At 38.5% G+C, this 71659-nt stretch overlaps 4 protein-coding genes, 1 long non-coding RNA gene and 1 other non-coding gene across 9 annotated transcripts in view; 4 read left to right on the top strand and 2 right to left on the bottom strand.

The window, feature by feature from the left end:
- LOC133873470 (uncharacterized) overlaps nucleotides 1-259 on the top strand; it is a 1625-nt gene extending 1366 nt beyond the window's left edge. The window contains exon 3 of the long non-coding RNA XR_009901128.1: nucleotides 194-259. This is a non-coding gene — a long non-coding RNA (uncharacterized LOC133873470). The remainder of the gene's footprint in view (nucleotides 1-193) is intronic.
- A 10444-nt stretch (nucleotides 260-10703) lies between these two features.
- Nucleotides 10704-11684, top strand: LOC133858779 (tetrapyrrole-binding protein, chloroplastic). The gene has a single exon (XM_062294243.1). It carries the CDS (start codon nucleotides 10797-10799, stop codon nucleotides 11553-11555), a length of 759 nt encoding a protein of 252 aa, XP_062150227.1. The 5' UTR covers nucleotides 10704-10796; the 3' UTR covers nucleotides 11556-11684.
- Nucleotides 11685-23546: 11862 nt separating this feature from the next.
- LOC133859144 (leucine-rich repeat receptor-like serine/threonine-protein kinase BAM2) lies at nucleotides 23547-26497 on the top strand. The gene is made up of 3 exons (XM_062294467.1): nucleotides 23547-24918; nucleotides 25101-25165; nucleotides 26426-26497. Exons 1-3 carry the CDS (start codon nucleotides 23547-23549, stop codon nucleotides 26495-26497), a joined length of 1509 nt encoding a protein of 502 aa, XP_062150451.1.
- Nucleotides 26498-27055: 558 nt separating this feature from the next.
- Nucleotides 27056-51296, bottom strand: LOC133878681 (uncharacterized). Of its 4 annotated transcripts, none has more exons than XM_062317286.1 (11): nucleotides 51054-51296; nucleotides 49911-49987; nucleotides 43324-43412; nucleotides 43163-43235; nucleotides 43007-43058; nucleotides 42560-42621; nucleotides 36560-36623; nucleotides 30993-31050; nucleotides 30818-30904; nucleotides 29301-29394; nucleotides 27056-27337 (listed from the first exon to the last, which is right to left on the bottom strand). In XM_062317286.1, the coding sequence occupies exons 2-11, from the start codon at nucleotides 49983-49985 to the stop codon at nucleotides 27245-27247; spliced, it is 747 nt and encodes a 248-aa protein (XP_062173270.1). In that variant the 5' UTR covers nucleotides 49986-49987; nucleotides 51054-51296; the 3' UTR covers nucleotides 27056-27244. The 4 variants fall into 4 exon arrangements, with proteins under 4 accessions (XP_062173270.1, XP_062173254.1, XP_062173278.1 ...); XM_062317270.1 differs by having other exon boundaries at nucleotides 43324-43399; XM_062317294.1 differs by having other exon boundaries at nucleotides 43324-43364.
- A 3858-nt stretch (nucleotides 51297-55154) lies between these two features.
- Nucleotides 55155-70061, bottom strand: LOC133859136 (zinc finger BED domain-containing protein RICESLEEPER 2-like). The gene is made up of 5 exons (XM_062294458.1): nucleotides 69860-70061; nucleotides 68586-69382; nucleotides 68028-68456; nucleotides 57390-57739; nucleotides 55155-55275 (listed from the first exon to the last, which is right to left on the bottom strand). The coding sequence occupies exons 1-5, from the start codon at nucleotides 70059-70061 to the stop codon at nucleotides 55155-55157; spliced, it is 1899 nt and encodes a 632-aa protein (XP_062150442.1).
- On the top strand, nucleotides 65628-65734 carry LOC133858985 (small nucleolar RNA R71). The gene has a single exon (XR_009898655.1). It is a non-coding gene; the product is annotated as a small nucleolar RNA R71 (small nucleolar RNA).
- Nucleotides 70062-71659: the final 1598 nt, after the last annotated feature.

Raw genomic sequence — 71659 nt, 5'->3', positions numbered from 1 at the left:
ACAATACATATTCATACAACTCATACATTTGCATTATACGCGTGGCTATAAAGCCATAACTGCATGTTAAAGAATTTATTAAGTAAATCAGTATTCACCGTATTATTGGAAACAGTGGACTCACTTTGGTTGTTTTGTGTTTTTGTTTATATATATATATATATATATATATATATATATTCCGTTAATGCAGGTTAATAGACAAAGACCAGACCTCAAGGGGTTTTATAGCTAAGGACGCATAGTTTATATTTTGTTTGTAGCCTTCTGTGTTTATAGCATTTTATGTTGACAAGATTGCTAATGATTTATATGTATTCTTTTTGTGTCATTATGGACACCTGTTTCCTTGTATTTGTTATAAGTATTTTCTAATGAATATCTAGAGGTATTTAATTTAAAAAGCTCTAATGTGTTATTTAATCCAAGCCTGTTGGACAAAAATATATTCCGCTGCGAGAGTTTATCTCTGATGTAGTAACGTCACGTGGGAACCGGAGGTTTCTGCTTACGAATTTGCTGGTTCAAATTCGGGGCGTTACAAATGGTAAGTCCCAAACTTTTTAGAAAACTTTCCCCTTTTAAGAGAGATAAATTATGAACTCTTCATGGCATGTTTAAGACTCATAAAAAGTATGGCAAATCACATGATCAGAACACCAACAACATGAAAAAACGAGTTTAAGGTTCGAAGTTTACCTTAATGAAGATGAGGCAAAAACACCAAATCACCTTCTTCTTCTTCTCTCTCTCTCTCTCTTAAGAAATGAAGTGGCTAGGATGCATGGGAAATTTTTGAAGTCTGAAGGGTGTGGGGTGGCTTTTATAGGCATGGTTTGAAGTGGATAAGGCTGAATGGCTGAATGATGTGGATAGTAGGTTAAAATTACTTTTCAAGTATGATCGAACGTTAAACAGTTCTAAGATTTTTTTTTTTTTTGAACAATCAAGGGTCCACTTCAAACATTTTAGAGATGATTCAAACGTTCAGGCATAGGTTAAATTTATGTATTTATTTGTTTATATTTTTTTAGGAAAATTATTTTAAGGTACTTAGCAATTTGGTATATTATTATAAAAATGAGATTTATAGCGGTTAGTGTAACGCCCCGAGAAACTAATTAATAGGTAATTAATTTCACGGTTCGCTTTCCAGTCTCATTCCACAAGGAATATGACTCAGGGATCTATACTCCTTAAAAAGAGACTACTACGCAGCGGAAATATAAAATATTTTATCAACATTAGTTACAACCAGAGCATCTACTAAGAATCATTACATTAACCGAAAACACACTATACATGTCATCAATTAAAACTAAACCTTTATACACAATTGAGCATCAAATACTAAGCCTACACATCACCCAAAAGTACTAATTATCTTGAGCGGCCTTCAAAATCCTATTTGTCAATAAGTCTTTGAGCATCAACCGGATCGATAACATTACGCCAAACGGCTGCATCTGCTTCGAGGCCCATCTCGAATTCGACATCTAAAGGTAGTTTGACTATAAAAGAACACATGTTTCATAGAAAATATATAAATATAAGTCCATGACTTCGTGAGTAAGTACCACATGAAATTAAATCATGCAATAAGCCCTTGTAATATAGTCAAATTGACATTTAACAACACCATGCCTTTAGGATATTTTCACAAAGGTTTTCACACATGTTTACTAAATAATGAAAAGTGAGTGTTGGATAAAGCAAGGCATGGCTCAGGACATTTTCATCTTGAACCATAAAGTAATTTGAATTTGAGTAAAACAATGTTTCATATATCATTCATTCAAACATTATCTCATTATAATGGCGTACCAATATGTAAATCCTCATATGGTGGAGGTTATCTCATTATAATAGCGTACCCATATATAAATCCTCATACGGTGAAGGTTATTATAACATACTGGTACCCGTGCCACGGGGTAGCGTAAACATACTTGTACCTTAACCCTCGTACAATTAAGGTTAGCAAAACATACCGGGTCCTTATTATAGGTGATCCACAACATACCAATACCCCGCTACAAGGTAGTGTAAACATACTTTTACTTTAACCCTTGTACAATTGAGATTGACATATCATATACATATATATTGTTAGTTTGTGATTGACTACATTCTGTTGGATAAAATCACTTTTATGTAATGATGCTTATTATATAGGGATGCTGTTTTATTCAGAGTCTACACTTCAGTTATGAGCTTTAAAAAGACTCTGTGCAGAATTCGAAATAGTTAGTTCAGTTCCCTTACATCTGTCCGGACGCTCATCTGTCAAAGCATCATCCATCTGGACAACGAGAACTTTTCTTCTTGACGTCCCATCAGTGTCTAGAAACTTTGAATTGTTCAAGGTTGTATCCATCCGGACGTAATGGCAAATTGTTTGGCCGCTATTTAGAGTTCAAGAAGATTTTAGCATTCCAATGCGTCTGTCCGGACGACGTGGTTATTCCATCCGGACGCTAGTCAGAGCTTGAGGAGAATTAGGATTTCCTTCCCAGACACAGATATGGGAAGACAGCTGCAACCGTCCGGACGATGTGTGTTCCCGTCTAGATGCGCTCGCTCATAAGGCAAGTCGTGCATTCAAAGTTCAACCATTCGGACAATAATCTTCATGGTCTGAACGCTCAAGCTTCATATATGGAAATTGCGTGCATCAGACCAACCGTCCGAACGACAGCTGTTATGGTCTGGACGCACCAAGCCTTGATATGAAAATTGCAAGCAGCTAAAGTGCAACCGTCCGGATGCTAAGGCAACACCGTCAGGACGCGGCTCAATTTAGGAAAGAATTTCAACGAATTTGAAAAGCCAATCACACAGTTGTCCGTCTGGACGCCCTAAGCTACCGTCCGAACGCTCATAGGGAAAATCGTATTTAATGTGACTTAGACCTCTTGTAACCTATAAATAGAGGCCCATAGGCATGTGAATTGTAAGAATTCGGTATTGAATTTTGTAAAGCTTAGAGAGTTATATTTTAGAGTTATTGTGCTGAATCAGTTCTCTCAAGCCGTTGCCAAGTGCTGTTGCTGTGCTGAACTAAAGTCTATCTTAGGGGTTGGCCCTTAGGTAAATGATTCCATTGAAGACCCCTTCAAGTAGGTGACTTGGTTGGGAAGCATTCTTGTTGGGTTACACATCAAAGTGCTAGATACGATTGTTGCATCGAATATGAGTGTTACTGTCTATGTACTAGCTTTGTCTTCTGAATAGTGGATATCCTAGGTTTGGCTGCTCCGGAGTGGTTTTTCTCTTAATTGAATTTTCACTTCGTCAACAAAGTATTTGTCTCTTTATTTTCTACATTGTGATATTTTGCTGCACATTATTGCACACACTTGATAAATTAGAAGTCCTATAATTTTCATATATATATATAAATCATTTTGATAACTTTTACATTGATAAGACATACTTGATAAATGAAACATGATTTAGTAATTGGAATACATTTATAAGGCTCACAACATATAGAGAAAGTCATATAATGTTGTACTTTTAAGAGAATATATGGTTTTCATTTGCAATATAATGGAGTAAAGTTTTTTTTATCCACTTCTATAGTGAACTTTACTCACCTCGCACGAGATTTTCTACCAGGTAATTGTCCTGACAGTCCACAATGTTCAAATCCTTGAAGCTTTCTCTAAGTTCTCATGTTCCAAGAACAATTCCTTCTCTTAATCTCCTCTCAGAATTCTCATATTCCCTTACATTTCTCTCTTTATCTCTCTATAGGCTGCTGGGTCGTTCTTGGGCTTGGGGGACACACATAATGGAGCCCTAGCCCCAAAACACCATTTTTATAGATCAAAAAGTGACATTTTCTTATCCAGCAGGTACCTTCGAACGTTCCATAGTTGGGTCGAACTTTCTGCGTCGAATAGTCCATGGTCTTCTTCGAACGTTCGTTGACTTTTTCTGTAGCTTTGACCGACCACGCAGTGTTTAGTAAAACATGCATCACTTTTGCTACGGGTCTGAGAACATCGTGTGTGACTCCGTTCTAGAAAGCTATTTTTGAGACGCACGTCATCGTTACCATTTCAAGATTTTTGAGTGCCTTCTTGGAATTCACAAATTTAATTTGTCACCTTTTAAGATAGTATTTTCAATGCTTTCTCATTCTTTAAGAATCTCTCCATAGAGTGAAAATGCCTTCCTCACAACGAAGCAGTTACACATACTCTCACTATAGTAATAGTGGCTCAAAGGGTCGGAATGCACCAAAGGCATGGGATGTACCTTCTGACACACAGTACATCACGTCATCGAATGTTCGTTGTGAGAAAATCAATCATTCGCGGTGGGAAATCCGATAATTTGTGATCGATCATTTGGGTTCTTAGAGAATGTTTAGTCAATGCAAAAGTCAAAAGTCATAATTTTCAATTAAGATTGACCTACTTAATCCTAATAATAATCTGGGGCACTACATTTAATTACTTGTTAATTTTATTTTATTATTTTTTGGGTATTACACCTTCACGCTCTTACAATTTCAAAAACCCTATGCAGATTCATCCTAGCCCTCTACCTAATTTTCTTTCTCTTGCTCTCTCTCCCTTTAAGCTCCCAATTTCTCACTCTTTGAATCCAAGAAAAGGATGGGAGGCGAGAAGAAGCCCAAAGCTAGAGGTGTGTGGCCCACCAGTGTCATCCAACCCATTGATATGATCGAGGTGAGTCAGGTCACGTATAGATCAATACCTATGTTTCTGGGAAAATAATTCGTGGGGGACGTTTTTCCGTCCCCCACCCGTCACTTTTTAATAAAAAAGTGATTTTTAATAAAAAAGTAATTTCTAATGTCACATCAAATATCACTTTTTTATTAAAAATTAATTTTTTTATTAAAAAGTGATGGTTGGGAGACGGAAAAACGTCCCCCGTGAATCACTGCTCATGTTTCTGTTCTCTATTTTCATTGACACCCATTAAAAAGTTGCTATATTTTTGTATTGGAAACTGAGTTTCTCTTATAGGTTTCAGATTTAGATTTCATGGGTTTTGCCTTTGGAATTTTATCTTTGTTTAGTGGTATAATACGTTGATGGAGTTTTTTTTTTTTTTTTTTTTGTTCATCGACATCCATTAAGAATTTTTTTGACTTCTACCTACTTTCACTTCCGACTTGGTGGCGACTTGGTGGAGGCGGAAACTTACGACTTGGTGATTCCAACAATTCCGCCATTGGTGGAGGCGGAAAACCCACTTTTGCTTCTAATTTTTCGAATGCCCAGCCCTACTTTTGAGGCATCAAAATGCATTTTGGATTCTCGTGGCACATTTGATAACTCTATTTTGTAGTAAATTTTGAAAATAATTTATTCTTGACCTTTACATATAATGAGAATGGATGGATTCTTCATTCCCATTCTAGATTTTCTATCTTATTTCTACCATAAAAGCTTTAATTTATATGCACATTGCATCATGGACCTACTCAAAGCGTTGGAGACTTAGGCATTATCTTCTTAATTACATTTTTTTTTTCTTTTTGGAAAAATACAAACTCAATGCCTCAGGTTTCATTGAGTTGCATATAGCTTTTTAGAATTTAAAAAGTGATTAAAAAAAATCCCTAAAGTAAGCAAAAAAACACAAATAGGTCACTTGATGTGTTAATGTGTCATGCCAGAACTAATAATACGACACGTTTCTTTAAAATAAAAATAATATAATAAAAAAAATACATATAAAAGCCATGTTAGTGAAACCACATGAATTAATTAATTATATATATATATATATATATATATATATATATATATATATATATATATATATATATATATATATATATATATATATATATTCCTTTTTCTTTTCTTTTCTTTTCATTCTCTTTGTTTTTCCTCTTTATTCTTTCTTTCCCCATTAAACCTTCTCACTTACAAATCAATGGTCTCTTGGGTAGCCTTAATTGACTTGGTGCTTGGGTGAGGACAACTAAAATGTTTGAGGTTTGTTCTTGTGTTATTACAACATAATCATATGTTTAAAAAAAAATCAACCAATCCAAACTCAAATATTTATGACACATTGGAGGTTCAAAACTATAGTAATGGTATATATTACAGTTTTATCTCACATTTATTCTATAATGATTGCTGTGACCGTCTCAACTAACTTCTATTTTTTAAAATTATAAAATAAGACTATAGATTTTGACATTAGTCACAAATTTATTTTTGTCATTTACTTGTTAGTTTTAGTACCCATTTTTGTCAGCACAATATCAAACACTAGTTTTTGAAACAATGCATTCAGTAAAGCATTCTCTCCCCACAGTAGAACGACGAGAAGATGCTTATAATAGATGAGTAATTTTACAAGTCACTTTTGTGTTTGGCTTTTAAAATTATCACTCTATCAAAATTCAATAATGATCAATCACAGTTCAATGGTGGTTTTAAAAGTCACATCATTTTTGGAGGGACACAAAAATAACAAAATAGTGACTTCTAGTATTACTCTCCAATAGATATCTTCCTTTTATTATGTAGAATAAAACAACGAATCAAAGGGTAAAAGGTCTTTTCCTGATTTTATTTATTTATTTGTTTTAAAAAAGTGTTTTTAATTTATTTGTATTAAAAGATAGGGGAAACTTCACAAAATGGTACTGAATTACCACGCATTTTGACGGAAGGATACTAAACTTCAAAAACTGTCGAACCCGGGTATTCAATTATCCTAAACCCTTACTTTAGGGTATTCCATTTGGTTTAAGCGTTAAAACCAGACGGAATCGCATTCACGTGACATACATGTGACTTAATTAAGCCACACTACCCGTTTTGCCCATCAGCTCTCTCTAAAAAAAATAAAATCAAAAAAATCAAAAAATCAAAAAATTGAAAATCAAAACCATTAACCATGCCACCTTCAACCTCCACGTTGACATCGTTCGATCTCCACCGTCCGTCTCATCCAAGTCCGGTCTCCGACAGAACATTGGTGACACCCCAGTTATGATTGTAACACTTACAAGAATCTGCAAACAGGTGTGGATAATGGCCTGGAAGATGTCTGATCTCATGAGGCTTGCAGCAAGGTGAAGGCCGAAGAAGAGCCAAGAGAAGGGAGACGTGGAAAGCGGATCTTGCACATGCCGGTGGTGATGACCCTTATAGAACACGTGTATGTTTGGCATGCACGAGGCTGAAGAATGTGTATGAAGAACGTGGGTTGTATTTCATACGTAGCTTCTTGACACTTTGTTTACAATTCTGCAGAGATGAACATTGAATTCCACAAGCCCAAAGCCACAGTTATAACTCCACGCTCAGCACTGGCTTTCCTAACTTCATACTGATCAATTCCCTTTGTGTTTTAAAGCAAAATGTAAATGTTCTGTAAAATTCTTGCGGGTGTCTTCGCCGTAGAAACTGACATGAATACATTGCATTAATTTGTCGGAACTGATGCTCTGTTTTTTCAGCAAAAGCTGTTCTCCATAATTTTTTCAAAATCGTTGAAACCTATCCTTCCAGGAACCAAGTCCCATGGTGCTCTGGCGACGGGAGGGTCCCAACCTAGACTGAGATCATGGAGATGACGAGCGGCTCAGTCCGGTACTGGAAGAAGGTGTTGAGAAAGGAGAGGAGCGTGCCCACACGAGAGTAGGCCCAAGAACCAAGTTCGGAAGGTCCACATGGGGAGGCTTGGGTCGTCATAGCTGGACACCGTTGGACGGACCTCCTCGATGGGCGACTCATCGTCGCTACTTTTGGCAGTGGGCTCGGTTTCTAGGGCGGCCATGGCTAGTGTGCGCCTGAGAGAAGTTTTTTTGTTTGAGTTGATAAAGTGAAGAGACAATGAGAGAATGACGTCGTTTTTATTTAACAGATAGGCAAAACGGGTAGTGTGGCTTAAGTAAGTCACATGTATGTCACGTGATTGCGATTCCGTCTAGTTTTAACGCTTAAACTAGACGGAATACCCTAAAGTGAGGGCTTAAGAGCATTTGTAATGAGCTCCTCAAAGTTTCCTCAAATTTTGGGGAAAAAATACTCTTTTGTTATTTTGGAGATCCACTTTTTAAAGGCATCAAATATCAAACTCCCTAAATATTCTCTACTTCAAATAAATACTATTTTTTATTAGTTTTAAAACAACCACCTTCAACTACTTTTAACTTACCCATGAAACCAAAATTTATTAGAAATCTCATGCTCATACAACTCCAACGCCGATCTAGCTTGTGAATGAATGATAATGGAAGCCACCAATTAATGAACATCATCTATAACAAATCGCTCTTAATGAGCATTGATGCGTACAAAACCGATACTGCAGAATTTTTGTTCAATATCAGATGTAAACCAACCCCTCAATGGAAGTAGTTGGATGCTGCAACAATATTTTGCTCTTAATGAGCATTGATGCGTAAAAACCAAGACCTTCCAACGTTATTCAATATCAGATGGACCAACACCTTAAATGGAATTGAATGGAGGCACTCACCAACCTTCCAACATTATTCAATGTGAGATGGACCAATGCCAATGTCAAATATGCAGTTTCAATCCTTGAACCGCATCCATCGTAATTACCCATAACAATACACACCATCAATTGAATCCACCCAATTCCAAAACAACCGAAACAGGGATACTACTAAAATAGGAAACACAACCGGGTACACAACCAACACCAAAACAGGGGACAACCCAAAACATAGGAAATCGTTTCAACAGAAAAATGGAGGGCTTCTAACAACAATTCAGCCAAGAATCATCAACAAACCAAATCACAGTACATGGCCGAACAAGAACACAATTTATCAACTAAAAATCAACAATAATCCAAACACTCATTCAGCCAACAACATCCAAACAACCCAAAAATCCATCAACATCAACCCACAATAATCCAATCAAGAGTAACCCACAGCAATAATAAACTGACAAATTAAACTAAATCATAGGGTTATTCACCTTGAGGATTTTTCACGAAAAATCTACCGAAAAATAGTGATGAACGGGTCTCGGGTGAATCAGGTTCAGCTGTTGGCTCACAGGAAATTTGCCATTGAAAGTTGCTGGGTCTCGGGTCAACGGGTCACTGGGTCACGGGTTCGCCATAATTGCCACTAGAACCGCCGGAAAATCGCGCCTCTGGTGACCCATGGAGGATCGGCCTCCTTTGGTTTCACGGCTCGCCAGACCTCTCCATGCCTCGCTGAATTTCGGTTCTAGCCACAGCCTATAGAGGATCGGGTCCCCTGGGTTCCGGGTCCGACTCCATCTGCGACTCCCTCTCCCGATCTCTGACTCTCCCTCTCTCCCGATCTCCTCAGTCTCTCGATCTCTCTCTCTTCAATCTCTCTTCTCATCTCTAATCTCTCTCTCGATCTCATCTTTCACTCTCGGTCTCTCTACTCTCTCTGTGTATTTGGACTCGGCGAGAAGAACAAAAGAACAGGAAAGAAGAATAAGAAAAGGAGGAGGAAGAACTGGAAATAAAGAGGAAAACGAGAAGGAAGAGACGCGTTCAGGAGATCAAGAACGCGGGAAGAATGAATAAATAAATAGAAAATATGAAGAGACGAGCGAAGCTTGGCTCCCCAGACCAGATGAACAGATATGACAATCACCAAATCTACTGTAGCACTGAGGAGTTTGCTGCAGAGGTAATTTTGAGGAAACTCGGCAGAATTTGAGGAAAAAGCTTATTTGAGGAGCTCATTACAAATGCTCTAAGATAATTAAATACCTGGGTTCAACAGTTTTTGAAACTTAGTATCCTTTTGTCAAAACGCGTGGTAATTTAGTACCCTTTTGTGAAGTTTCCCCTTAAAGATATGATGCGCTCTCTTTGTTCCCTTTATGTTTTTGTGGGCCGGTGTCCTGTAATTTTGTGTGAAAAGTTAGTTTTAGGGTTAAATGCATTTAAATATCTTGAACTATCAACTATTTTTAAAAAAGCCTCACCTATTGACAGAAGTGATAGTTGATACATTATACTACAATTTTGTTGCAATTAAGCCATTTTTTTTTGTTATTTTTTTTTAAAATAACTATATTTTCTAAAAAAAATAAAAAAAAATACTAAGATAAAAAAATCTAAATTTCATACAAATTCTTTCTATACTAAGAGTGGATTTGAGATTATAATTTCGTAGACAAAAAGTGCGATTTTAAAACCAAATCGCAGAAAATGAACCGTTTAAGACTTGTGTATTTAAAAAATTGTAATTTGAAAACGCAGAAAACTGCTTTTTTAAATTGCAGGCAATTACGTGCTTTTTGAAAATGCAAAATTTTAAAAAGTTAACCTGCGATTTTTAAAGCCAAATTGCGATTTTGCCAAACAGTTAATTGCGTTTTTAAAAATCACTTTTACAAATTGCACATTTTAAAATCGCAAACCGAAACGGACTCTAATCAAACCTTACTCTCATGTATTTTTAGTATTCAATCAAAAATTTATATATATATATATATATTAATTAGATGTATATAAGTGACACGTATAAGTTGGTGGGACTCTTTTTTAAAATGGTTCAATAGGCTTAAGTTTATTTAACCCTTAGTTTTATTATCGAGAGAGAGAGAGAGAGAGAGGATTTAGCCTCACCCAAAAGTAGCCAATCAAAATCCTCCCCTGTATTTCTCCCGATGAGCTCTTCTATACCCACTCTCTCTTCACTCGTTTCTTATCTTCCCACCAAGCATTCAATTCAACCCAAACCCCAAACCCCAAACCCCATCAATCATCATATTCCTTTTCTCTCTCTCTCTCTCTCTCTCTCTCTGAAGCAACAAATGGCCACCATCTCTCTCAAATCCCTCCACCACCACTCTCTCCTCAAGTGCCACGTCACAGACACCCTGATCCCCTCCTCCTCTCTCTTCCTCCATCCCACCACCTCCACCACTTCTCTCTCCCACTCTCTCTCCTCCTCAGTCTCCACCACATTCTCTCTCTCCCCCGCCACCTCCTCCACCCCCTCCACCTCCCAAGCCATCTCCTTCGACGCCCTCCAACACCACCTCTCCAACAAAAACTTCCGCCAAGCCGACGAGGAAACCCGCCGCCTCCTCATCGTCCTCGCCGGCGAGCCCGCTCAAAATCGCGGCTACGTCTTCTTCTCCGAGGTCCAGTTCATCCCGGAAGCAGACCTCAAAGCCATCGACGGCCTTTGGAAACAGCACAGCAACAACAAGTTCGGGTACAGCGTGCAGAAGAGAATATTCGAGAAAGCCGATAGAGATTTCACCAAATTTTTCCTCAAGGTTGGGTGGATGAAGAAGCTTGACACTGAGATCGAGCAGTACAACTACAGGTCTTTTCCTACAGAGTTCGTCTGGGAGCTCACTGATGATACCCCAGAGGGTCATTTGCCATTAACAAATGCTTTGAGAGGGACCCAGTTGCTCAAAAGCGTTCTCAACCATCCAGCTTTTGAGGCCATGCAAGAAGAGGACAAGGAAGATGCTAAAGTTAATGTTGAAGAAATTAGCAGTAGCGACAATGGGGCACCCTTGAGCAAGAGACTTTCCAGACCAGACTACAGCTTTTGAGAGTATGAGAATTCTTCCATGCCCATCATATATATATACACAGGAAAGTATCATTTGGGTTTTTAGATGTATTATATATATTATGTAATGGAAGTGCGCTTGATTGATCAGTACTAATTTTTTCCTATATTCTCTCTGTTTTGTTTCTTTCTTCTTTCGCTATTTACTGATATCTCCTTGTCTTTACAGAGAACAGTGTATGTAGCATTGGGTCTTTTCTTTTTCATATAAAATAAAGAAATATAACTTGTGGGATATGGAAGAATGTGCAATTGGGGAGAACCTCTGGCATTAACTAAACATCTATTGTTTTGGTCGATGAGAGGACAAAGCAAAGCCTGCCCTTTTGTTGTTTTGTCTGTTCTGTTGGTTGTTGGAGACTTTTTGTTTTATGTGCAATTTGGGTGCCGAAGATTAGGCTTGGCAATTCGGATTAACGGGTCGGGTTTGTGTCGACCCGGCTGAACCGATTACATAATCGGGTTCAACACGAACCCGACCCGATTACATAATCGGGTTCAACACGAACCCGACCCGATTATTAATTGGGTCATAACCTCAAACCCGAACACGACCCAATAATGTATCGGGTTACACGACACGAACCCGAGTTACCCGACAAACGCGTTTTGTTAACGGCTTAAGTGCTTAACGCCTGCTCACTGGCTCACCGGCACCGCCTCACCCCACAGGCCACAAGGACGGAGGACATGAGGTAGAGCAGGTTCGACTGGGCTTGGACAGTTGGATTCGAGAAGTGAGAACCAATCCGGGGGTCGCAGATTTCGACGAATTCGCCGTGCTTGATCAACGGCACCGCCCAGTCGACCACCGAGGGTGGGCTGTAGTTCACATCGATGGTGTGCCTACCACTGATGATCTCCAACAGCAAGACTGCAAGATCCCCGGTGCTCAGATCCTCGGCGCAAGATAAATCGTGAAGATGTGAAGTGAAGTGAAGAAGGGAGTCTGGAGTCTCTGGACAGACTCTTGGAGGCTTGGAGCAAGTAGGCGTGCCGCACTGCCGCGTGAAGAAGGTGAAGGGAAAAGAAAACTAGAAAAGTGATGCAGGCATCTCTGCGGCTAGGGCTTTTCACGTTTGCTGTTTTGGAGACCTTTTTTTTTTTTAATATAATCGGGTCTAATTGTGTTTGGCGGGTCAACCCGCGCCAGACACGATTTTAACCGGGTCATAATCGAGTCAGGTCATAATCGAGTTGACTCGATTATGACCCGAACCCGATTATGATAAATCCAAACCCTATTTTTTCGTGTCGGGTTTGCAGGTCGTGTCAAAAATTGCAAACCCTACTGGAGATCGACTATGAGAAGCCAACTGAAAGGATTAAATTTACCAACGATTGGGATTTCTATGGGATAACATATATACTTGGATGTTACCAATTATGCAATCAATTATAATGTTAGCCTTAGGTTAAAGGGAAAATTAAAGTTTAACCCTTCAATTTTCTCGAGATTTCAATTTAATCCTCACGTTTTTACTTTTTATAATTAAGTCCTTGAATTTTATCCTAGTTTCAAATGAATTCAGATCCTCTCCATTTCATGTGAAATGAAGAAGAGCCGGTTCATCGCTCAGATCTTTTTAAAAAGATGTAAGGGGGAGAAATTGCCAATTCCTTCAAAAAAAAGAAACAGCCGTTCAAAAAAAGAAAAAAGAAAAAAACCCACTGCCATCAATTTCTTTCATTTTTCCCTCTCCCACCGAAACCCTCCTCCCTCCCCCCAAGTTCAGCCTCTGCCATCGACACCACCACCGGAAGACGAGAGCACCGCCACCGTCTACAACTGGCACACAGATCTGGATTTCCTTTTTATTTTCTCTGATAGTGGGCCTCCCTATTCATCAAGGTTTAGAATAACCAGCAATCAAAGCACTCCATGAAACCACATTTCGTTGAATAATTTTACTAAACAACTTGTGGGCATCTCTAACGCATACATATGTGTTATGAGCCTGGATATTTGACGGTGAGATTTGTAATGACATAATGATAAAAGACAATAAAAGATAATAGTTTTGACAATTCGAGGAGCCAATTCCTCCTTTTCACTCAAACACACGATAAGAGATAAACCTTTGGATAATTTACTGGTTACCTTCATTGATAATCAAAACTGAATTTAAATACAAGAGACAAAGCTAAAATAACTAATTAACTATCCACTAAACCCATTACATAATAAACTACTAATTAAACTACCCACTACCACATAATTGACCCACTAAGATTACACTACCTACGTAGACAACATCTGCATAATAATTAGGGTTAAATGCAAAATTGCCCCCTGTGGTTTGCAAACTTTATTTTTTGTCTATTCAGTTTTACTTTTTATCATAGGTGATACCTGTGTTATGGAAAAATATGCAAATGGTACCTCCGTTTTTTTTTTTTTTTTTTTTCATCCAAAACTAACAGAAATTCACATCAGCACTACGTGGCACCATTCAAAATGCGACACGTAGCAACACTTTTTTTTAAAAAAAAAAAATAAAAATTTGAGCCTTTTTTTTTTAAAAAAAAAAAAAAAAAAAAAAAAGAATTGTAGGGGTGGCTCAGCCACCCCTTTTGGGCCACAAGAGGGTGGCCAGCCACCCCATTTGGCCTGGGGGTGGTTCGGCCACCCCAAGGCAAAATCCTCAAATTTTTTTACTTCCCATTTTGCCCTTGGGGTGGCCAAACCACCCCCGTGGGCCACGGGGGTGGTTCGGCCACCCCCAAGACAAAACCCTCAAATTTTTTTGCTTCCCGTTTTGCCCTTGAGGGTGGCCGAATCACCCCCATGGGCCACGGGGGTGGTTTGGCCACCCCCATGTGGCCCAAAAGGGGTAGCTCAGTCACCTCAAAAATTATTATTATTATTATTTTTTTTTTTAAAAAAGCCTTCAAATTAAAAAATATATATTATTGCCACATGTCGTATTTTGAATGGTACCACATGGCGCTGACGTGGATTTTTGTTAGTTTTGAATAAAAAAATAGACGGAAGTACCATTTGCATCTTTTCCCATAGCACAGGTACCACCTATGATAAAAAGTAAAACTGAAAGGGCAAAAAATAAAGTTTGCAAAGCATAAGGGGCAAGTATGTATTTAACCCTAATAACTACTACATTATGAGCTCGTCTATATAGAGGACGAGGGTCAGACCCTCGTCCGACCCTCGTCCTACGTGGCATTTTTTTTATTTGTTTTTTTTTTTTAAAAAAAAAAAAAAAAAAAAAAAAAAACTGATGCATCATTTATTTTTTGACATTTTTCATTCCCCAAAATCCCAATTTTTTTTCCCACTCCTCATCTCCTCTCCCGCGCTCCTCCATCTTCTCTCTCCCTCCCACCTCCCACCTCCGGCTGAAAGCCACCCACCGGCGACCATCAAAACCCGACCTCCGAGCACCGGTGACCACGCCGCCCAACCTCAGGCGACCTCAGATCTGGTTTTCACCCAAAAATCCATCCCTTCATCTTCATCTTCCCTCTCCCCCTTCCCAACGCCACCCATCGCCGACCACGCCGACCTAACCTCCATTTTCCCTCTCTCTCTCCCTCTCAGGCTTGTCTTTTGAGGCTTTTGGTGTAACCCAGAAAGGTAAGCTCTTTCTTCTTGCTCTCCTTGGTGTTTTTTTGTTGATATTTTGGGGTTTGCGCATGTGGGTATTTCGATTTTGGTTTACTTGTAGGGTGTTTGCGTGTGGGTTCACTTCAAAGTTATGCTTTTTGTGGTCATTTTGTAGATGTGTTCTCATTCTGCACCATGTATTTGTTGAATTTGTGATATTTTTTTTTTCTTCTTATGTGGGTGTATGGATTTGGACTTGTTTATGGGGTTTCTGTAAATGGGTGTCCTCCAGAACTTGATCTTTTGTGTTGAGTTTTATGTAGTAGATATATTTTTAGGTTTTTTAACCCTTATATTTGGATATGAAATTGTTGCTCTGTTTTGTTTTAATGAAATTGTTGCTCTTCCATGGTGCTAAGCTCCTATGAAGGTGCTGTTTAAGGTTTTGTGTACTTCAGAGTTCATACTATCCATAGTGATTCTTAGAAGTTTTTCTTTTTCTGGTTTGTCAATTGCTTGATGGAGATTGTAGAATGCCACTAGTTGAAGCGAAACCCCAAACTTGTCGGTTGATGGTCTTGTAGATTTGTTGCAGAACGTTTTCAGACTCTGGAAGGTTCTCTTTGTGTTCCAAAAACCAGTGCTTTGATTCATATTTTAATAATAACTTGAATTAGAGATTTTATATTTTATATTTGGGGTAATTACCTTTTCCCTCATCAACTATCAGTCATTGTCAACATGCCCTCATGAACTGACACTTCGACCAAAAAAGAATATCAAACTACCATCTTCACACACTTTGGCCCCTTCCATCAGGGAATTCCGTTAACTTGGATGGAATATTCCATTTTTTAGCGTTAATTTTGGTTTAAAGACCAAAATGCCCCTACAGTAATTAATAAAAAAAATATTAAAATTAATATATTAAAAAAAAAAAAAAAAAAAAAAAAAAAAAAAAAAAAAAAAAAAAAACACCAAATCTAAGGGGGTGGCTGCCGGGGTGGGAGCCACCCCCTTTGGTGGAGGGGGTGGTGCGCGAACCACCCCAGAGGTGGCTCACGGCCACCCCCGACCTAAGGGGTGGTCGCGCGGCCACCCTGGGTCTTTTCTAGGGTGGCTGGAGCCACCTTTAGGAGTGGCTCGTGGGCCATCCCGGAAGCTGGGTGGCCGCGCGGCCACCCTAGAAAAGACCCTTGGGTGGCCTCGAGCCACCCTAGAGCCACCTCTGGGGGTGGTTTTACAAGTTTAGTAGAAATGCAAGTCAAACCAAAGAGAAAAATGTTGATAGAGGTGTTACAACTTTTATTACAATTTTTTTACAATGCCGCGCAGCCTCGCAAGGCCATGCAAGCATCTCCAACGACTTTTGAGAGACCTAGGGACCAATTAGGAACAAAATGATAATTCGTATGGACAAGTTGCAGTGAGTTAAAGTTTAGCGGTGTAAATACAATTAGGTTGATAGTTTCGGGGGAGCAAAGTATAGTTTATAAAAAAATTAAAAAAGAAAAAGAAAAAGGAAAAATAAAGAAGTAGTACCAAGCATTTCCAAACATTAATAGGTAAAGGTTATCTGTTATTTGGGTTTCAACTGGATAACTCAGAAAGAGAGTATACTAACGTGATTTGAATTAGAACATTTAATCCAATAGAGTATTCTACAGCTGGGATTGGGCAAAATATCTCTCTCTCTCTCTCTCTCTCTCTATCAAACGGTCATCGGCAGCCGATCTGAAGCTTGGATGGATTAAAAAAAATTAGAGAAAGGCAAAGCAAAGAGCTTTTTTAGTTCTGTTTCGAGTGCCACCCAACCAAACTTCCTTCGCAAGCTCCCTACCGACCTACGTAACTCTCTAACCCCCTTTCCCTTCCCTCTTAAATTCAATGAGTGGGACTGTAATGTAGAGGACCAAACCAAATTCAAATGAAAATCTCTGGTGATAGATCGGTTCTATTTGCCAATTAGTGATGATAATAGGCCTATTAATTAATGGCCATAGTTATAATGAGTGAATCCCCTTCCAAAACAAGTTGCCTGACTGGAGAGATAAAAGGCCATATTAATATAAGGCTGCATTGGCCTCTCCAATATTGACATCCCTAGAATTTAATTTTAAATCAAATTATGTTATCCAAAATCATATGATTCAAGAGTAGGGCAACACCGTGGCTTAGACAAAGAAAATCCAATATGGCAATAGAGATATCGGGTCTCTCTCAGAAGAAGAAGAAGGAGCAGATCGATTTGCCGAACTTGATTCAAAAGCTAAGAAAAAATTGAGAAGGGAAAGAATCGTTGAGAGAAACGTTGAAGAGTTTGGAAGATAGTTCACATGGCTTGGCGCGCGCGCGCGCACATATATATATATATAGGAGCAGGTTGGCATATTAAGATAATCTGATGGATACGTGGCGGAAGATCAGAGGCTTGATCTTAGTTTATACTTCATGTAATTCTGGTATTAAAAATATAATTTTAAAAGTCATCGAGTATTAAAATGAGTGTAAAAAAGTAAAAATGTGTGCATTACTTATGTTTATAGGGTCAAAATAGTGTTCATGTGGGGGTGGCCATGAGGCCCAGCAGTTTGGAGTGGAAATATAGGCTATGGGCTGATCTAATTAGAGGATGATCGTGACAAAAGTTTCTTACAAACGATCTAATAGGTTGCCCAAGTTAGATATCCTAGGCTCAGCCCTAAAGGATGACGTGACTACGGGTAGAAAAACCTTGAGGCTTAGCATTTTATATATGGCTCAGGAGTTGGGCTATCGTAGGGAGGAGAATCTGTGTAACCTTTGGGGTTGGGTAAATTCATTTTTTTGGCTAACCAGCCAATTTACTTTCAGACCTCCAGTAACATAAACACAGGAGAACTTTTTTCAATATTCCAGCCATTTGACGGATAGAAACACTCTCACATAGACGTAGTTGATAGGAAATTTATGAAATAAAGTGGTTACATCGAAATACATATATATATATATACTTATATTAAAGTTATATTTGTGGTACTGAGCAATGCTTGATGAACCCATTACCCATCTTCTTCTTCTTTTCTTTTTTTTTTAAAAAAAAATTATTTTAACAGGAACACCCATGGAGCTAGCTTCGTGTGGGTTGAAGAATATAATGTGAGAATGATTGATAAGTCAATAGCCGCAGTTTTAGAGCACTAACAGCAGATTCCCAACCATTTTTTCTATTTTAGAAAAAATTTAGGGAACCAAACCACTTTTTTTTTTTCTTTATACAAAAACACACAACAACAGCTTCCTTTTATTTTTCCCTATATATTAAAATAATATTTTTTTTATCTTTTACTTTTTCTTTTTCTTTTTAATTTCATTGCAGATTCAGTTACTTTCCTCCTCTTCTTCTTCTTCTTTCTTTTTCTCTCTGAGACTTTTTTTTCTCTCTCTTCCGGTTCTCTCCCTCTCGTCTGTCTCTCTTCTTTCTTTCTTTTTTCCGTCTTCTCTCCCTCTCTCTCTCTCGTCTCCATCTTCTTCCTATTTTGTCTATCTATTTTTTTTTTCTTCCATAAACTCTTCTCTCTCTCTCTCTCTCTCCATCTTCTTTCTCTCTATTGTCTACATCTTCTTTGAGGTTGAGGAATGAGGACAACTGAATGAGAGAGGAGAGAGAGAGCTATTTTTTGAGATTGAGGAATGATGATTCGTGAAGAAGAGAGGAGAGAGAAACGTTTTTTTTTATTAAAATAATCTGTTGGGAAGCTACAGTGCTTCCCAAGCATCATCATCTAAAATGAGGAAGCTACTTTGGCTCGTATTTTGTACATTTTTTTTAAATTTTTCCTATTTTAGAGAATAGACCTACTTATAAGGCATCTGCTACTAGTGCTCTTAGAAGAACCCCACAGGAAGGGGTATGGCATGATCAAAGCGGGCGGTAATGGCCCGTCGTTGCGGTTGTACTTTTGTTGTGAAATTATTGCTTATTGTAGTTGTGTGATTTGTTTTTATTGCGGAATCATAACAAAAAATAGTTGGTTATTACCTGTAATGAATGTTGGTTGTCTCTACTTTTGACTGATGCATGCAGTTGATAGTTTGATACGATAGAAGCACACAAAAATGAGTCTTTATCGATAGTTTGATACAAAGCATGGACTATGCAAAAAACTTATATTTGACACCAATATGCAAAAAATTCACTTCACTTGATCAAACTCAATATGGATTTGATTACTGTACGTTGATGCTGGATTTACAAAAAAGGAAAAATGATAACGAAGTTGGTTTGTATCTCAGAGCTAAATATTTGGCTTTATTTGTCGTTGATCATTGGAAAAGATTAAACAGCTCTCGCCAAAATATATGTATTTTCGAAGTTTATAATCAAACTGTGTAAGAAAACCAAATCTAAATCCCTTTTTCTTTATGAATTATGGAGTTGCATAAAACAATAAAAAAAAAAAAAAAAGAAAAAAAAAAAAGAAAGTTTCAAAGATAGTCATTTCTCCTTATCTCCAGCTGAAGCCAGACAATATACATTACTCATCAGTCAAGTCTACATCTCTACAAGGACAACTGGACAAGGACGGATCGGATCAAAATCATCAGATGAGATCTAAGTCTAATAACAAGCAGTGGCGTCCTTTTGGAGACTTAAACCATAAAATTAAAATTAAAATGTAATTTACTGTAGCTTGAAGACTGTGGACTGAGATCTAATCATAACAATTAAGCTGTAGTCTAATCATAACAATTAAGCTGTAGTCCCTAGACTACAGCTACAGCTCCAAGTCTAAAAAAGAAAATCGTTATTCAGACTATGTGAGCTGCGTAGAGCCGTGTGCTAGTGACTAGTGTGCGACTGTGCAATCTGTGCGTGTCAATGGTATCATGGATTGAATGTCAAACCATAAAATATGATTGTTTTTCTATAGCTTCTGCCTTCACTCTTCAGATATTGTGACTTGTGGCTTGAAAAAAATCACTATTGTTATTAGGTATTTCTTCTGAATCAAAAGCATTCAATCATTTAAATAAGCCTTTAATATTCAACAGTTCAAAATAATTTCATAACAAAATTTGGTCTTTTAGTTTCAAGAATGAAATAAACTTTCATATTGATTAAGATTTAAGCTTTTATATTATAAATGTTCTTTTATATTTAGATTGCTTTTTTTATAATTTTTTTTTTATATTTAATTGTTATGAACATATATATATATATATATATATATATATATATATATATATATAGTTTTTCTTTCATATTTTAGTTGTATAAAATATATAATTGTAGTTGCCTGATATTATGAAAAATAATTATTCAATTGAGTTACAATCAAATTCTAATGAAGCTCATATTAAGATAGATTTAGCAAATTTCTCAACCGATCCTTGCTCAAGAAAAAAGAATTATGATTAATTATCATCTTAGTGATAAAGACAACATTCGAATAGCATATTTACAAAAAAGACATTGTCAACTATTTGACCATAATTTTTTATAAACACAATTTGAAAAAACATGGCATCATTTTTAATTAATTTTTGTTTAACTTTTATCTTTTTTTTTTTCATCGAAAAAAAGTTTATTATCCCCAAACTCAAAATCCTGACCCTGCCACTAGATGCCATCATTCTCTCTCTCTAAAGAGAAGAAAGACACCATATATTTGTTCCTCGATCGGTCTCTTAGCCCTGTGATGACCATAAATAAACTTGTTGCAGCCTCAGTTAAGACGATGAGAAGTCAATTTAGAAAAAAATGGTTCACAAGTGGGATCGAAAGATGGAGCATTACTTGAACTGGGCACAAGCTTTAGCCTCAGCATGGGCCTTCATGTTGCTTTTGGGTCTCATTTGCTGCTGCCTTACCTCCAAACCTCTTCACCATCAACTAGGAAATTGGAAGAAAACCCACAAAATCCCTCTAGGTGACAGAATAGATGAGTTTATTTTTGGAGGATTAGTTTATTAACTTTGCTTACTTTTTGATATTCTAGGCTATTTTTGGTGAAAGAAACAACTCATTTCCTTTCTCCTAAAGTAGTAACTGGAAAGTGGGGCATGAAAGCAAGCAAATTAAACATCCAAGACAAAGTGAAGTGGCCGTGTGTATATGCATGCAGAGGACAAGAAAAAAGACAATGAAACTAAGACAAAGTGTTCTGCCTTTTGGAGGAAAGAACAAAAGACAAAGCAAGGCATTCTATCCATAGAGGACATCCTAAGGGCAATTGGGTGCAAAATGAAATAAAATTATTAACTTGTTTGATAAGTTTTTGTAAAGTAGTCCTTATAATTTATTTGAATTAGTATTTCTGTCTAGATAGAGGTCGGTATACTTTGACCTATTTTTAGATACTCAAACATACTCCGATTGACATGAATTTTTGAAGGTAGATAGAGAGGACTTCTAGATGAACACTTTTTTCTTTTTTATTCAACTCATTTGAAGTTCGTTTTCACCTAGTATTTACCCTCACAAAGTTTCAACTTCGAATTTGCAGGTGGGTCTCTAATTCTATGGTTTGAAGGTCTCTGATTCCATGGTGGTTCGATTCTGTGTTGAGAGAGAGAAATTGAGAACAAAAGGGAAAAAGATGAGCGGTTCTAGCGGATGCTTTTGAAAAGTTAAAAAGATAAAAATATATATATATATTATTTTAATATATAGAGAAAAATAAAGAGAAGCTATTGTGAGGTGTTTTTGCATAGGAAAAAAATAGTTTCATTCTCTAAATTTTTCCTAAATTAGAAAAAATAACTAAAAATCTGCTGTTACTGTTCTATAAGTTTAATAGTAAATTTGAAAAAAAAAAATAGAAATAGAAATAAATGAAAGATTATAAAAAAAAAAATAGCTTTTATCATACTTGCATGAAAACAAAGCGGAAGCCGGGCTGAAAGAGTTTGAATATCATATATAGGCTTTATAGCGGTGTGGACCACACCTAGAATGTAGTGTGTAGTCAAAGCACCAGGTGTAGGTGACCCAGCGACTTGGTCTCTTCACCGGATATGTACCACCCTACATGAGAGGTGATTCCCGTACATCACATGTACAACAAGTGTACAACACCCCTCTCACATGGGGTGGGCCCTATAGTGTGTGGGGTCCACCCCATGTGAGAGGGGTGTTGTACACTTGTTGTACATGTGATGTACATTTATCATTTTTCCACCCTACATATATATATATATATGGACCACAACCCTAGCTTAGCTTACCAATTTTAGATGTGAACAACTGATCCTAATCCGAGTAGGGGTGAATGCACATAATAGTTGATGCTGATTCTTCATTAAGCCATATCGAACAAATAGCTCACTTCATAAATCTTCAAGATATTATTTTATAACCCAGGAATCAATCTGGTACAACTACAAATGTTTAAGGATCAAATAATTAAGTAATTTTTCTTTTTAAGAAACCTATTTGAGAATTACATAGTAATTCATTTTCCATGAAAATTGAGAAACTGTGTTGAAGCGTACGTAGATAAGTCATGCCTCTATCTCAGATGGTATCCAATTTGTTAGAATAATTTCTATGTTTAGTCTGATTTAATTTATCTGTATAGATCTTAGGATTATAGGATATGCCTCTTTTTTTTTTTTTTTTTTTTTTTTCTTTTTTTCTTAAGGCTCTTGCAGTCTTTGCTATCTTTTTGTGCCGATCGAGAACCTACCTATATATGGTTACGTTGGATACTTCTTTTCCTGTGTGAAGAAAAGATGAAAATTCAGCACCTAATTTGAAAACTCTAAAACAGACCTCATATATGTATTCATACCAAAAATTAAGCTTTACTTTTAACAAATGAATCCTTTCGTACCGATGAATGACTTGGTTGTGGTATTGTACGTAGTTGTACTGTCTTGGGGTAAGCGGTGGGGTACGTGGTTTTGAAGGGTAGACTTCTACCAAAAACGACGCCTCCGTTAATTTTGAAATAATCTGAGCCCTTTATTAAAATACAGAAGATGCGCTACAATCTATCTAGACCCTTTATTAAATTACAGCACAACACAGGACACAGTTGCTGTAGTTTTTTTAAACTACTGAAGCCGAATCCTCGTCGAGGAATGCTAAAACATCTCCTTGTGTTCTTCTGGAATGGCATAGATGTAATTTTTTTGATTAAAAAATTACATCTGTGCCATCCAAAAGAACATAAATATAATTTTTTAATTACATCTATGTCATTCAAGAGAACACCAGAAGAACACTTGGAGATGTTCTAGCATTTCTCATCCTCGTTATATACCCACCCCCCTCTTCCTCTCCAAATCCAAACATGCTCAGCTAGTTTATCAATTCAGAAGTATATCATTCATCATCTTTCTCTTATCATTCCCTCTCTTTCCATTGTAATCATTTCTACAAATTACTAAAAACAAGAAAGTTCATTACAAAATCCAAACATGGAACTTCTCCTACTGCTCTTCCTTTTCCTCCACATCCACCCCACGCTCTCCGGGAGCCTTCCGGAGTACCAAGCGCTGCTCTCTGTCAAGGCCGCCATAACCGACGACCCCCAGCGGGCGCTCACGTCGTGGAACGCCTCCACCAACCACTGCACGTGGACGCACGTCACATGCGACCCCTCCAGCTACCACGTAACCGCCTTGAACCTCTCCGGACTCAACCTCTCAGGCACACTCTCGCCGGATCTTGCCCACCTGCGCTTCCTCTCGAGGCTATCCTTCGGCGCCAACCAGCTCTCCGGGAACATTCCCGGCGAGCTCGGGAGTTTGGTGAGCTTAAAATACATGAACCTGTCGTCTAACATGCTCACAGGTAAGATTCCGTCGTCTTTTGCAGAGCTGAAGAACTTGACTCTGTTGAGCTTGTTGACAAACCAGCTTCAGAGCGCGATTCCTGAGTTCATCGGAGACTTGCCGGAGATTGAGGTGCTGCAGCTGTCAGCCAATAGCTTCACGGGAAGCATTCCTCAGGGGCTCGGAAAGAGTGGAAAGCTTCGGCTTCTTGATCTTTCGTCGAACAAGCTAACCGGGACTCTGCCTCCCAATTTGTGTACCGGGAATCGGCTTCAGTCTCTGTTTACTATGCAGAATTTCTTATTTGGTCCGATCCCGGAAACACTGGGGAAGTGCGAGTCACTGATTTTGATCCTAATGGGTCAGAACTATCTCAACGGGTCGATACCAAGAGGGCTTCTCGGGTTGCCGAGGCTCAGTGCAGTGTTCCTGGAGGACAACAATCTCACCGGGGGGTTTCCGGAGACCGATACGATTGCGGTGAGTCTCGTCGTGATCAGTTTGTACAACAATCAGCTTTCCGGGCCGTTACCGCCGAGTATCGGAAACTTCTCAGGCCTTCAGGATCTTTCTCTCGACAGAAACCGTTTTTCTGGTGCAATCCCATCACAAATCGGGAGGTTGCAGTACCTTGTCGGCTTAGGCTTAAGCCACAACAAACTCTCGGGCCCCATTCCACCCGAAATCAGCCAATGCAAGAATTTGACGGATGTCGATCTTAGCCAAAACGAGCTCGCCGGCAAGATTCCCAACGACATTACAAAAATGAAAAACCTCAACTACCTGAACCTCTCGAGAAACCATCTCGTTGGTCGTATTCCTGCTTTGATAGAGAGTATGCAAAACTTGACCTCCGTCGATTTTTCGTACAACAACCTCTCTGGTTATGTTCCTGCCACTGGACAATACGTCCACTTCAAGCCGACGTCGTTTCAGGGCAATGCCGATCTCTGCGGACCTTATGTACGGCCTTGCAAGGATGGGGTTGCCAAATCTACAGCCGCATCGATGACCGGTTGGCCATTCTTCTACACAGCTTATGTCCTTGTTTATGTTTTGTTTTTATGTCTTGTTTAATATATGTAAATAAATCTATGCTGGAACTATTAAGAGAATATCAATATTTGCCTAAGCTGGAATATATATTGATTTGTCTGTACTGGTTTGATACCAGTGTGTTATTTGTTTTGTTTGTAGGCACAGAGTTCTGTTCTGCTCTTGTGGTGTTGTCTTTATGTGTTTGTGGAACGTTGTTTTGTTCTGTTTGTTGTTAGTTGGTAATAAAATTGATCACTTATTCATAAAAGAAAAAATAATAATAATAATCTATGCTGGAACTTGGAAATTTGGAATGGATCCGGCGTATGATTCTACTATTTATTTATTTATTTTGATGAATGATTCTACTATTTCTTGTGCCGAAACACAAAGGTGAAGGTGGGTATTATTTAAATTATTTATTCTTATTACTTATTCATGTACGAGGTTGTTTGGATTGGATCAACTGCAGTGCTACTAAATTCAACATCACCTCTGTGCATGGTGGAGATCGAGAAGATAAAAATATAGAGTAATAGCTGAAGGTGATGTTGGGAAAAATCTTAATTAAATTGGTGCTCGATCAGAAACAAGCTAGTCTTTGACTTTCTCTAATCCCCCAACTTTGGGGAAATTAAACATTAATTAGAGATAAAAATCTACTTTGGGTGGCACACCGCCGAATTTGGCTGGGGGCCGGTGGCTCCTCTTCTAGACTTTTTTATTTATTTATTTATTTTAAGACTTATGATAATAATATAATTATCAGTAGTTCCATAAAATATTCTGTGCCCATGACAAATTTGAAAGATTCGACCTCTTTTGAATTTTCTTCAAATCAATGGGAGCCCTTTCATTCCCTGCATTTCATTTAAATGCAAACAGGCATAACTTACCCTTTAACACGTAAACAGTCCAAAAGTTTCCATGCACGAAAACACCATGCAAATAGAAAGCTACGTAGACGTTCATCCATACTTATTGTGCTCACTTTGTTTGGTGGGAGATAGTGGGCCTTCGTCTTTTGGCTTTTACTGAACAAGTTGTCTTCTTTCGGACCATCCAATGAAAGAATTACGGTCATGACCAGTGCCAAACAATATCTCAGATCTCTCTCCGTAGTCCGTGCCAAGTCTTTTGTATTTACCATTCATGGAGTCAGGGACCAAAGAGCAAATTAAAATTAGGGGAAATAAGAATCTGCACATTATTAATTTTCAATTTGCTAGGCTTGTAAGTCTTTTCTCTCGCGCAAGCATTACCCGGATGCTTGCAAGTTAATATGATCCCAATATGTGATAGACTTCTATTCGAATTAACAAAATATAGATGTGTACAAGTTCTTGCAATATTTGCGAGAAACAATGGAACGAAAACTTCTATCACGTTAATCATCTTCCACATTAATCACGTTTTGGTGAACATTAAACATTCTTAGAAGAGATGAGAGGTACTATTAACTTAACAATGATGAATGTTTTCAGGTTTCATGGTACATTGCCGGTTTCGTGCCCCAAAAGGATGTCAGGGAAACAGCGAATCGACGGAATACGTGAATTCTCTTTTAAGGAAGCATATGCCTTAATACAATTTTAACGCCATAACAGACCGTCAAGACGCAACCTATTTGTTGTTGTTTCTTACTTGCAACTCAGAATCGGATTTGGCTTAGGTACTGTTAAAATGGTACGGCTGAAATTAACACCCAATTTTTCAGACTAAAAAGAAAATGAAAAAAAGACTATCTCTCTCTCTCTCTCTAGATGAAACCCTTCCATCCCTTTTCTCCGAACCAAATCAAAACAATAGCAAAAAAAGAGGGGAAAACAATTCTTACTATTCTAGTATACAAGGATATGGGGATGTTAAATTTTCTGCCAAGCAGCGAAACAAAGAAAAAAAAGGTTGTGAATATATCTTCTATGCTACGAAAAGACAATACATCTATTTTACAGCCAAATTGATTTACCATTATACCCTATCTCACAACCCTTTTTCTATGAAAAAAAAAAAAAAAAAAAGAAGGTATGCATACAGCCAAATTTAAAGCTCTATGTATATCTACTTTTGCAAGATGTCTCCCCGCACAAACGTACGTACAGATAGTTAACTACTAACGATAAAATTAACGTTTTTTTACTTAAAAAATTTTGAACGCATAAATTCTAAAACTCGTAGTTTCACTGGAAATCCGCAATATCTATACAAGGCTGATGTTGAATAAAAACCTTCTCACCACATATACCATGATACGGTGTATTAATATATACTGAGGCAACAAAAACTCACCAAAAACATGCACACTATGCACAGGGGCAAAGTCGCCTGGTATAAGGATGTGAACCATCACAAGAAAGCATTGATTGAGCTCGAGTAAACAAGCATGCTCCAGGATTCTGAAATTCGTAGATGAATAGAAAGATAATGCTTAGTTAAATGAAATAAAATTCAATGATATGATATGAGTTCCATAATTTTGTCCAATGATTTCAATTTAGATGCATATGCTCATGTATTCTTAAAAGCGAACTTCAAAGCACAAATACTAGAGTCTAGTTCCCTATGTTTCCATGGAAAAACAAAGTCAGGAAAAGAGTTTGACCACACTTAGGATGAGATATCATTTTGATTGTACTTTTTTTTTTTTTTTTTGATGACGAGGAGAACTCCTCCAACACAGCGCCACTTAGTGTATCCAACCTTGTCAGGTAAACCTCATGTTAAAGTGTCCCACATCGCAAGAGATACATGACCTGGGGACTTTATCAGCCATGGTGTCTCATCCTCTCTCAAGGCGTCTTTTGAGAGTGAGTAAGGCCCATGGACTTTTACACCTCGGATCCGTGTAAAGCGTCCCCTCCACACGTATCGGGTAATACTCTGACTTCGCCAGCGAACTAGCCCCAATGAATTGTTTGCCCCCAAAGGGATTCGAACCTTAGACCTCATGGGACTACCACAAAGACCAATACCCTCTCCACTTGAGCCAACCCCTTGGGGTTGATTGTACTATTAATATACCATAGTCTTGCAACAGAAGTTGTCTCCCACGTTGATTGGGTGTTACAAGAGGAAAGGCGTAAAATGAAATTAATTTACCATTATACCCTATCTCACCTTTTACTTCTTACTGGCCAGTTGAAGGGCAAAATTGTTATACAATAAATTCATTAACTTCACCTCCTCCTCCACCAAATCTGCGCACTATTGCATGGATTCTAAAAGTGGGTCTAGGAGGTAGAATTACTCTTCCTCTCTCACCTTTATTCTCAATTCAATCAAAGGATGGGAACTCTCCCTCCTTTACTCTCCTTTCCCCCAAACCCCTCCATCCAATCAGGCCATAAGTGATGAGTCAAGTCAATCACTTCCTTTTTTTTCCTTTTTTCTTTCCTCCATTCTTATTTTCTTTTTGTTTTTTGTTTTCCAAAATGAAGCTACTTTTATGATGTATATCAAATGCATCGCATTTGTACTTTTAGGCTATTCAAGTCCATTGTGCCCTAATTTACCAACCAAGGACTTATAAATACATATATATATGCGCACTTTCTGTGTACGTTCACAGGTGCGGCCTCATGTGTTATATAATACAAAATCTATGTTAAAGGAATGAGATGTGGATCACAGATGAACTGTAATGGGAGCAGCATGGATATACAATAAGAATATATAAAAAGATCACTGTCTTCTGTATTAACAGAAGAAGAAAATATGAGAATTCACACCCCCTACCCTCCTCCCACCCCCCCTTCCCCACCCCTCTCTCCCCCAAGAGAAAAGAAAAAAAGATATCATATGTTGTCTGAGACAGTGTACAGGTGCTCCAAAATCCTACACGAGATGACCATTGCTACTTAGAGCATTCTAGGATGTAGCAATGCTCAATGATTAAGATTTAGAGAGAGACAGAGACAGAGAGACAGAAAAGAAGTGCTGACAAGCCATAGACTGCCTGTCTCATAATATTGATTCTTCTCTAACTACTACAATAATCCCTTTCTATACAGAAATAAAACATACTTTCGCTCGGTTGTTGGGTGTGTTTGGTAAATGGTTGTCGTAAAATTTTTGTTTGAATAGTAGTAAGAAGCGATTGATGTGATATAAAGTATAAAAAAGTTTTATAGAAAAGTGAAAAAGTTTTGTTTTGTAGTGAGTTTTTTTATTTGAATAGTAATAAAAAATAATTGATGTGATGTAAAAAGTGAAAAAAAAGTTGGAATGTTTTGGATTTGACTTTTTGGAAGTGAAAAAAAATAGAGAGGGAGATGAGAGTGTTGCCAAACACACTGATTATTATCTGGGAAAAGACAAGTATAGAAATATGAAAACTCTAATGCAGAAGAGTAAGAATACCAGATTTTTAGGGGCGTCATCAACAACTTCAGCAGGTTGATCGGCTCCAATACTTGCCAAGCAACCTCCTTTGCAGCTCTGATATTTCTGCATACTGTTCATTAAGAATTAAAACAAGTTGGCAATTGATATAAATCTGATAGAAAACAAGAGCAGTTAACTTTTAAAGAGAGAGCCACATTGCATCATATTCTTGTTTGCTATAATGGAAATTATTAGACAACTAACATCCTATCATCCAATAGAAGACTGGTTCCAAGCATCATTAACCCTATGACATTTGACGAAAAAATTCATTGGCCGTAATCAATCATTGAAAAAGAAAGATAATATCATAACGGTATCCACAAAGAGAAAAAGGTAAGAAAAGAGAGATCCACATAGATACTATTAACAGGTTGAAAGATGCGATCCTGAATTATTATCAGCGATCAAAGACATGCAATGGATGTAATTATTTCATTTGGAACTGAACAATATATTGAACATTGATACGTTCTGCAGAATTTATAAAACTAATAAAAACCATATTAGACCCAAATGCCCCATAAAATTGTTTCCTTTGTCCAAGAAATAAGGAAAAGGGAAGAAAGAAAGCCACGGTCAAACACTAACCTCCCCCCTCCCTAAACAAAAAAAGAGGTACAGCAAAAAGGTTTCATAAAGTAGAATATAATAATATGTTTAGGTCAAGTAATTCAATTGCAAAAAATAAGAGATAATTGTTAGAGATAATATGTTGGTTGTCTCACATTGCCCAAGTGAGGAGAGGCTTTGGACATTGGTTTGTATAAAAGCCTCATCCTCTTGTCCCACATTGCTAAGATAGAAGGCTCGTTCCTATTCTCCTCTCTATAAATAAGAGAGCATTCTTTGTATTCAATCATTTAATAAAAGCATAATGTAGCCATTTGGGCTTTATCCTGTGGATATAGGTCATAGACTAAACCACGTAAATTTCTTGTTCTTATTTTATTATTTCCGCATTTTCATTTTATATTTTTATAGCATTATCTTTTCTTTCATGGTATCAGAGCTAATAGGCTAACGTCAATTGTTAGATTCTAGGCTAAGTCTTTCTTTTTGTTTATATTTTTTGTAATTTATTTATTTCTATTTTTTTAGTTCTTTTATTTCCCTGTTATTTCCTTTGTTTTGGTTAAGATTATTTTCACAATCAAGAAACCCTTATTTTCTTTTATTTTTCTGTAATTCCTTTTATTTTTTTATTTTTTATTTTTTTGGGATTGTTTTTACAATCACGAAATCCTTTTAGTACTGTTCTCTGGTTTCTTACCCATGTCTCTTTGAGTCACAGAGAATAACATTCTTTTTTCTTCTCTCTATGTTTTAAGCTTATGCTCTCAGGAAAGAAGCGCCTGAATTCACATAATGTCATCCCACCAATTGCATAAAGATCATTGACACAAAGTATATTGAACTTTGGAGCAATTTCAGCAACATATTTTGGAAAACAATAACATTTAAATAGAAAAAATAAATAATAGATGACTTACATGTCACATTGATTAAGCACCAAGAGCTTATTTGGGACGCATGATTGTCCATTTGACTTGCAAACTGAATTGCATGACTCACTTTGTCTATCACCCAAATGAGGAGTTCAAAGAATAAGTTAAGGTTGGAAATCAAAATATTAAACTCAAGAAACAAATCACCAAGATAACTCACCTTCCAACAATAACATTAATTCCATTCAGCATTCCTTCAAGATAAGAATTACTGGCCCCTGTTGCAATGCAAGTTCAAAACTTACAAAATTCAAATCTGAAATAAATGTACAGGGCATCCACTCTAAAAGATAAATCTTGGTTTCAAGAAGGTATCACTACATAACTGTAGGAAAAACAACCCGAAACATCATATACAAAATGAGGATTCTCCCATTCCTAAACAAATAAGTAAATAAAGAAAAGGACCTTGCTTCTGCATTTGCAACGTTTGACATGCGCACACAGGTGCTAGACTGCTTAATGAGGTAATATGCCATTAGCATGACTCTTATCTTCGTTCTTATATTTCTTTCAAAAATATGTACGTAGGATGAGACCCAAATAAGTAATGAGGTATTAGGATACAGAAACTTTTCCAATGACATATCGTGGCACTTTTTACATGAAGTATTCTGAGTCTTATTCCAAGTCTTTAGCATAGCAGCATATGCCCTTTTCAAGCATATAGGGGTGATTACGGCACTAAAAAAACCGATGAATCCAACTGCACTGGTCTGTATCGACCAGTCTCAGCCAGTTTCCAATACTCCCGTGGTGTGATGTGGTTTCACATATTGGAAAAAGCTCTTCACTAACAAAAACCAAAAAGACTGCCCTATGCTTATTCTCTTTCCATTTTAATATGTGAGGAAAAATACCATTGGAGTTGCCCCCAAAATTTGATAGACTTGCACACCCATTCATTAGTCCGTTTTTGACCCTATTTTTCCTCACATACTTCTTTGCTACTGCACCTTCTCTCTTTCTCTCACCCTAAACCCTCAACTCTTCCCCCTGCAAATCTGGTCTCTCTCTCTCTCTCTCTCTCTCTCTCTCTCTCTGTTATGTATCTTTCTTGGATTTGTGTATATTTTGGGATTTTTGTATGGAAATGAGATTGGAATGATGAATTATGGATTGATAATGAGGAAATAAGAACAAGATAATAGGCTATTCGAGATACCCAAGTCTCCAAGCTGATTTGAGAACAGCAATTCTACTAAGGGAATCAATTTCTGTAATATTCATTTCATGCCTTTCTTTTCATATTTGGTTCCCTTTTATAGACTCTAAATAACTAACTAAAGCATCTTCTAGAAGCATATCCTAACTAATTCTTCCTAGCTAATTTACCTATTTACCCCTATATTATATCTTCCTAGAATACCCCTAGATTATATCCCTTACATTCTCCACTCCTTTTAAGCACCTCGCCCACGAGGTGCAAGTTTTAAAAAAATACAAGAGAAAAAATAAACCAAACAATTAAGCTATCTAAGGGAATTAAAAATTCCATTATTGCTGGCCGACACAGCATCCCTTGCACTATCCCATAAAATTGCAAAGCCCAATCTCCCTCAGCTGCCTTGTACTCAAGTGGCCCACAGCTGGTCCACACATCACCCAAAACATAAGGCCAACCAATTGGAAAGCCCACTCCCTTGTAACAGATGTGCATCTAGAAAGGAATGCCTCCCAAAGGGCAAAACTGTCCAAGACTTCATTTGCTCCAGCTCCTGCCACGTGGAGCTCCAAAACTGCCCAAGATCCAAGCTCCAGACGGTTAATCTGGAACCTTCCGGAAGCTCCTGAAAATGACCCCCAGGCAAAACCTTTCTGCCGCCATGGCCAGGGTGGCACCCCTCATCTTCCTCCTCGCTGCTGGGCGAAAGAAGTGCCGGCCGGGTCGTTCACGCAAGGATCGGGAGAAAGGTCTGGATTTTCAAACGTCGGCTTCTTACGTGAAAGGTAGCGGAGGCTCGTGCCTCCAGTGATCGGCACCCACATTGGCCACCACCAAGAAAACTTCCAACGCCATCGGTGTTTGAAGACGGCAGTTTGGATCCAAAACTCCAAGGAGCACCGGATTTGAAACGTAGCCGTCGGGGACCTCAGGGTAGTTGCCAACGGCAGAGGCGATGTGGTCAGTGTCCTTCTCGGCGGGGACAGAGCTACACGCCCAGCTATAATGGAGTCGGCTACCGCATCGTGGAGGACGCCAATCGGCTGTAATGGAGTCGGCTCCGGCACCACCATCACAGACGGCTCGTCTACGGGCGCAAGCTTCGTGGCTGGCACGAAACTCCCGGCATTGAGGACGCCAATCAAATGGAGAGCGCCCAAAGGTTCAGGTAGCATTGGGCACTGCTTTTCAGGAACCGGTGTCGCCGTGGGAAGACACTCCTTGTTTGCATCTTCATGGACAGAGCTCCACAATGGTGGAGGTAACTTCGTGCGCTGAATTTCTGAGGCATACGAAATGAGAGTCGGTGCTGCCGATTTAAATTGCTCGGTGTGTGAGTCGTCGTCTTCCTCGAGTTCGTGCACCATCTCACGAAGAGTGTCCAACTTACGCCCAAAATGGCGTGCGTTTTCCCTTGATTGCGTCAGGGTGTTTTAGAGCTGATCTAATGACTCCAACAGCTTATGCGTGAGTAGATTTTGGCTCATCCCTGCATATCGATTTGGTCGAGAAAGAAGGATATCGTGATGGTGCAACAGAGTTGCCATGGAAGAAATTACAAAATGTAGAAATGAGAGGGGAAAAAAAATTGTGAGGGAGACAGAGACGGTGGAAGCCGTGGGTGAGGAAGGAATGGCTCTGATACCACTTGTTATGTACCTTTCTTGGATTTGTGTATATTTTGGGATTTTTGTATGGAAATGAGATTGAAATGATGAATTATGGATTGATGATGAGGAAATAAGAACAAGATAATAGGCTATTCGAGATACCCAAGTCTCCAAGCTGATTTGAGAACAGCAATTCTCCTAAGGGAATCAATTTCTGTAATATTCATTTCATGCCTTTCTTTTCATATTTGGTTCCCTTTTATAGACTCTAAATAACTAACTAAAGCATCTTCTAGAAGCATATCCTAACTAATTCTTCCTAGCTAATTTACCTATTTACCCATATATTATATCTTCCTAGAATACCCCTAGATTATATCCCTTACTCTCTCTCTCTCTCTCTGAGCCTCACTCTCTCTCTACAAGCTCTCATGGTCGCTCACCTCTATGATATTACATTCAAATCCGTCAATCTGAAGCTTTAAACGTTGCACAGACCTCTCTGCCCCTCCATTGCCACACGTCTCTCTTCTCAATGCTGCACGATCAAATCTTTGATGATCTTGCTGGCTTTTTGGTCAATCCGTCTTAGTTTCTTTTAGATCCACCATTGTCTCCCTCAAATTTGTTAACACTTCGAGATCTGTACCAGAACCTAGAAAACTGACTAACTGCATCGACAAGACTAACTACACTGATGCTCGGTTAGTTAGCCTTTGATGATGAGGTTCAGTTGGTCATTTTCCAAAATTAAAGGGTCGGTTTCGTGGCCAGATTTCCCTCAAAACTGTCCAAGCTGACCAATGACCCTAGGGGCATATTTACCACTTTACATAGTAAATTCCAAGTCTTGAACCTCGACTGATCGCTGAATTGGTGATTGGAAACCAAAAACTACTACTCATCTGATGGTGATTAAGCTAGGTTTCTAATCATATTTAATAAAGTTTAAATTTTGGCACGTGATATTTGGTAAAGCCATGTGAGATGGCGGTCCCCACTCAATGTTATCTGTCCAATCCATTCCAGTTGGAATAGCCAGAGAATTTCACACCATGATCAAACGAGAATAATTAACCATCCCATTCCATCTCACCAAAGATTTCAGGCTGTTCTGGTTAAGTTCAGCCATTCTGCTCAGTTTCCCATTTCAGCCCAGCACATGGAGGCCCTCAAGGGGTTGTGTCTCTTTATTAAACTACAATCCAATCTTATATTGATTTCAGCTTACAAAAGTTTTCGTTTTTAGTCTGTGGTGCAATTTAAGAAGTAGGGAATGCCTTTGTGTTGAAAAGGAGAACCTGGTTTTCCTTTTTCCTGTTAGTTTTGCATTCGGAATAAAATATATTCTCTTCATTCACTGTCGTTGTCCAGTAATCTCCATGATCATTATAGCTTAAATTATTCAATTTTATAGCTTAATGTTTTTATTTTGTTTGTATGAAATATATATATTTTTCTATAAGCTAGTATCCTTTTAGAATAGTAAGTCCATGAAGGAACATAAGCATTATCCAGTATCGATATCTCCCATTCCAATATGCAAACTGTAGAGGCCTCAAACCAGAATTTATGACTTTTGCCCCACTTCCTCGAAAAACCAAGCAAACAGCTTTTCAAAGCCAATATTTAATCATAATTCAGCTTCTAATTTTGTGGGAGATGTGCATGATCATTGCTTGGTCCACTTCAACTAACTAACAGTCCCTAAGTTGAACAAAATCCACATCAGTGGATTCATAAAGATGTAAAAATGTTGAATCAATTGAAGAGTTTTTCCATGTTTTGCCTATGATTTGGAGATGATAATCATGTCTTTTTCCTTTGGTTTGGTGCTGAACCAGGGGTGTATATATATATATATATATATGCATGCCAGTCCCAACCTCTTTTTCTCTAAGGCTCCGGATGGTCAAACTTCTTTTGCTTTTGTTATTGAGTATTCAACACAATTAAGCCTTAATCCCAACTAATTGGAGTGGCTTTATGAAAACTTTATCAAGTAGTTGAGGTCAGCAGCATGTATTTTTTCACCATTCTATCCTATCTAAGGTCATGCTCTGCATTGTTCCTATTACTTATGCATATGTTATTTTAGGGCTCCCTCTAGTCACTTCACTCTTATGTCATGTAAATCTTTCTCGTTTATGTCATCAGTGGTCTTCATTTCAAATGGCCAGTCATGTAAGATATGCAAACATAACCCTTTCCAAGAAATCAAAGCTCAAAAACCAAGCGTTTTTATATTGGGAAACACAGGGCTTTAGCATAAACTTTGCTTTTAGTGGCAATTACTTTCTCTTCTGTTCGCGACCAACTGTCTGCCTCTTGCTTTTGTTTCTTTTTGTTTTTTGAAAAGCAAGGCAAGTACTCTAATTGCACTAACAAAATGGTGCAAAAATCTTTCTTCAAAGTCTATGTACTGTAGGATGCCTTCAAATTATTATCCTATATTGATCCCTTAAATGCAGTGCTATTCAATTATAATAACTAAAGTTAATGAAAAAAACCTTTTCTTTTGTGTTTTTCATTTTTCTTTGCTTTCTACAGAAAAGCAGAGCAATCATTTTATTTGTTAAACACAAATACAAAATTTAGATATAAACTCTACAAATAGTGCCATTGTTTGAATGATGCACTCAACTTTGCTGCTTCATATATAGGATGGAGAATAGTAAATCTGTAAAAGCATAATCTACAGTTCATGGCACCCCTCCCCCACCCCCCATAAAAAAAAGGCTAGATGAACTGCTCCATATTGTAGTTATTTAACACATTTTCTCTACATTTTATCTTTAAATGTGACTAATAAGTAAATGGCCATTATCTAAGTTATTATAGTGTCTTTTAATGTATGCACATATGGCCAATGACAACTCAATGGGTAAACCGATGTGGTTCAAGAAGTGCACTCAAAATAAATCATGATTACCAACTTCATATTGGACTCACCCGAAGAATTCGACAACAGAGAAAAGCAGTGATGGAACTCGCTAAGATAAGCATTTTCATGAACCTGAAATGTTCAAAATCATTTAAAATGGTATCATCGTATTGAAAACATAACACTATTGTGTTTCCCAATCATATCAAGAAAGAGTACAAATTTTATCATCCACATCAGCATTTTAATAAGGTGAACATGTGAGTTAAACTCAGATGGTAAGACGGTTGGGTAAAGCTGGTATTGTCAGTTAAATTATTTACTTTTGTAATTTTTGTTCTTATCAATCGAGGAGCTCCCCCCCGTCAATCATGTAAAAAGCAATTAAATTAGTACCTTATGTTCCCTCATGGTTCATCAAGTAAAAGCAATAAGATGAGGAACTTATGTGATCTTTCCTCAAATTCTTTTTTTTTTTTTCATAAGTAAATGAAATATCATTAAAATCACAAAGGCACAGTTCAAGTACACATGGAGTATATAGGAGAAATACCTAGCTAGAAAGACAAGAAAATCATGAAAACTAGGCACATTAAAATCTAAAAGCATTGTTATATGTAATCTTTCCTCAATGTTGACTAAGCATAACATTCTTATATCAAGTCCTTATATATCTAGGACTGATTATTTATCAAAATACATTATATATCTGGGACTAAAAGTAAGAGAGGAGGTTTTGGCATCAGTTTCCCTTGGAAAACCAATCTTTCTAAGTTTAATTGGTAAGAAGAAATGAAGACAGGATATCAAAGGTCTGAAATGTTACTTCCTCCCTTGAAAATGGGGTGGAGGGCAAGGTCATAGGTTCAAGACCCATGTGGTGCAAATGTAACTGTTTTGTTGGGTGGTTCTTTTTCCGGCAATGTAGTTTTTTTGGGTTGGTCGTCTTAGTGTGTCGTCAGATGGATAAGAATTTCTTAGTGGAGTCGAAGTCTTTTACCTTCTCGGTTTTGGGTGGGGCGTCGACGTTGAGGGTGGAGGAGAAGAGGAAAAATTTTCTGGGTGTGGTAATCTTGAATTCTCAGAGCTCCGAGTGGCTTGTGTCAACGTTGAAAGTGTTGTTGGGTTTCCCGGAAGAGCAAGATTTTGTTAAGTCATTCAGAGAAGGATCGAAAGATCTGATTGCTCGGAGAGGTGGGAATAAAGTTGGGCGCATATTAGAGGCGACAACATTCAGGTTGGGCGGTCGGAAAGGGTCCATTCTTATCCCCGAGGGCCGTGGAGGGTGAAGATGGCTTAAATTCTCCGACGAGCTGAGAAAGGTTGTAGATTTTCTCTCAGTCTCGGTGGGTTGCGGGCTCGGTTCCTCTTCTACATCAGAGAAGAAGGTTGTGAAGGATGTTCAACCAACTCTGGGCTTGGCTCCAAAGTGGACGGGGCCTTCTTTTGTGGAGGTATTAAGGTCAGATTCGACCACTACTGTGAAGGCGTTGCCCATAGTGGGTGGGGGTCGTTCCTGGTTAAGGGCTTCGTTGACGGAACCTTGGGAGTTTGATCTTCTTCAGGCGGTGTGGCATGCAGAGGCTGATCCAAGATCAACGGTGGATTGCTTCTCGTTGGAGTCTCATCCGCTTGATCTGCTGGACAAAGACCAGCATGTTCGTCCGTAGGGTAAGTACTCTCGTTTGATTTTTGAAAATTTGAGACTGCGGACGTGGCATAAGTTGGGTCCCGATTTTTATTTGGCATTAGGCCAAGCTGTAAGGAGAGTTCAGGACCAGTTTGCCGGGTCGGGGCTGAATCGAAAACCCTTAGGTTTCCGCGTGGCCCGACTCATGCGGAAACATAAAGTTTCCTGTCCGCCGCCATCTTTGCTAGAGACGACAACGGAGGTATCTTCTGGGTTGATTCTGAATCGGCTTCCTCCTGGGGGTTTGGAGGTTACAGCGTTGGGAGCCACAAAGGGCGTGAATCCAGCTTCATCAGTTTTTGTTGAGGATTCTTTTAGGTCGGAGCCCTCGTCGGCGGCAGTTACAAGGACGAAGTCTTCTCCAGAGGGTGAGTCGAGCAGTTCCCAGGTGTTTTCGATGTTTTCTAACCGGACTCTAGCCTCTAAAGTATTCGGTTTCCCCCCTTCGCCGGCACCGGATCTGAGTTTTCCGGCAGATCCTGCTCCTTCTTCAGATCCTGTCTTTAAGTTCACTCCATTGGGGACGCTTCAATTTCCTAAAACCTATTCTGCCCCTCCGTCTCTCGCTGGAGCAGCTGCTTTGGGAGAGAAGCTGTGTTCTCCCCTCCCCAAGGTGGTTTCTAAGCTTTTTCAATGTACTACAGGAAGGCAAAAAAACTGAGGGAAGGACAATCTGTAAAGTGAAATGATGTACTACTTTCTGATTCCCTGAAAGCCGTAAAGATATATGTTGGCTACACTGATAAGAGGGTTGCAGGTGCAGAGCCGCAAGCGGAGAAGGCGGCAAAGCCTCCTACAATGAAGTAGTCAGAGACGCTAGTGAATCAGAGCCTTTTTAGGAAGGAGTTTCTCAACCTTCTCCCGATAGTTTCAGTCCCTTCCGCGTCGCCTCAGGAGGTCATCAATGGCGGGGTGGTAGGTCCTTCCTCCCCTTCAAGTGGTTGCTTAAATGGTTTCTCCCAATCCCAGAATTGGCCAATCGGTTTTGATCATAACGGGAAGATTGTGGTGTGGGAGGAGGAAGAAGATGATTATTGGGATGGTTTGCCCTTAGATTGGGTGATAAATGGAGATTTTGGGGAGGAGGCCATGGCTATTCAGGATGCCATGGAAGAGGAGTTCCAGTTGATTGCGCGCCAGAAGTCTAAAGGAAAAATAGAGCTTTTGTATTTGCGTAGCTCCATCAATTACGGTGACGCAAAATATCCCTCTAGGCGTAGGAAAGGCAAGACACACATGTTGTAGGCTTGTTGTGCCTTGACGGGTAGTGGGTAGTCTTGTTCTTAGTTGGGTCCTTTTGTAGTTTGTTTTTGGGTTTTCTGGGGCCTTGGTATTGTAGGTTTTTGCGGGTTAGCTTTGGTTGTTCCTGTGTACTTAGGGGCGCCTTACGCTTTCTTTAATAAAGTTTTTCTTACTTATCAAAAAAAAAAAAAAAAATAGGTCATTTGGGCAATCAAAATGACTACTACAAACTTTTATTATTCCTATGTGACCTTAATGTTCATCATGCGAATGAACAAAGATTTTATGACCCACTTCATTTTTATAGGTAAATACAACTGATAACTACATATTGGATTGAACCCATGGCCTCGCTCTCTACCCCTTGTTAGCAAAAAGGTGATTCCATTCAGTCAAAAGAACATAAGCAAAGATTTTTGGACCAGCATTTGAGGCACAAGTGAAAGAAACTCAAAATAAATGTAAAATAATTATCATATGTCTTAATACATGTTTCTTTTCTTTTCTTTTTCATTGATAAGTTACACATGTATCCGAAGGGTCTCGAATCCACGATTTTACCCTCTAAACTAGAACTCGTTAACTCTCTTTCTTTTTTTTTTGATAAGTAATTTAAAATTCAATAAAAAGCGCAGAGGGGCGCAACCCTAATACACGGGAAGTATACAAGAGAGCCCCTAAACGGGAGGAACAACTAATAAATTAAGAAAGTCCACAAAAGTAGAAACACCTAGGTGGCAAAGATGGGGTGCTATCCATAGATATAGCGTGTTAAGAAGACGCTTCCTTAATACTACCATTCCAGTCTCGACATCTTCAAAAAGCCTCGCATTCCGCTCCCTCCAAATGCTCCACAAAACACAGTGAGGAACTAAACGCCAAACATTCTTTGCTAGGCCATGCCCTCGAGAAGCACCCCAAGTAGTCAACAAACCCAGCACCGATTGTGGCATGACCCATTCAATTCCAAATAAAGAAAACATAAAACTCCAAAGCTCACGGGCGGTGTCGCAATGAAGTAACAGATGATCAATAGACTCCCCCTTCTTTTTACACATACAACACCACTCAATAACCACAATAGATCCTTTTTCTTTTCATGGAGCCTAAAATCATTAGAGAAAATACCAAGAGCACCTATAATGGCCCTCTAAGGGTGGTCACATCAGGAGGTCCTTGGTGACAAGATAACACGTTTTTATCACGTTATCACCATATTCAACAGCTTACATATAGTGCAGTATATATTATTAATTTAACTAAAAACGTGCCAAGCATGCGAATTTCAAATTTTGGTGAATTAGAACATAAAACAAACATCTCTTCTCCAGCGCCAGTAGATTTGGGTTGTTCGTCAGATGTGTTTCTGGTGCCGTCTGTGCACGTAGCTTCCTCTCCAGCGGCTGTTTTGGAGAAGTTTCTTGCCGTGGGTTGCTCTTCAGGTGATGGTCCAACATCTTCTACAGTTGAACTCATCATTCTGTCGTCAGTAGACGTGGGTTTCTCGTTAGGGTGCGTCAGGCGTTGGTTTGGTGCCTTCTGTGCACTGTAAGTCCCCTCTCTTCCCGAAGAAGTTGTCTTCCTCAGCTACTTATCTCAGGTTTGAGGGGCGTTCAGAGCTAGTAGGCTTTGTTGGTGGGTTTGATTTTCTCGAAGCCACTTGTTCAGATTCTTCTCCGACGCCAGCAGTTCCTGGTTTCTCTGCTCTGACTTCTGATTTTTCTACTTCGCTGGCAGATTTGGGCTAATCTGTTTCGAATTCTTTTCAGCATGTGTCTGCTCCGTTGCCTTTTGTGCACTCAGTTCGGTGCTATTCCTTCGTTGGTTTTGGATGAAAAGGAATTCTAGGGTACTGAGGAGTTTTTTTCAGTGTCAAATTTCATTGTAGATGGGTCTGATTCCTTTGATGCCTATTCTTCGGGGGCTGCTGCTTTGGGTGCTCGACTTGGCTCTTCTTGTCCAGTGATGTCAAGGTGTGGGGCACCTATCTACCCGTCGGATTCAAAGCAGGAGCAAAGACATTACCAAAAAGCGAAGAAAGGCAGTGTAGCTCAATTGGATGTTTCTCTGCTTGCAGAGGCTGTGGTGGGTGTTCCGAAGGCGCAATCTTGGGGTGTTCTTTCTTAGCCCTCGGTCGGGGTCATGGTCCAACCCACGCTGGCGCCAGGTGGGGGAGGGGCTGGTTTGGATCCCTTGATCCCAATGGAGACTGAACCATTGCAACTCTCGAAGATGGGGGACTGTCTTCTTGCCAAGTAAGTATCGGTGGTTGCGGCGCTTCTAGTGCTGGATTTTGATGGAGTGACAGATTCTGTGAAGGCTAATGTTAAGCATTCTACTCCAGTGAGGGGTTTCCTTCAGCAGGGTTTCCTCAAATCGAGTCCTGCAATGCAAGTTTCTCCTCATCTATCGTCTAACGTGTCGGTCGTGTCGTCATCAACTCTGGTTCTAAAGGAAGATGGGGTGGAAGGGGCTCCCACCCTTTTGGGTAAGGTTTTCAATGGTTTGATTCAATCTCAGAAGTGGCCGATAGGTTTTGGTTCATCTAGGAAGATCATTGTGTGGGATCAGGGCAACAAGGTTTGGGATAAGGAGGATGGAGACTCCATGTCCCTTTGGGTGTTTTTCCTCCCGGCATGCCCTTGGATTGGGCGTTGGATGGTGTTGAGGATGAGGATATGTCCTTGGCGATTTTGGATGCCATTGAATAGGATTTTCATTGGGAAAGTTGCGTGTCCAAAGACCAAAGGAAGTCGAGAGCTGTTGAATCTAAAAAGCTCCATTAATTACGACGATGCTAGCGCAACCTCTCATCGAAAGAAGGCAAGGCTCACATGTTATAGCGTTAAGTGATCTATGTGGGTTTCGGGTTTGAGGGCTTTAGGTTCTTGCAATTTTGTTGGGTTTCCTTTTGTAGACTGGTTTGATTGTTCCTGTGTACTTAAGGGCGCCTTATGCTTTTGTAATAAAACTTTTATTACTTATAAAAAAAAAATATATAGCCTAAAGATTGACTTCAATTGATGGGGCTTACTATTTTAATTATAAAAGAAAAGAAAAAACATTTTCCAAGTTAAAAATATTGAAGACCATCCTCTAGAGGAAACAACAATCAGATCACAGGAGTATTACTTACCACACTCTCAGAATTATGACGGCACCTCCCAGCACAGAAATCAAATACACTTGCATAAGTCACTGCAAGAAAATTGTGGATATGTATCACGCTTAAAGAAACTCGACAAAAAGGGTAGCTATATCGTTGAAAAAAAAAAAACTCAGTTCATATCCACTTGACAAATAGAGGAGACCAATTGCCACATCAAGGATGACCCAGAACCTAGTCATACATAGCAATACACATTCAATCTTCAATGCTTATTTTAATCCAATGTTCTACATTTAGTAACACCGTATATTCATTATGCAAGGTCAACTAGCTACAATTTATTTATTTATTTGTTTCGAATTTTGAACTCAAAGATCTTGTACATGAGATCAAAATGCAAGGTAGCTTGGAAGATGTTTCTAAAGTAAAGTGGAATTTTAATCTTTCTTTTTGGTTAGGGAAGTAGCATTTTACCTGCGGTAGCTTGCTTAGCAATCTTCACCTTCAGTACTCGTTCTTTTTGTGTCTGCAGAATAGATCGCAGAAAAGCATTCCAAATTGCAGATACTTGATTGAAAAAGAAAGAAAGAGATAAACAAAAGAAAAGAAAACAAGCACTCAAAAAATTACCCGTGCAGGATTTAGGCAGCATGAAACACAAAACTCATAGGAGTTGCAACACTGTGAGAGAAGGTTGCATCCACTGAAACAAGAAGAAAAAATGTTGCAAGATTGCCAAAAGTTGTTTTACTTAAGGTAAGCAGGTTAGAGTCCAATTTAGAAAAACTCACTGACAAGAGTATTTCTCTCCTTTTCCAGGGCAGCAGCGAGACTGTGGATCCATCAGTAGAGCATCACATACATAGCCTACAAATATATGCTGATATGAAACAAAGGAAAAGAAAAGGTAATAATGCAACAGTGCAACCTTTGTAAGTTGCAAATGCTAAAGTGAAATCAAAGGCATACATGAAAGCCATAAAACCCTGGCAGTATCAACACAGACTTGAGTACAATTTTGATGCATCCATAAGTGGATGGCCTGCAAGATTAAGTACCCAAAGCCTGAAGGACACGTGGGTACCAATTGCAGCTATAACAAACACTATATATCTCAACAAAGCTCAAGAGAAGTAGCAAGTGACATTATCGGGATTCATAATTAGCAAAATATCCATTTGAATCCAGTGATCTGTAGGAAAGCTTTCTATAGAACCTTCATCCTATCTCCATATTACTTGAGAACTTAAAGGGTATGAACCCCATTTTGAAATAGAATTTGATCAACAGTCCCTTGTTCAAGGCACATGTTAGGTTTTTAGTTGGCTCATTCGGTGTCCAAAACATGTATTTTGCTTCTTCTTCTTCTTTTTTAATAAGTAATTGAGATATCATTAAAAGCGTAAGGCGACTACTCGTCTAGGCATAACCCAAATCGACTGAATAAAACATTCCAAATGGAACGAGCAACCTCACAATAAAGCAGAAGATGTCCACGGACTCCCGATTCCTTTTACACATACGACACCAATCAACCACAATGACGCACAGCTTCAAGAGATTGCCCATGATAAGAATCTTTTCTAGGGTTGCCGACCAACAAAAAAAGGCCACCATCAACGGAACCTTAGTCCGCCGAACACTTTTCAAAGGAAATGGAAACCATCATGACAATCCATAACACTGTAGAAAGATTTAACACCAACCAACCTTCTTTTGAAAAGGACCCACCATAACTTGTCCTCCTATTCCCGTCTCATTCTCACTAAATACAACACCGTGAAGAACGAGGCAAAGGCTTCCACCTTTCAATCATGAGGCGCTCTAGCAAACTCACGTTTCACTTAATGGCACCTCCAAAAAAATCAGCATGAGTTGCAACAGAGGCATCATTTGTGCAAGCAATACCAAATAAAACTGAAAAGGCTTCCTTAAGGGTCGTATCCCAACACCAAAGAACATGCCAGAATCTTTGGTAATGACTACAAAACTTCCGCCAACCCCCTCCTAATATTCTTCCATAAACCCACCCCATACGCCCCGATAGGATCACTAGAACACTAGCCTCCACATAAACTAGAGTCTACCACCACTCTCCATCAAGCCTCTCTCTCAAGCCCATAGTACCAAAACCATTTACCTAACAAAGCATGATTGAATCTCAGCAAGTTCCTAATTCCCAACCCTCCCTCAGAGATCGACATACAAACCTTGGACCATCTCACCAAATAATATTTGAACTCTTCACCTAGCCCACCCCAAAAGAAATCACATTGTAGCTTCTCAATACAATTTGCAACACTCGTAAGGAGATGAAATAGGAGCATGAAGTACATAGGTAAGTTGGAGCAAGTGCTCTTGATAAGGGTAATCCTACCACCCTTAGATGAATACAACAACATTTTCCAACTACTCTTTTTTTTTTTTGATAGGTAATTAAAGTTTTATTGAGAAATGAAGCGTAAGACGCCCCTAAGTACACAAGTGGTATACAAAGGAGAACCAAAGTTAACCCGAAAACCCAACAAACAACCAAAGCAACAGGAAAAAAGTAAACCTAAGGACCCGAGAAACAAACCACAAAAACTCCCAAGGCATACAGCCCTACATCACAACATTTTCCAACTACTCAATCGACATTCTATCTTCTCAATGACACAATCCCATATATGATTGGCCTTATAGAAAGCCCCAAAAAAAGACCAAGATATTTCAAGGGCAAAGACACAGCCCCCACAACCCAGAATTCCAGCCAACCTAGCCACATTATCAACATTTCCCATAGGAACCAATTCCAACTTGTCTAAGTCCGTCTTCAAACCCAACACAACTTCAAGACATAAGAATAAGCTCCGTAAATTGCATAGATGATTTGGGTCGTCCCCACAAAAAAGTAAGTATCATCAGCAAATAAAATATGGGAAATATCAGTCTTTGTCCCCACAGAAAAGCCAAACAACAAACCTCCACTCACTACAACTGAAACCATCTTACCCAACGCCTCCATTACTATGACAAACAACAAAGGAGATAAAGGGTCCCCTTTCTTCAAGCCCTGAGAGCCGCTCAACAAAACCGAGAAACGCACCGAGGAAATACAATGAGCTATCCATGAGCATCATTTGCCCCCAAACCCACACTTACTCAGCATGTACAACAGGAAATCCTAATTAACATTGGAAGTTTATGTGCTTAGGTCTGGGTTGAAGATTTCTCCAAGTCCCAAGAAGACAAGTATTGAAGCAGATGTCCAAACATGGAGAACACATGTCAGGACATGATGAAGACAAAATGTCATGTTCCCTGATGTTTGGACATGGCAAGTTCCAAAGAGTCATGTTCTCTGTTGTGTTCGCTGATGTCCGGACATGGTGACTTACAGAAAATCATGCTCTATATTGCGTTCTCAGATGTCCGGACATGGTGGAGTTCCATAATGTTATGTTCCCTGATGTGTGGCTACATGTCCAGACACGATGGTTTGATTAGGCGTGAAACCCTAAGCATGCCCGGACATGTCCATACCATGTCTGGACGCCGCCATGCATAACTGAAACCGACTTTTGTTATTTAAGCAGTTTTGTTTATTATTTCAATAGCTCTCTCAGACACGATTTTCAAGAACTCTTAGAGGAGACTAGAGAGCGTTGTGAGCTAAGCAACGCTACCCATTGTGTTCATTACACGGGGTGCTTAAAGTTGTGTCCCAAGAGATCATCTATAGTATATGCCTTGAAGTGAGGTCTCTTGGAGTTGGATTCAAACAATGTTGCTGCTGCAACATCAACAAGTGAACTGAAGTCTATCAGTGGGTCGGTAAGGGAATCCAAAAGAAGATAGGTCAATGAGGAACAAGAGCCTACTAAGGAGACAGGGAGGTGAGTGAGGAGCTTGTCTACACATAGATGGTCTTAGCATTGCAAAAGGGTATGTAAGTGTCTATTGCCTGTGTAGTATTCTTTTTGATTAGTGATTTCATAGGTTTGGCTGCCCCAGAGAGGTTTTACCTTCGAGTGTCAAAAGGGTTTTCTCTTCGTCAACAAAAACCTTGTTTATTGATGTGTCGATTGAGTATTGTTTTTATTGGTTTGGATTTTATATCACTACAGTAACATTTTATTGGATTGATATATTATTGTATTGTGGTTGCTTAGATTGTTTGGGGTCTAAACTGCTTTTCAACACATTTGGAATCACAAAAGCTTGGCCTAGATTTTGATAAGGACACTACCAAAATCAAATTCCTTATGTGATTTTTTTTTTCCCCATGAATATATGTAACTGCGAAGAATGTTTTTTTTTTTTTTGATAAGTAAGAACTTTTATAAAAAAAAGCGTAAGGCGCCCCTAGGTACACAGGATGTATACACAGAAACAACCAAAGATAACCCAAAAAAAACCCCAACACCAAGGGCCCAGAACACAAAAGAACCAAACAAGATACAAAAAAACCCAACTAAGAACAATAAAACCCACTACCCGTCAAGGCACAACAGACCTACAACATATGTGCCTTGCCTTTCCTACGCCTAGAGGGGTAATTCGCGTCACCATAGTTAATGGAACTATGCAAATTTAGAAGCTCCCTTTTCCCTTTAGATTTTTGGCGCGCAAAAAACTGAAACTCCTCCTCCATGGCTTCCCCGAATAGCCAAAGCCTCCTCCCCAAAATCCCCATCCATCGCCCAATCTAATGGCAAACCATCCCAATAATCATCTTCATCCTCCTCCCACACCACAATCTCCCCATTATGATCAAAGCCAACTGGCCAATTCCGAGTTTGGGAGAAACCATTCAAGCAACCACTCGAAGGGGAAGAAGGACCTACCACCACGCCATTGTTGACCTCCTGAAGCGCCACGGTAGGGACTGAAATCGGGGGAAGATTGAGAAACCCCTTCCTAAAAGGGCCCTGATTCACTGGCGTCATTGCCTTCTTTATTGCAGGAGGTTTTGCCGCCTTCTCAGCTGGCGGCACTGCACCTGAAACCCTCTTATCAATGAAGCCAACTGACAACTTCACAGCTTGCAAAGAGTCAAAAAGTAGCCCATCATTCCACTTCACAGAATGCTTTTCCCTCAATTTTTTCGCCCTCCTGTAGTAACACTGGAAAGGCTTAGAAGCCACCACAGGGAGGGGAGAACGCAGCTTCTCTCCTAAAATAGCTGCACCAGCGAGGGACGGAGTGGCAGAAAGGGGATTAGGAAACTGAAGCTTCCCCAAAGGAGTGAACTTAAAAGAAGTAGAAGTAGAAGCAGAACCCGCCGGAGAACCCAGATCCGGCGCCGGAGGAGGGGGGAAACCGAACATATTAGAGGCTGGATTCAAACTAGAAACCGCCGGAGGCACCTAGGACCTGCTCGACTCACCCCCAAAAAAAGACTGTTCCTAAAACTGTCCCTGTAACTGCCGCCGACAAGGACTCCGGCCTAGGATAGATCCCGACAACAGCCGAAGAAGCTGGACTCATGCCCTCGTTATCTCCCCACGCTGACACCTCCAAACCCCCAGGAAGAATCCGATTCAAAACCAACCCCGAGGACATCTCCGTTGTCGTCTCCGGCGAGGTTGGCGGCAGACAGGAAACTTTAGGTTTCCGCTTGATTCGGGTCACGCGAAAACCTAAAGGTTTTCGAAACAGCCCCGACCCGGCAAATCGGATCAGAACTCTCCCCACGGCCCGGCCCAAAGCCAAATAAAAACCAGAACCCAACTTACGCCACGTCCGCAATCTCGGAGTTTCAAATTTCAAACGAGAGTCCTTACCCTGCGGACATACAATCTGGTCTTTGCCCAACATATCAAGCCGGTGAGCCTCTAATGAAAAGCAATCCACCGCCGATCTCGGAATATCCTCTGCATGCCGCACCGCCGGAAGAAGATTGAACTCGCAAGGTGTTACCCGCGAAGCCCTTAACCCGGACCGACCATCACCCACTATGGGCATCTTCTTCGCAACAGTGGTCGAATCCGCCCTCACAACCTCCGCAAAAGAAGGCCCCATCCACTTTGGAGCCAGGCCCAGAGTCAGCCGATCTTCCTCCACAACCTTCTTCTCCGATGTAGATGAGGAACCGAGCCTGCCACTCACCGAAACTGAGAAAAAATCGACAACCTTTCTCAGCTCGTCTGAGAATTTAAGCCACCCCCACCCTCCACGGCCCTCGGGGATAACAATGGATCCTTTCCAACCGCCCAACCCGAGCATTGTCGCCTCTAGATAGCGCCCAGCTTTATTCCCACCTCTCCGAGCAATTAGAACCTTCGAACCTTCTCTAAATGACTTCACAAAGACTTGCTCTGTCGGGAGACCCAACAACACTTCCAACGTCAACACAAGCCATTCGGAGCTCTGAGCATTCAACAAGACCACACCCAGAAAATTTTTCCTCTTCTCCTCCACCCTCAACGTCAACGCCCCACCCAAAACCGAGAAGGTGAAAGCCTTCGACTCCACTAAGAAAACCTTATCCATCAACGACACCCCCGGGACTATGACGACCAAACCAAAAAAAACTACATCGCCGAACAAAGAACCACCCAGATGAAACAGAAAACCGAAATACAAAGCTAAAGGACCAGGCAGAAGGCTAGAAAAGAGATAGAGAATGTGAGAGGACGGATGAGAAATCGAACCCCTAGCTGGACGCGCATAACTGCGAAGAATGTTGCCCTAAGGATGTAGTCATTTGGAATTTTGGAGAGACAATCCGCAAATACTTGCAACTTGAGGTGCAAATTGGCATTGAGATGTAATACAGTAACAATTAACAACTATAACAAAAACACCACATCACAGTTGGACATCTGTACAGCAGCAATGACATATCAGCAAACAGAAAGTGGCACCTTCATCCCCAATAGCATATTGTTTTTTCCTTTGCTGGCATCCACCCTAGAGTTATGTTGGAACAATGACTTGATAGTATATTATGAGTGTATGAAAATATGGATTCATGATTTTGCATTCTGTCAACTACTCTTCATCACAGGGGTTACTGTAACTTGTTCTGTTTTGACTTTTCATTCAATGAATGGCTACTTATGTCAACTTCCTCAACATTTATGATGCGACATTGATATATTACTTGCCATTACCCTAGATAAAATACCTTGAGAAAATAGATCTGCAAAATGATGGAAAGGTGCAATCAGCAATTAAATACCTCTCCTTAGGTAAGAGCTTTCAATTTAGCAGTTGTTACCAAACTTTGCCCATCACAACCAACATAAAAAAGGACTTAAATTATTATGGGAATCTCTTGAGCAACTAATGTTGGAGAAAATGTCATCTCAATATTTCTGATGATTTAACCAGAAAAAAGGATGAGAATAATAACAAGTCAAACAGAAGCTTAAAAAAGGAAAATGCTTACCGCTGTCATCAGACAGTAAATATCTTCCTTGAACAGTATTTCTGCAGATGGGATTCTCTTGAAATCCAATATCATTCCTACAACAGAAGAGGGGGCAAAAGCAAACCATAAGAAATCAAACCTTACCACCAATGGTGTGGGATAGGGCCCATGCGAAAAAATATGTTGAAAGCAAAAAAAAAAATGAATAAATATCCATATAAAGGTTTTCTAAGAAGCAATTTGGATGATTATAACCGAAGACAAAAAAAACCGATTTATGCCCGGTACATAAAACAACAACCACTCAAACGCCAAATAGCTATAATCCTTCTTCCATATCCAGGTATGCAATTCCCTCCAAAATATAAAAATGCTTGGTATCTTTGGCAAATGCATGCACTCATGTGCATACACAGAAACATAAATAAATTATTTTTTTTTAGGGATGAGTGAACAGTAAATATGAACATATAAAGATGCAGAATAATTAGATAAATGCCTACCACTTTCACAATATTTTGGGACTGACAACTCCTTAAAGTTTCAATTAAGAGACAGTTTTTCCCATTTCATAAGTTTTGTTGTGACAAAGAATACAAAATATGCACTCTTCCTTCAGATTGGCACTCTTCTTGTTCAGTCAGAAAATCTAATATCATCGTTTCCCACCCACAATCAATTTACTCAAATCTCTCCATTTGAATTTGGTAGATAACTAGTGAAAACTTTGCCACTCAAAAAAATGAGCTTTTCAAAGAAACAAAAGGAACTAAGCACGAAGATAAAAAAAATAAAATAAAATAAAATAAAATAAAAACAGAGAAAAATAAGAAGGCATCACAAATGGAAACTTCTTATAATCGCAGCTCGAAAATGGTACAGAAATTGAATGATTTTGCAAACATTTCAGTCAAAAGCGTCAGTTCGTCGCACAGAAAATCCAAGAGGAGTAAAGGAATGCGAAGATATTCAAATTTTTCCAGTAATTTGCTCCCAAAGAAGGAAAACATCCGACGGGGAGTAAACAAGCGATTAAAAAAAAAATCGTTTCGTTGAGACTTTGTTTTCCCAGCAACCAAACAGGGCACAGAAAACCCAGATAATGTTGAAACTCGCAGAATTCAACACATTGGAGAAATCGAAAATGAGGGAAATCATTACCTGATGGCGGAAATCCTGGGCGAGAATTGAAAGATAAATAGGTGCAAGAATATCCAGGATAAATTTAACCGATATTTGGACATTCTCGTCTCGTATAACAAGAATTTGAAGTAGAAACTAGGGCTTGTTGGTGTGGTGGAAATTGGGATTGAGCCAGAGACTCTTTCCCTCCCTCTCGAGCTCTCTCCCTCTCTCTTTCTCTCTTCGAATCTTGGGAAGAACTCAGTGAGTTTCGATTTGGGCCACGCGTTAAAGACGGGTCCAAGCCTATATTTTACGGGTTTGAAAAACCCAACCCGTTCTCCATTGATTTCTTAAAATTACATTAAAATAAAAAAAAAAAAATTAGATAATTTCCTATTTTCTTTTACAAAAAATAGGCTGATAAAGAGTTTTTTTTTTTTTTTTTTATAATAAAGAGTTTGTTAGAGCATTCACATAAGCTATCCAACGATTTTTCTTAAATATCAAGAACAAAACTACTTTTTGTTTCCTATCAAAATACAACCCACGACAACTTCCCTTTTTCTTTCCCCAAAACATTAAAATATAACTTTTTATATTTTTTTTTGTTTTTTTTATTCTTTTCTTTTCTTCTTCTCCCTCGTTGTCTTTGTCACACGCAAGCCCAAGTTGCAGAAAACAAAAGATGCAGAAAACCATCTTCCCAATTTGGGTGTCTAGTTGAGGGATTTCTTTTGGGGCTGTGGCATGTAGGATTAGATTTGATTTGGGTCATGTTTTCGAAGTGGGTATGTATTAATGGAGTGGTTTTTAGGTTTTTTCTATGGGTTTTGGACTGGGTTTTTTAAGGCATATACTGGTGGATTTGGGGCAATTTTGTTGGAAAATTTAGTGGGATTCTATGAATTCAAGTGCTGTTTTTGGTTGGTATATAAGGGAAGAAACCACATTGTGGTACTTTTTCAAGTGTCTGAGAGACCTGGCTTGAGAATTTAGGGTTTGGTTGTTCGTGGTTTCTCTTAATGTTGCTTAAGGTCAAAAATCAATTGGGTTTCTGTTTCTTCTACAGAGATTTCTCTACTTGAAGCAAAGGGTTTTCTTAGTTTTTGGTGTGAAAATGGCTTGAATGAAACTGGGATCCAAAACTGATGCATTCCAACTGCAAGGGTAGGCCTGGTATGTAATTGGATCTTTGTGATAGAGAGAGAGAGAGAGAGAGAGATAGAGAGAGATGAAAGAGTGTGAGAGCGTGAGAGAGGCTAGAGGAGAGAGAATATAAAGTTTTATGATTATAATAATATATGGGAAAGCTACAGTGCTACCCAATGCATTGGGTAGCACTGTAGAGTTCTTAACGTTTAAGGAACGTATGAGGAAGCTGTTTTTATGATTTTTTTTTTTTTGACATTTTTCTTATATTTAGGGAATAGAAAAGGCTATGAGAAATATGTTGTAATTGCTATTAGTACAGTTTCTGGTATGGTGTAAGCTAGCACGATCTACGAGGTGAAGGCAAACCTGCATTAGGGTTTTGTCTCCCACTTGACGGCTTGACCTAATATTTAATTAAGGTTCCACCTGTGGGCTGATGTTGGCCTAGAGGCTCGTAACTTTTTTGAATAGGCCTGTCTGAGTTGGATTATTTTCAATAGTTACCCATCAATTCCTTTTATCCAAGAGATGCTCGGATAATGGGAATTTTGTGTCTCGGAAAATTCGAGGTCTAATTTCTTCCAGGGCTTGAGCACTCTACTTCTAACCCTTGAGTGTCACGGGTTTGCCAATTGGAGCTTTCAATCATTGCCTCCGTCAAGAGACGCTTTGATTGTGACAATCTTCATTAATGTCGCATGTGAAAGGCTCTTCGGTTTCAACAACTACTGCCACACGCTCTTTTCTTCCTATTTTGCTTCCCACTGTTCTCGAGGCTTCCTAGCACCAGAGCATGCCCGAGGTATGCATCTTTCTCTCGCTAGTTGGTGAAAAATAAATAGACTTCTAAATTACGGTGTGTGTGTGTGTGTGTGTGTGTGTGTGTGTGTGTGTGTGTGTGTGTGTGTGTGTGTGTGTGTGTGTGTGTGTGTGTGTGAACAATGTGTAACAAAATATCATAAGTGCGAAATTTAAATGAGACAAATATTTTGTTAACGAAGTGGAAACTCAATTAAAAGAAAAATCACTCCAGGGCAACCAAACCCAAGAATTCTACTATTTAGAAGACAAAGCTAGTACAAAGACAGTAACACTCACATACCCGATGCAGCGATCGTATCTCGCACTCTAACACGTAACCCAACGTGAACACCTCCCAACCAAGTCACCTACTTGAAGGGGTCTTCAATGGATTCTTTTACCTTAGGGCTCCTCCCTAAGATAAACTTCACACGAACACAAAAACAGCACACCGACAATAGCTAGAGAGCTAGCAAATTTTCACAATATCTCTCTAAACACCCTCTCTAAGCTATAGAGAATTCAATACCGAATTCTGTAAAGAACACATGCCTAAAGGCCTCGATTTATAGGCTCAGAAGACCTAAAACGAGTATGTCTCTAATTTCTCTAGGCTGCGTCTGGACAGAAGCATAGAGTATCCGAACGGTCAGCTGTGCAACTGCCTTTCCATAATGCGCTTCACGCGTTTCCATATTAAGGCCGCATCCGGATGGTGTTGCCCTAGAGTCCGAACTGTTGCAAATTGTCTGCATGTAATTGCCTTATCAAAGACCACGTCCAGACGGTGTTGCCCTAGTGTCTGGACGAATGCAAATTGTATGCACACAATTTGCTTATCAAGGATCTCATCCAGACGGTGTTGCCTTGTTGTCCAAATGGATCCAAGCTGTCTTCCCAATCCGTGTCTGCAAAGAAAAACTGGAATCTTCTCGAACTCTGAAAAGCGTCTGGACGTATTGCCATGACATCCAGATGGATGCAACCTGGAACTATTCAGAAGCTTCTCGACACTGATGGGTGTCCAAACGCATGATCGGGCCGTCTAGACGAAAACAAAGGATCCAATTTTTTTGAGTTGGAATATGCACAGAATCTTCTTGGAACACTGAAATAGCCTTCTTACAGCTTATGACACTGGAACTTGTCATAATAAGGCTCATTCTATCTTAGAGAAATAAACTCTAATAAACTGTGAAGATTCTGAAATATACGACATCCCTATTTATGACAGCAACATTACATGATAGTGATTTTGTCAATAGAATGCAACCAACAAAACTAACAAACCCCCTCTTTGGCCATTTTGGGACAAAAATTACTTGACCGGTTTAAAAATATATTCCCTATCCAAAAATAAAAATACTCCCTATTTTTGTCTCAAAAGGACAAAGGGTAAACATAGTATAGAAAAACCACATTTATAAAATACTCCCCACTATTGTCTCAACAGGACAAGAGTAAACAGAGTATATAAAATCTCATAGTAGCAAAATTACTAATATTCAACAAAACAAGAATAAAAGTAAATTGTCTCAAAATAAGAACCAACAAAACAACAAAAATAAGTGATCAAAGCACTCAGTCATCTTCATCAGCATCCTTAGGATCCAATTTTTTGAGGCAGTGTCTAATGTTAATATGATTCTACTCAACACGAATACCCATAGTGGTGACCTCTCGCTGAATGGAAAGCATAGTGTCAAGAATGCGGGAGAGCATAGCATCAATGGCTTGAGGTGGTGGAGTAGTCTGGGAAGAAGAAGCTGCAGCAGGATCATCCTGAGCTAGAGGAGAAGCTACTTCCTGTTGATCCTCAATACGCAACTGAGCATTAGATTCCATCACTGTATGCTTCCCAAGGGTATCCTTGGTTTTCTCCTTTGGCTCCATAGCTGGAATGTCAGGTACAACTTGCATGCAAATCCTTGTGACAAGTCACGCAAATGGGAGACCTGTTTGATGCTTATCACACATCTTAAGCATAGTGAGCACAATGTACTTGCAAAGATAGAAGGGAATCCACTGGATCAAAGCATATAAAAATATTGCTCTTTTGTAGACTAGCACACTCCAACAAGCCTTAGGCCATAAATTATGCTGCACAATTTTTACAAGAAGACGATGCGGAAAGGAAAATATATCGATCCTGATTGAGTGAGAGACTATGTCCTAAGCCCCATGCTAAGGATCAAACATCAGCAGTTCTTCCATGGTAGGGGAATCCATGGAATTTGGGAAAGGAATGCCCCCAAATGGAATTGGATCAGTCCCGTTAATAGTCCCAATAAGCGCAGCATCAACTCTGACAATCACTCCCTAGATTGTGGTCTGCAAAGTGAGACTACTATGCTCATCCTGTATGACTTCCAACTACCCATAGAAATCCTGGACCAATATGGGATAGACAATACTGGAGCAGTGGTACAAATAATCCCAATGGTTCTCCCAGATTAACCGATCTTTGAAGTCAAAAGGAGGTATCATAACGTCTGCTTTGACAACGTTTCTCTCAATAATCACGGGTTTGGTTTCTACCCTAGCCCTGGTACTCTCAAGACCTTCCTTAGTCCTTTGACGAACTCTGCATTGGGAGCTGCTAGCAGACATAGTTCTAGAATGAAGAGAAAATGCACAGAAGAACAAAAGAAGATGAGAACTCGTGAAAAAGCACGGATGAACGCATAAAATCGCAAGAAAAAAATGAGCAACAATGGGCTGTGTGGCGGCAAGGAGAAAAGAGACGCAAGTCTTAACTTGTAGGGTACCCGTTCGAACACATAACTTACCCATCCAGATAGCTACTGCCATGTCAGCACTCGGCAAGACCGCGTGCGTCCAGACTTGTCACTTAACTGTCCGGACATCTAAGCCGCACGCGTCCAAACACAAGAGTAGGTCCGTCCGAACACTTCACACTGAAAAACTAAAACTAGAGGAAGATTTGCAGAAAAAATATTTTCCCTATAGTTAGCTTTAGAACATGCATGTATAATCAACTGATAAAATAGTTAAATAACATTTTAAAAATATGAAAAGATATAATTGAGAGTTAAGTATTCAATAAGCACAAATTTTCCTGCAGATAGAAAAATTAAATAGATTACTCAACTCATGCAATGCCTGTGTGTGTGTGTGTGAAAGCTTTCTCAATAAGGTATGGAGTTCGCTGATATGATTTAAAGCAACTAAATTTTCTAAACAAGAGAGAAAATTAATGATAAATTAGTCAAAAGTCAAATCTTATTTTGCTAGGGCCTAATCACCCTCACTGATACATTCCCCCTAAGATACATCCATTTTCTTTTACTTAGTCCTTTAGTGACTGTCTATTTTCGCAATGATTTGGTCATTGACTATTTCTTTAGGGACAATTTTAAGAATAGATTTATAGCACAATAAGTAGTGGATCTTTTCAAATATCCATATATACTGAAATTTAAATGATTTTTAACACTTGGTGCTGCAACCTAGAGGGAATGCCAGAATTTATGGATTCTAGGTTCAACTAGAGAGTTGGTCAATTTGACCATCTTAGCAAAAAAAATCTCTCTCATCAGAATTTTCAAAAGCTAAAAATCAGAGAGAAAAAACTGTACCTTAAGGGAGCTTTGGATAGTGCACAATGTTTTATCGCGTGAGAGAAGTAACTATCTAGCATTAAGATGTAGAGAAAAACTTAGCAGATATCATGCATAAACTCTCAATCATATATAAGCATATTCAGCAATGCACAATGAACTGAAATATTAGGCAAAAAAGACATGCAATATCTGAAAAGCTATCAAAGGAAAAAAAAAAAAAAAAAAAAAAAAATTATGTATCTTCTCACCTAAATTTTTTTTTTTAAATGTAAAAACAACAAAAACATGCTTGACGGTAAATAAACAAAAACTAAACCGAGCATGTATGGTAAGATCAAACATGTTCTCAAGGAGAGAGGTTTAGAATTACCAAGATAGAAAAGCAGCCGCCCGACGTGCTTTTTCTATCATCCCCAAATAGTACCTGCAGAAGTTTCTCAAGACAACACGAGAAAACAATGGGGATAAAACAATGATGGTTCCTAAATTGCAAGGCAAAAAGTATGTCAGGAAGAAAATAATGCAATCAAACCTGATATGCTCTAGGATTAGGAACTAAATCCTAGGCATGTGTAACCTCACCATCTAGGTGAGTCCACTCCCCCTCAAGGGATGAATGGCTTCATCCTTTTTGACCCATACCTGCCTTCCCGGTGGTGGTTGTTGACAAGCCTTCATCTAGTTGTCCATCCACCTTATCATGCTCCGCATCAAAATAGGGAACTCTTTATAAAATTGGTCGTTTTCAGGCTTTTGCGGCTTCTTCTTGTAGCGCCTTGATTTGTTTGTCTTCGGTTTGCCATTTTGATTGGCAGGAACAAATCGATGTTGTTGCCTCTGATGCTGTTGAGCCTGATGTCGTTGCAGAGGTCTAGTGGCGGATGTAGATTGGCTTAGCAGCTCCTTCTTAACCTTTGATCTCTGAGCCTTGAGAAGTGAACACTGGGGTCGGATGTGACCACTCAAACCACAGTGATGACATATAAGGGGCCTTCTAATGGTAGGAAGCTTTTGAGTGGCTTTTGCAATAGTCGGAACATCTCCACCAATTACTTCCTTTCCTTTATCCACGCAGGTGGTCGGAGGCTTGGGGACAGTGGGCTTGACAAACACAGTCTTGGAAGTAGATGGGATATTAGAAGCAGAGGCTACATACCCGAGTCCTATCTTGTCTATTGAGATCTTCTGGATTGATAGCATATAAGTAAGCTTTTCATCAGTGACCCTCTCCAACTGTAGCTGTGTCTCCAACAACTTCTCCTCTAGATCCTGAATCTTGAGTAGTAAGGAACTCTTCTCAGTTTGCAGACTGTTCAGCTCCTGCAGGTGATGTTGGCGTGTCTCCCTTAACTTCAAGTACTCTACATAGAGGACTTTATAGGCCTCTTTGAGTTCTTCCCCATCTTCATCGCTGCGCTCAAAGTAGTAGGATTGGGAATCCTCCTAGTCTTCATGTGGAGCCACAAAGGCTATAAATTTTTGATCTTAAGTAGGAGTTTCTTCCTCTTCTTTTGACTCATCACTGAGAGTCGCATTGTAGGCCCTTTAGCTTGCTTGAGATTCCCACAGTCAGCCCGAATATGCCCAAAGCCTGAGCATTCAAAACATCTGGGACCTTTTAGATCCTTCTTCTCAGCTTCATCTGGCTCAGATTCTCTAGGGGCCTTCTTCTGTCTTTCAGTGAACTTTCTTGAATTTATCATTCTTCATCAGTCTCTCGAAGTTCTTGGCCATCACTGCCACTACATCTTCTTCATTATCAGAGTCTTCCTCAGATAAGACTCTGGCCTTCTTCTTAGATGCCTTGAGGGCAATTGTCTTTGCCTTCTTAACTAGAGGCAGGGAATACTCATAGGTTTGAAGAGATTCCACAAATTCTTCAATCTTCATCTAATCTAGATCCTTTGCTCTCTTCAATGGTAGTTACTTTTATTCTGAAACGCTTAGGCAAAGATCTTAGAATTTTTTGGATGAGTTTTACATCCGAGATTGTCTTCCTGAGACTCATCATCAAGTTTCTCGAGTCGCTGATCTTAGTGTAAAACTCCACGAATGTCTCTTCTTCAAGCATCTTAATTTCTTCAAATCTAGAAATCAACATCTGGAGCTTGGCAGATTTAACAAGTTTTGTGCCCCCATATGTTGTTTCTAAGATTTGCCATGCTTCTTGAGTGGATTCACAATTTGAAATTCTTGTGAATTCAGATGGCGAAAGGGCTTGAAATATAGCATGGAGGGCTTTATCGTTTGCAAGCCATGCATTTTTTTTTTGAGTAATTAATTTGGCAGTTGTAGCCTCTGGCTTAGTCCAACTAGATTCTACAATCTACCAAACATCATTGGATTTAAAAAAAAAAAACGCATACGAGCTTTTCAATAGCTATAGTTCATGCCATCAAAGGCAGGAACATAATTAAGAGTTTGAGACATAGTAAAAATAAAGTAGAAGTCAAAAAGATCAAACTCAAGAAATTAATCTAAATAGAGTGTACCAAGCTATGATACCAAGTGAAAAATAAATAGACTAATAAATTACGGTGTGTGTGTGTGTGTGTGTGTGTGTGTGTGAACAATGTGTAACAAAATATTATAAGTGCAGAATTTAAATGATACAGATATTTTGTTAACGAAGTGAAAACTCAATTAAGAGAAAGACCACTCCGGGCCAGCCAAACCCAGGAATTCTACTATTCAAAAGACAAAGCTAGTACTACTACACTCACATATCCGATGCATCCGATGCAGCGATCGTATCTTGCACTATGACACGTAACCCAACGTGAACGCCTCCCAACCAAGTCACCTACTTGAAGGGGTCTTCAATGGATTCATTTACCTTAGGGCTCCTCCTTAAGATAGATTTCACACGAATACAAAAACAGCACACCAACAATAGCTAGAGAGCTAGCAGATCTTCACAATATCTCTCTAAACACCCTCTCTAAGCTATAGAGAATTCAATACCAAATTCTATAAAGAATATATGCCTAGAGGCCTCTATTTATAGGCTTAGAAGACCTAAAACGAGTCTGTCTCTGATTTCTCTAAGCGGGGTCTGGACGGAAGCATAAAGCGTTTTGACGGTCAGCTGTGCAACCGCCTTTCCATAACACACTTCACGCGTTTTCATATTAAGGTTGCCTCCAAACGGTGTTGCCATAGAGTCCGAACGGTTGCAAATTGTCTGTATGTAATTGCCTTATCAAGGGCCGCGTCTAGACGGTGTTGCCTTGGTGTCCGGATGGATGCAGATTATATACACTCAATTTGCTTATCAAGGATCTCGTTCGGATGGTGTTGCCCTGTCTTCCAGACAGATGCATGTTGTCTTCCCAATTCATGTCTGCAAAGGAAAACTAGAATCTTCACGAACTCTGAAGAGTGTCTGGGCGTGTTGCCATGACGTCAGGACGTATGAAACCTAGAACTGTTCATAAGCTTCTCGACACTGATATGCATCCGAACGCATGACTGGGTCATCCGGACGGAAACAAAGGATCCGATCTTTATGAGTTGGAATTTGCACAGAATCTTCCTAGAACACTGAAATTGGCTTCTTGCAGCTTGTGACACTGGAACTTGTCATAATAAGGCTTTTTTCATCTTAGAGAAATAAACTCTAATAAACTATGAAGATTCTGAAATATACGGCATCCTTGTTTATGACAGCAACATTACATCATAGTGATTTTGTCAACAGAATGCAGCCAACAAAACTAACAGTTGGTTTAACACATCTTTTGATGGGCCATTAGAACTTGTCTTTTACCCATTATTGTGTTGTCCTTGTACCCACGTGTCACCTTCTTAGTGTTTCATTTGCTGCACTTCCCGAGGATATTGGGCGTGTGATTTCACCATAGGCATGTGCCTCTACCAAACCCCGATCTGAAGAAAAAGAGAGGCAACTCGTCAGCCTCCTTGGGGACTCCATCACCTCCTTCCCCGAGCTAAGTTTTATCGAAACAGGGAAGCCTGCTTCGAACACTGACCCTCCTTCAGTAGGGGAAGATCTGGATATGGCTTTGTTAGCTGCTTTTCATTGCATCACGATGGTTTCGAAGAGTTTTTTAGGGATGAAGCTGTCGAGGGTGGTGCTCCTTAGCAAATTTTGTAGAGAATACTTTGTAGAAATTTTGCACTCATTAACTTTTGTAATCTTCTCCCGACGATGAATGAAAGAACTTTTTCCTTTAATATCTTATGGAGTTGTGTGATGTCTTTGTGATTTCTACAATCAAACTTGTTAACATACAACATAATGCATGTACCCCCCATAGCAGGGGCTAAGCCCGGTTTAATCGCTGTTATATCTGAAACCTGAAATCCGAGGGTGGAATCCGGGGTTAAATCCGACCTTCCTTTCAAGACTCAGTTTTTTTCAAAAACCGAGTTTAAACCTAAAATACCTAAAACCCAATGGTGAAATCCAACCCTCCCTTCGAGGTTGAAATCTTCAAGTCTAAAGCCTCATAAATGTGTGTTAGTTCATTTCACACCACCTTGAACTTAGGTTATCTTTGTCAACCACTGGTAAATGTGTAGACTTTTGAATTCTTAAATGATTTGAAGATGAAGTTTATCTTGTTAAGCTTGCTAATGAATAGAAAATCATTGTTCTTATGACACTTCATTTTTACGAAAAGCATGATCTTGCACAATGTTTATAGGTAGCATTCCTGGCAAACCCCCACAAGACTTCACTTGTCCACTAGGGAGACCTAGTGGTTTAAAAGATCAGTTGCATTTTATTTTTAGTTTTGTTTTGTATTACTAAGAGACTAGCCATATGTAAGTTTGGGGGTGTGATAAGCATTAAATGTTGCACATTCAAGCCATTAACTCGCATATGTTAGCCTCTTAGTCTCATTGTGATATGATGTTTTGCTTTTCTTTTTTCTTTCTTTCTTTCTTTTTTATTTATTTATTTATTTTTATGTTAACAGTACTTTTAAGAGCCAAAGGAAAAAACAAAAGCAATTTTTCGGACTTAAAGAGCTAAAATGCAGAAGACAAATCCAGCATCTTACACTGCTATAAGCACTTGAGCATACATCGAGTGCATGAGCCCAACCACACAGCAAATTACGCTCGAGTGCCCTTCCATAAGAGCTAGAGCGCAATTGCGTTTGAGCGCATTACCAGCTAACCTCGAGAGCATGTGGAGGAGGCATAACTGACAGTAGGGCAAAACCAAAAAAGTCAAGATCTTTTCCTTCTCCTACTTGGACTAGAAGTCCTAAAAGACCACGAATTAGACTATGGTTTCTCTTGTACTCTATAAATACACATTCTATTGGTTCATTAGACAGACAACTTTTTAGATAATAGAAATCAATATGATTAGTGGCTAGGGTTTGGAGAAAAGAGTTCTTATTTTTTCAGCAGCTTCTTGGAATGGATTTCTCTCTAACAAATACAATTTCAAGCAACTCCATGAGCGGCAAATTCATCCATCGAGTATTGATGTAGCCCTTTTTAAGTAATTATGGTGTAATTGTGTTTTTCTTTGGGAATTCTATACATAAATGATGGTTGTTTAACCTTGAGATTATGTTTTAATATTTTTATTCGATTTTAATAAACCTTTTATCTTGTCTTAGAAAGTTGTTTATTTCTATTGAACTCAACCTTTGTATTTTGTATGAAAGATGGTTTTACAATAGTTTTAATGGACACAAAATCAAGAAGGTCTGATAAGCCATGCCTAGGAATGATTAATTACTCTACACCGTAGGTAGTTTAATTTAGGTAGAACAATTCATGTCCTGCCGAAAGATGAGTTATGCTTATCCCTTAATTACGTGAATACTAATTAAGAGATTTGATAGTTCATACCTAGGAAAGACAGATCGTACCGTATCTTAGTGGTTAGGTGGATGATCCATGCCAACCGAAGATAGACTATTCTTATTTCTTAAGAAAGAAATTTCTTTACGACATCGTTGGGTGCTTGACAAACACAACATGAGTCATATCATTCATGTACGTGAAATTTTCTTTGTAAGCGCAATTTACCATTATTATGAGGTTAGTGGTGAAATCAATCATCTATATCTTCTCCATACAGTCTTACTTTTACTTTTATATTTTTATTTAGTTTCAATGGGTAATTACATTTTCCTCCCATGAACTACTGATCATTATCAATATGCCACCACAAACTGACACACTCACCAAGAGAGAGCATTGAACTACCATTTACATACCAAAACCCTCATTTTGTTAGTGAATCTCGTTAAATTGGATGGAATATTCTGATTTTAGACATTAATTTTTTTTAAAGATAGAAATGTCCTCAAATAGTAATTTAATAAAAAATATTAAACCTAATATATATTTTTTTTTAAAAAGGAAAACTAAAACAATAACTACTCTACCTCCTCTGTTGCGGGAAACACGATTGCATTTAGCGTATGTAATAAGCATTTTAAACCCATATGACTCCCTAGTAGACGAGTGAAGTCTCGTGAGGGTTTGCTAGGAATGATACCCACAAACATTATGCAAAAATTCATGTTTATTCCAAAGAGTTAAGTGTCACCAAAATTATGATTCTCATTCATTAGCAAGCTTAGTAAGATAAACTCCATCTTCAAAATAAAATAGAATTCCAGAGTTTAACCATTTACAAACGACAAGCTGAGGCATCACAAGTTCAATTCAGTGTAAGGTGAACTAACACATAATCATGAGGCTTCAAATTAATTCCAATGTGCAATGACTCAATATCTCAAAATTCACTGGGATCCCCATCAAATTGAATAACCAAGGCATAATAGCAAGAGCTTTATTCTTTTTATTTATTTATTTATTGGTCAGACTATGCAATGCTTAGTTCTATTAAGCTTTCTAATTGACCCACGTAACGAGTGTTAGGCTAATGCTCTCAAACTAGATGGCTTTAAGGCACTAGGTGTGGAAACACCCCTAAGAGCTTATTAACTCGAGTCAAAAAGGCTACAGAACTAAACTAGTCAAGACTTTAACCAATCCAAATTTCTCACTTTTTGACGTGAACATTCAATTCTTAATGAGGCAAGAAGTCCAGTTACTCAGTGAAAGCTTCAAAAATTGTTTTTTTTTTTTTTATTATTATTTTTTTTTATTATATATATGCCAAGGTATCCATCCAACAAGTCACCCAGCTTCACCCAAGACATTGAAAAATACACAATCAGGTTCATATATCATACCTCACAAATTATATGCTAATGTGCTTATGATAGTTTAGATTGAAACAAATGAATGCTTAGATGCCAAAAGTAAGTAGTAGGACTTTAGAATCAATTTCAAATGATCATGTGTTCAACATTCTAAGCTCACCAATAAAATTCAAATCACAATTTTTAGATCAACCAAACTCTTAAAAAATAACATGAACATGCAATTCAATTATCACATTTTTTTTTTTAAACAAAAAGTGTGTGTGTCCCATACCCCCAAACTTAAATTACACATTGTCCTCAATGTGTAGATAGAATGGAAAGATCATACCCGGGAGATGAGAAAATTGGTTGGACTAGGTATGGCTCGTAGCATACCCTCAAACTTGAATGCAAAAACACTTGTCCCTGAAAAACAAAACCAAGGAAAGGAAAACTAAAAAATAAAAAAGAATAGAAACTAAAATTAACCACAATAAACTAAAATTAACCAAAATAAAATGAACTATAATTAAAACAAAACTAGAATTCTTTAAAGGATATAGATTTTCAGTGCATGTAGTGGCCTCAGTACCACTAATTTGGGCAAATGTGCTTGAGCTCCTGGACTGCTCGAGCACTGTTGGTAGTAGTTTTTGAGTTTAAATTTGAAACACCAATCTTTTCTTCTCTTGGACCATAGAGAATGAATTCTACCTACAGAAAGGTAGTTCCTAATGTTCACAGATCAGGGTAAATCACTATGAGAATTCTCAAACAATTTCTCATCCGGAAGGGAATCATGAACTGGAATACTATGAGGAGAATACTTGGAGAGTTTTTCTACTTTGATGACCTCATTTTGCTCGTCTAATAGCAGTAACAGACTATTCTCATGGCCTCTTGGTAATTTGGGAATAAGAGTTGATGCTGAAGAAGCCTCAGTGCTCACTTCGTTGCCTTTTTCCCTATGTAGATCATGTGCGACCTCAATTTGCTCCTCCTTCCCCTCTTCCTTATGATTTTTGACCACTTCTTCACTCCTCAATATTGTGATAGCTTGCTCATGATAGGAAGAACTCCAATCCTCCACGTAATATCCACTAGGATTAGCCACCAACTGACTTTGAAGCTCTCTTTCTCTTTTGATGTGGTTGATGATTTGTTCACAATGAGCTTCCATTGGGAATTCGCCCCTTTTTCTCTCACTTAACTCTTTGGCCAACTGCCCCACTTGTGTTTCCAATCTTTGAATAGCTTGACTTGTTTGAGCATTGGTCTGTTGTTGCTTAGTCAAAAATTCGAGTAGAGCATCTTCGAGGTCATTCTTCTTTGGCTCTAGATTCGGTTGGACCGCTTGTGGTGGAGCTTGATAGTTATTTCCCTGTTGGAAATTTCTTTGCTGCTCTTGGGGATTTTGCAGATTCTGAGTGTTACTCCATGAAAAATTGGGGTGGGTTTGCCACCCTACATTGTAGGTGTTGGAGTATGGATTGTTCTTTGGAGGGTAATTATTCTTTCCCACATAATTTGCTTGCTCCTGATTTGTAAATGAAAACATGGGGCAAGTCTCAGTGGTGTGGTCAGAATGAGAACATATGGCACATACCTCCACTTGAGCAATCTGTTGAATGGGAGAGATGTTATGAGTAGTCATGACTTTCATTAGCATATCCAGTTTCCTCTCCAAGGTAGCCATCTGAGTTTGAACTCCATTATTGCCATTCACTTCATAGACGTCTTTTCTTTTGAGTCCTTACCTCCCTTGGGATGAGAATGGTTGGGAGTTTTCGCTTAAAGTCTCAAACAGTTCTTTTGCCTCCTTGCTATTCTTTTCCATTAGTACAACTCCACAATCTGAATCTACAAGACTTTTGTTAGAATCATTTAAACCTTCATAAAAAGCTTGTACCTGATCGTCTTGAGATAGATTGTGATGTGGGCATTTTAAAAGTAGCTCCTTTAAGTGCTCCCACACCTCAAAGAATAGGTCTCCATCTTTTTGTTGGAAGGTTTGAATCTCTCTCCTCAATTGCCTTGTCCGTTGGGCTGGAAAGAACTTTTTCAAGAACTTTGTGGTCAACTCCTCCCAATTGTGAATAGACCATGCAGCCAAAGAATTCAACCATAACTTAGCATTATCTTTCAAGGAAAAAGGGAGGAGAATTAACCTGATTCCTTTCGCATTTAAGCCATGGACATTTTGAGTTTTGCAAAGATCAAAGAAGTCCCGAATGTGTAGATATGGATCCTTTGTAGGTGTGCCTTTATAGTGTGGAACCATATTGAGCAACGGAGACAAATCAAAATTGCTTTGCACATTCGGTTGACAAGCAATGCAAGAGGGCTGATTTGGATTTTGTGGTATGAAGGAACTCTTCATCGGCTTTTGCTTGGGTGGATTCTCTATACGTAATTCTACCATGTCTTCCTCAACTTTGAGTATGTTTTCAAATTCTGAGGTGTCTTTACACTGTCGAATAGTGCGTTTGATCTTTGGATCGTATGTAATGATGTCTAAATTCTGAGATCGACGACCCACTGCACTTGATCCTAGTTGCGCTCGAGCGTATATGAATTGTGCACTTGATCACAAGAACATAATCTAAAATCTTCAGAAAAGACTCAGAAACAGAAGAGAATATTTTTTTTATTTTTTTTATTTTTTTACATGAACATAAACATAAATAACTAAAATAAAGGAAAATTTTAAAAACACAATTTAACACAATCCTCGGCAACAGCACCAAAAACTTGTTGTGCAAATATCTACCTAAAAAAATAGGCAAATACTTGTACGTTTTACTTGCAAGTGCACAAGATCAAAACAATAGTATAGCAGGCAAATACGAGATCATTCCCACGAGGATTGGTAAATTATGCTTAAAAAGATATTCCTAAAAGATATATGTTTAATAAGATGGGATAAAATATTGAATTAAAAATAATATGAAGAAAAGGTAAGGCTTTGATATCCACCACTAATCATACTCAAATAAGATTCACAATATGCACAATACTACAATCATAACATGATGCTTAATGTTTACCAGCCATAAGGGAATGGTATCTTCTCCTAAAGCTATTGATTTCCCTAAGCAACGAGTTAGGCATGGTATCTACTCTAAATTTTTTCTTCCTTGAAGGATTTAGCATGGTATCTAGGGGTGTAAACGAGCCGATCCTGAGCGGGTATTGCCTGTCCGGGATTGGCTCGTTTAAGTTATAGTCGAGCTCGAGCTCGACACGAGTTGGAAAATTCTGTGCGAGACCGACTCGTGTAGAAAAAATGTTGTTCGAGCTCGGGACCGAGCTCGACCATTTTAGTCGATCCCGAGCTCGAGTACTCGGCTCGAGCTCGGCCCATTTCATATTTCGAAATTATTGACTTTTAGCTTAAAAAAAATAAATCACAAATTTGCACTATCAGAAATCTAGAATTTTGCATTAAGCAATTCACGCAAGTTGCACTATCAGTAATATAAGATTTTGCATTAAGCAATTGCCAGTGAATATCAAATTAAAATACACAATTACATAACTAAAGAAATAAAATAATATTACATTTAAACAAATAAAAACAAAAATATAAGAAATTATAATTACAAGGGTAATTTGATAGATATAATAATAATAATGTTTAATTCTTTTGTATGCTCTCCAATAAAACCTGTTGCAACACACTAAAAATAAAAGTTAGATTAAATTTAACTCCCTTACATTACTTACACAATTTCTATGTGCTTAGCAAAAATGTCAAGGGAGGTTAAATAATAACACAAATTAATGTGTATAAACCATTGAATAATAAAGTAAACTTTACCTTAAATCTGCTCCCAAATAAAATATGTAAACTGCAACACACTAAAAAAAATTAATTTAAATTTAACTCCCTTGCATTACTTACACAAGTCCTATATACTTGGTAAAAATGCCAAGAGAGGTTAAATATATCACAAGTTAATGTGCATAAATCATTAAATAATAAATCACACATTACCTTCGGTCTTCATATCTTGATGAAAATAATATTATACAAGATCTTCAACAAAATAACATAGTCCAACTATCCCACATAGTCCTCAAACCAAAAATATAGTTATATAATTTATATCACAACACTTCCAAAAAACTAAAAAGAGGCGAAGAACACTAACAATCAAATTGTCTCGGGCAAAGTTATATCCACTTCCCTTTCATTTTCCCCATCATCTTGATTCTCCTAAGATATATATATATATATAAGTAATTAGTATTTAGGACAATATAAAAGTATAATTAAATTAACAAACACTATTAAAATATATAAAAATAAAATAAAAACATACCCCACACTTCTTTTTAAGTCCATATATTGATCTGACCCAATCAGCCCCACATAACAACTTCTGAACTGTCTCAGTTGATAATGATGCTCGATGTGGATCAATAACCCTTCCTCCGGCACTGAATGTAGACTCTGAAGTTACAGTTGTGATCGGTGTTGACAAAATATCTTTGGCCACTTTAGACAAAACATTATACTTGAGAGTATTCGCTTTCCACCAATCCAAGGCATTAAATTCAATGTTCTTGTTAGGTATATATACACCCTCCTCAAGATACATTTCTAACTTTGATTTCACAGGTTGAAGCACTGTTTCAGCACTTTTGAGAAAAGACTCCCACATTTCCACACCACCCTCCTCATCATCAACTGCATAGATTGAATGACTACTTGAAGAGTTTTCTTGAACTTTGCTTGCAAGATCCTGTTCCTTGAGATTTAAATTATGTTCATGAAGATACACATCAAATATCTTTTTCAAAATTTTTTGAACATATTCAATATTCTTCGTAGCTTCAGCCTCTTGATAAATCTTCGGAAAACAAAAACATATGAACACCAACTTAAACCTTGGATCCAAAATTGCTGCAATTGCCATCAATAAATTGCACTCGCTCCAGTATTTATCAAACTTGGCTTTCATTCGACGTGCCATATATCTAATGTAATCATTTTCATCATCACATTTCTTAATTAGAACCTCTTTCATTCGCCAAATTTCAGGAAGGAATAAATTTGATGTTGGATAGTCACTACCAGATACAATCTTGGTTACTCGATTAAAGACCCCCAAAAGTTCACAGACAGATTTGACTTTATCCCAATCTTCATGCGATGGCACCCAAGTAAATTGACGATCGTTGAATCCATACATAGAAAATACATCCTTAAACTCATATGCAGCTGACAACATCAAATATGTACTGTTCCAACGAGTAGGTACGTCTAAAAATAACTTCTTGGATGACAAATGCAAGTTCTTTGCAATTTCAGTAAATTGCTTTAATCTTCCCTCAGATGCTACCAAGAATTTTATTCCGTCCCTCACACAATCAACAATATCTCCAATCTCGCCAAGACCATCCTGAACCATCAAATTAGTTATGTGTGCACAACAACGCACATGAAACAACTTGCCCCCAACTACAAGAGATTTTCTCATATTAAAAACATCTCGCAAGTGCCTCAATGCTACATCATTTTCCTTGGCATTGTCTACAGTTATTGAACAAACTTTACTCTCAATACCCCAGTCTCTAAAACATTTATGAAGTGCATCAGCAATAAGAAGTCCAGAGTGTGGAGGCGGAATATTACAAAAGTTCAACACACGCCTATTTAACCGCCAGTCAGAATCTATAAAAATGACATGTCACAACCATATAAGAAACCTTCTGACAAGAAGTCCACATGTCAGTTGTGATGTTAACTTTAGGGATCCGATTCAATAAAGCTTTCAACTTCTTCTTCTCAAAATCATAAGTGGCAAAACAAAGACTCTTAGCGGTAGCTCGAGAAATTTTTTTCCAATGCGGGGTATAAGCTTTCATAAACTTATTAAACAACACATGCTTCACCATTCTAAAAGGATATTCATGATACAAGATCATGTGAGCTAATAGTTCTCTCACCTTACTTTCATCAAACTGGAAATTTGAAATGATGCCCACATCACCAGACGCATTACTCTCAACTGACAAAACCTTTTACTTCTTCTTTGAACCTACATACTTCAAACACGACTCCAAGTGTCTCTACCTAAGGTAGATGTACAACTTGATTTTGATACGGTAAATTTACCCTTACACCATTTACATTGATTTTTTTTTACACCAGAAACCTCAACTTGCTCAAAATGATTCCATACAGTAGAAGTTTTCTTCCTAGACTTTCTCTTATATACATTCTTTTCATTTGGATCCTCATTAATAGGAGTATCAATGGTTGCTTCAACAGTAGCCTTATCACTAATTTCAAGAGAATCCTCATTCTCATACTCTTCAATTGGCTCAAGTTCATGCAAATCACTCTCCATGCCCTTTAATTTTTAAATTCTATATTAGATATTGTTGTGAAAAAAGAAAAGACAAGTGTTCAAAACTTAAGAGTAGAATTTAAGTTTGCATATCATATGATTGTTCATTATTTTTTGTTAATTACTAAAATAAAGAAATTCAAATCTGTACAATTTTTCATATTTAAGTTTCATTAATAGTTTTTAAGGATATTTTTGCCTAATTATTTTATTTTGTTAATTGTTTTATTTTAATTGTTCATTTTCATTTTTAATTGCCAAGAAATTTCAATTCTTTCATATTCAAGTTTGGTTATTAAAAAACTGTATAAGTTCTAGAATTATAGTTTTCTGCCTCTATTTTAAAAAAAAAAACAGATTGTTCATTTTCTTTTTTAATTGCCAAGGAATTTCAATTATTTTCATATTCAAGTTTGGTTATTAAAAAACTGTGTTCTGCCCTATTCTTTTTTTTAAAAAATCAAGTTCGGTTATTAAAAAACTGTATAACTTCTAGAATTATAGTTTTCTGCCCCCTTTTTTTTTTTTAAAAAAAAAAAACAGATTGTTATTTTTTACAAATTGCCAAGGAATTTCAATTATTTTCATATTCAAGTTTGGTTATTAAAAAACTGTGTTCTGCCCTATTCTTTTTTTTAAAAAAATCAAGTTTGGTTATTAAAAAACTGTATAACTTCTAGAATTATAGTTTTCTGCTCCTTTTTTTACAAGTCGTTGGATCTCATCTAATGAGAGTTAACACGTGATAATTAAAACACCAAAAAATTTCTCAGAGTAATAGTTGAGTATAACTGTAACCAATTATTTCAAAATGAACGGTTGAGATTCACGCTTGATTTGGCTTCGACAATCGGACGATCCAGAAATTTCTCGAAGATTGAAACGTCACGCGTGCCGCGGCGTGCGTCTCGGCAACTGGAGCGTCATCTCGTCAGCAACGTCAGGGACTCAGGTGCCATGTCCAACTTTTATTTTCGTTGAGCTGTAGCCCATTATCTCAAAATGAACGGATGAGATTTATGCTTGATTTGATTTGAATGATCGGACGATCTACAAATATCACGAATATTGAAGTGCTACACGTGTCGGCGTCTCACGCTTGGCCTTGCTGCCTTGCAGCTTCGTCACTCCTCCGGCGTCAGGTCAGACGCGTCACACGAGGAACGTTAGGTAATTATTACCTAGTTCCTAGTTACCTAGTTCATCATTATTACCAATTTCCCTTTTAATTTTTAACGCTTAATTCAGTATTTGGTGAAAATCGGCTACATATTCGACAGACCTTTAGACTACAAATTTGCTATTATAAACGGTCATGATGCAGTGTAGGCGTGTAGCTGAATCAGTGTTGAAATCAGTTTTTGATGATTAAATTTTAGTTGTTGGATCAAATGAATTTCCGGAAAAAATCGTGCGTGAGAAACATTATATAAATTGTTAAATACCAAGAATTTCGTGTGAATCATGAATTCGTGATAAAGCCACAGAGCTTTTGCCTTTAACAGTTTAACCCATTACCCACAATGTAAAAACGCATCGTTTCATGTCTATCAAATATGTACAAAACTATTGTTTCAATTTACTCATTTATTTATTTT

Source organism: Alnus glutinosa, chromosome 1 (assembly GCF_958979055.1).
Source record: "Alnus glutinosa chromosome 1, dhAlnGlut1.1, whole genome shotgun sequence".
In the NCBI taxonomy this organism is placed as follows: Eukaryota; Viridiplantae; Streptophyta; class Magnoliopsida; order Fagales; family Betulaceae; genus Alnus; species Alnus glutinosa.
Note: the sequence above shows the minus strand (reverse complement) of the source record. Positions and strands in the feature narration are given on the sequence as shown.

What these genes read in the sequence shown, in the direction of transcription:
- LOC133878681 (XM_062317270.1), bottom strand. Translation starts at nt 51,136, where the DNA reads ATGTCCAAATATCGGTTAAATTTATCCTGGATATTCTTGCACCTATTT. An exon ending in TTTACTGTCTGATGACAGCG is followed by an intron (nt 43,400 to 49,910) that starts GTAAGCATTTTC and finishes ATATATTTGTAG; the next exon opens with GCTATGTATGTGATGCTCTA. An exon ending in TGCTAAGCAAGCTACCGCAG is followed by an intron (nt 42,622 to 43,006) that starts GTAAAATGCTAC and finishes ATTTTCTTGCAG; the next exon opens with TGACTTATGCAAGTGTATTT.
- LOC133859144 (XM_062294467.1), top strand. Translation starts at nt 23,547, where the DNA reads ATGGAACTTCTCCTACTGCTCTTCCTTTTCCTCCACATCCACCCCACG. An exon ending in TACAGCCGCATCGATGACCG is followed by an intron (nt 24,919 to 25,100) that starts GTTGGCCATTCT and finishes TTTTGTTTGTAG; the next exon opens with GCACAGAGTTCTGTTCTGCT. An exon ending in GTGGAACGTTGTTTTGTTCT is followed by an intron (nt 25,166 to 26,425) that starts GTTTGTTGTTAG and finishes GAATGTTTTCAG; the next exon opens with GTTTCATGGTACATTGCCGG.
- LOC133858779 (XM_062294243.1), top strand. Translation starts at nt 10,797, where the DNA reads ATGGCCACCATCTCTCTCAAATCCCTCCACCACCACTCTCTCCTCAAG.
- LOC133859136 (XM_062294458.1), bottom strand. Translation starts at nt 70,061, where the DNA reads ATGGAGAGTGATTTGCATGAACTTGAGCCAATTGAAGAGTATGAGAAT. An exon ending in TGAGCAAGTTGAGGTTTCTG is followed by an intron (nt 69,383 to 69,859) that starts GTGTAAAAAAAA and finishes TCATTTTTATAG; the next exon opens with ATTCTGACTGGCGGTTAAAT. An exon ending in CAGGCTCAACAGCATCAGAG is followed by an intron (nt 55,276 to 57,389) that starts GCAACAACATCG and finishes AGTGATTGTCAG; the next exon opens with AGTTGATGCTGCGCTTATTG.